Source organism: Lampris incognitus, chromosome 2, assembly GCF_029633865.1.
Source record: "Lampris incognitus isolate fLamInc1 chromosome 2, fLamInc1.hap2, whole genome shotgun sequence".
NCBI classification, from domain to species: Eukaryota; Metazoa; Chordata; class Actinopteri; order Lampriformes; family Lampridae; genus Lampris; species Lampris incognitus.
This window is the reverse complement of record NC_079212.1, coordinates 42,486,037-42,542,347: the sequence shown is the minus strand read 5'-3', so window position 1 is coordinate 42,542,347 and position 56,311 is coordinate 42,486,037. Positions and strand designations below refer to the sequence as shown.

The window sequence follows — 56,311 nt, the reverse complement described above, 5'->3', positions numbered from 1 at the left end:
AGCTACCACTAGACCATCAGAATTCCCCCAACATTTCACTCACCTCCAGTGTATAAAAAAGAGCTGGAGAGCCCTCCAAAGTAAATCAGGGCTAGGTGCTCCAGACGTAGCGTGGAAAGAAAGTACAAGAGCGTGGCACACAAGCACCCCAATGAATATAAAATCGCTCCAAACATGACTACATCCTGTGGGGCCAAGATCTCATCCACAAGAGTCCTATCGTCGCTCTTTTTGTGATCAATCCCTTTAGAGAAATCATAGTAAGTGTTCACAAGATTCCCTGCCCCATGGACGACCAGCACAGCCACTGCACACACCATCAGGATGACCAAGTCCACAGAGCCCTCCAGTTTATATGCTAGGGCACTGCCAAGAGCCACGGGTGTGAGAGAGGCACTGAAGCTCCATGGTCTCAGTGCCAGTACATAAGCAGCGCACTTGTGCCTCACATTAGATGTAACACAGGCTAGGCACGACATTTGATGGGTGGCTGGTAGGTTAATTTGCACCTTGTTATTCACACCGGTCTGCCATTGTTGGCCATTGTGACCATTTGATCCAGCAAAGACAAATGTTTCTACCCTGTTTTGTTTCTGATCTTTGGCCATTCCTCTGCAAGGGTTCCGGCAATGCTCCAAAATGCCACAGTATATGTTGTGTCTAGAATCAGAAAATGCAAAATGGGAGAAACACATTACATCAGGGTAAAGCACAACATTCTCTTGTGATATTACAACTACCCCCGTTAAGGCTGTCAGGGAGTAAAAATAATGAGGAATCTTAAAATGGGCATAAAGTGAGAATTCGTGATATCGCTACGCAGAAGTCAGTTACATGAAGGACTAGGGTCGATTTATTTTGACATTTGATATACGTTTTTCAACTAATGTGATACTAGCTAACTTCCCACACAATAAATCAATAGCATAAGGGATGCAGACACGTCTCTAGGGTGCGATTAGTTTGAGGGGGGGGGGGCACGGCCAATTTACGATTATTCTGTTCACCTATATAAGGACAGTGTGCTCGCTAGAGAAAACGACCAGGCAGCGCTAATCACTGAGATTATGGGATTAAACCGGCTAGCTAGCAAACAAGCTAACACCACATCAAATGAGAGCGATTAAATGTCCGACGCCGGACTGTACCTGTTTATTGGTATTTCCAGAAGTTAGTTATTTCTCTTCGCGTAAAATCATATTTCCGTGACCGCGGCCAAAGCACAGGGGGTTGACCCCGGTTCGCTGAGTAAGAAGCTCGAGTGTCAGTTCCGAGGTTATTTCACCGGTTGGCCACTGTTAACCCCGCGTTTGACGGTCGCCATTTCCTCCGGCTCGCGCAAGTGCGCCACCACGTAGACGTCGTAAGAAACACGTCTTACCAAGTACGACAGTTCCGACCGATGTAACGTGGCCAAAGCAGCCTACCGGAAAAAGGCACAAATCCGTCTCCCCCCCCCCCTTGTCCTCTTCACGGCGTCTAGCGCAACCAAGGAATTTGATATTTAGCCGATTATTATCTTTTAACAAAGACAGAAATATAACAGTCTATTTTTTTTTGTTGCAGAAATGCACCCCCCCCCCCAGAAATTAATTGCCAATACGGAACAATGCGTTAGGACCTAAATTCGGCACACCCCCCCAAAAAAGAATAGATAAATAAAATATTATAACCGTTTATTTTCTTGCCCAGTGCGGGATTCGATACGAGGTGTACTGCACCGCAAGGCGACGTCACTAACCGCTCGGCTAAAGGGTCGGACCCGTCAGCTGGGGACTAACGTGTCTTATTAGTACTTTACAATATAAATCAATAAAATGGCGCGAGTGGTGTTTAATAGCAAACCACCCCCCGTGAAACACAATTCATCATTACCATCACCGCAGCTTGCAAGTCCAAGTCCTGCAGAAACGGAGGCAGTGGCTGGTTTTGCCTCATAACGTGGACGGTGGGCGGCTGAAGGGGGCTTCGCTTCTTAGTTGCCGTGTTCGGGGAAAATCCGCGAGCGTGTAGTGTTACTCGTTTCTTTGTCGCCCTGTGGTGCGTTTCTTTATTTTTTTACCATAAAACAAACTTCCGATGGCCATGCGAATGTGGTGAAAATGTGCACTCGAGGCTAATTAACCGCAAGGGCCTTTCGTAAGAAAAACCTGCTTTTGGTCAATATTACAACCATCTGAAATTGAGCATCATCCCAAACGTGTAGTTCAAACACTCTGAGCCTGTTCTGTAAAACGATCAATTAAAAAGAAAACAACACCTACCTTTTCACAAGCCTGTCAAAGGGGCTTGTGGAAGACGTAGGCTTATTAAAATCATTTTAAAACCAAATCTATAACAAGTCCAACTAGTTTGGACTATGCTACATTTGATAGACAAATTGAGTTCGGTGTTCATTAAATTGGCTCGTCACTGACCCCTGCAGTAATGTGAGAGAACTCCGATGCAGTCTCACGTCCCCACCTCCTCCTCCTCCACCTCCACCTCCACCTCCACCACCTCATCTGGGACAGAGGCGCCGCCGGCTATATAACATGGATGCAAAGGAGAGTCCTTAACTACGGGAAACCGGTCCGGTCTCACTTGACGGTTCTTGCACGGGGAAGCCACGTCGCGGCCATGGCAGCGCATCGGACCGTCGGAGGTTCCCTGAGGGGCTTCGGCTCCGCACCTCTCCTGGCTCTCACGGTGGGCAGCGTTTTGTTTGCACAGATGCAGGAAACCGCTGCTTTCCCACCCCGGAGACTGAAGGTAAGGCTGTCTGTGATAATAATAATAATAATAATAATATGGGTCAACCGTAAGAGAGCTTTTCTTTTTTTCTTTTTTTTTCTTCTTACAATGCAGAATCCTACTTACACGGGTCCAAAAGAATCTTGTCGGCCCGTGCAAAGTTACGTAAAACACGCAAAATTGGAAACTCATGATATTGCAAATAAGGAATAGCCCCAAGCGTGCCATTATGGGACAGACTGAAAAAGAAGTGAGTGTAAGTGAAAGGTATGTATAGAGACGAGTGTGGAGACAGAAAGGTAAAGCGGATCAGGGAAGATGAGGGCACGGGGTGGAGGGACCCACTGTTTTTTTTTTTGCAAACAGAATATGACTTGGAAAGGAAGCCCTACCTGCTTCAGTATTTTCCATCCCCGTCATAAACAGGGGAAACAGCTTTGTCATCGAATTTGAGAATGAAAATGTCAAATTCTTTGTCCACCACAGCAAGACTTCCCTAGTAAAAAATCCATGCAAGCAAGTATCGTGGGGCTTCAGCCTTGCAGAAGCCCAGTTGTTTGAGAATCATGACTTGCTCGGCAAAGAGATCAGAACTGACATTTTAACAGAGCGAATGGGCCCCTTGGCTCCCTTAAAACCTCCGAGGAAGCCATCTCAAGATGTTTTCTGTCAGAGGCGATGCATACCATTTCTTGTGAGGCTGAGTTTGGTCAACCTTTGTCACTGGGGGCTAGATCACTCTCGCAGTTTGATCACACGTTGTCGAGAACGATAAAACGGGTCGATACCCGGGGCTGCTTCTGTTACATTTTCAGATGTAAGCCTTGTTTTGTTTTGTTTTCCACTGCTGGAGCCAAAGATGATCTTGGCAGAGAATCTGTCAATACATGTGAACTATGAAGAACCGTGTCAGAGTTAGAGCGCAACAGACACCACAGGCCTGAATACAACAAACGGCTCCCTGAGGTCAACTGAGGTCGAGAAAGCAATGTTATCGTTGGCATCAGCACAAGAATAAACACTGGCTCTAACTAAGTGCAGATCATGAAATAGAGGGAGGTATTCGTCTCACGCCCGCCTCTATTACATAGTTTTGGGATGGGCTTTGTTTGTCTGGGGGGATCTGAGGGTTGGGTATGAGATCCCAGGCCAGCAGGACAGGCTACTACTTTTAATGTTGTTTCCCCAACAAGGAAACGGGGTGGGGGGGACTGCAAAGACTGAAGCTCAAGAACTGTTCTACATACAAAGACAGCTTTAGCATAAATGCACTTTCTGCATATTTGCTACCTGCTCCAGTGTGAAAGATGCCTGTATCCTCTCCTTAAATCTGTTACCAGGGAAAGACAGGGAAGATGTGTTTGTTCTCACCTTTGCCGTAGATATTTTATGAAGGTATAACCTTAACGTTTGTTATTTAACATGTGCCAGTGTCAGACTTGATTTATCCTTCATCCCATCATCCAAACTGCTTATCCTGCTCTCAGGGTTGCAGGGATACTGGAGCCTATCCCAGCAGTCATTGGGCGGCAGGCGGGGAGACACCCTGGACAGGCCGCCAGTCCATCACAGGGCCAACACACACACACACACACACACACACACACACACACCTCGCTGTGAGCTAACCACACTAACCACTGCGCCACCAGACTTGATTTATGTTAAACATAAAGTTAGTTATTGCCATAATTAATAATTACATCGTGTTAACTGGTACAGCCGCTTTCACTTAGTGTCTCAGCCAAAGCAAACCCAATGATGGCACTAATGCCCAAAGCAGCCACATACGCATATCCTTCCCAAGTTATGAATGAGTGTAAAACCCAGGTGAGAGTCAGGGGTCTTCCATGCAACTCTCCAAAACGGATACACATGAATGCGAAATTCATCATACTTAGCATTATGAAAGCCCTTTCACTCCCGCACCCCTCCGTTTTTTTCCCCACGAAATGCAATGCATTAAAATGCAATAAATACCATCTGCAGTCAAGGAACGGGGATGACAAGTGTTGTGAAGCGGTTATGGCTAGGCAAGGCAGACCCTTTCCGTGGTTTGTGACATGCAGGCTAATGACAGTGCGCCAAATTCCTTTGTTGAATTCCGTTAGGGAAGAAAAACAGCCAAATTATCATCATGCAGATCAGAAGCACTGTCTCTGTTGAACCCAAGTGTAGCTGCAGGGCCTCCAACGCTCGGGTCAGATGACGGATGAGATGTTTCGAAACCTCCAAGAGTCCGGCTGAACCCCCCCCCCCAAAAAAATCTGGTGTTTTTCCCATCAGCGTGAGTGACATGGTAAGGTGGTTAATCAAAGATTTTCGTTTGTCCAAGGAAGAAGCTCACACCAACACGCTGCTCTTCGGGATCCGCAGAGAAGGCTGCTCGCAGGCGCGCCCCCTCGCGAGGAACAAGCGCTACGCCCTGACCCCCGAGCTCCTCAAATGGGACAAGTTCAAGCTCACATACAAGTAGGAACGTTGGTTGTGATCTATATTTTAGTCCTCGTAATTAAGACGCCTATCTCTAAGTCAGCCATCTCCAGGATCTATCAGTCTGCTTTGGGGTACATTTAAGACCAAAACATGGAGGTGGGGGGAGGGGAGGTAAACCCTGTGTAGATAGATCCATAGGTACCCCGTGCCATCTGCAGCACCTGTAGGGGTGCTGGTTTGCTGATAGCGCTCTCCCCTTGTCATGCTGGGCAGGTTGCTCTCCTTCCCGTCCAACTTCATTAACGCGAGTGACACGCGCAAAGGCATCGCCAAGGCGTTCGGCATGTGGAGTGACGTGTCGCCCTTCAGCTTCAAGGAGGTGCCGGCCGACCGGGAGGCGGACATCAAGATAGGTGGGCGCCCGTGCGAAGTGCGCTTGAATCGCTCCAGGAAAATCCCCTGGCTCGTAAAGCCTGCTGTTTTAGTTATTTTCGCTCCTTTCTTGCTTGCTTTCTTTTTACTGTTGCCGTTGAAATGTCTCTCCCCCCCCCCTTTAACCTCATTAACACTTGAAACCTGCCCCCCCTCTGCGTTTAGTGCTTAACAGCTTCCGCACGTGTGGCTGGGGTGAATGGACTTAGATCACATCCCTTCTGTGTGTTTGAGTGAAAGCCCCCCCCCTCCTCTCCGGGGGGGTTGATGGAGGTGGTCCACGGGTTGTTGTTCCGCCACAAGTTCTCAGTGAGTGGTGAGACATGTGGCCGCCGTCCTCCTTGTGTGCGTGGTCTGTCCCCTCACGACTCACCCTCTCCAGACGCCCGCTGTATGCAGAGCAGGGGTGGATGGGGGCGAGGTTATTTCCTCCCCCGCGGGCCCTGAGGCATATGTCTCTCTGTTGGCAGGCTTCTACCCTGCCAACCATACGGACTGCCTGGTGTCCAGGGTGCATCACTGCTTCGACGGCACCACCGGAGAGCTGGCCCACGCTTTCTTCCCTCAGACGGGCGAGATTCACTTCGACGACGATGAATATTGGATTCTGGGAAACATGCGCTACAGCTGGAAGAAATGCACGTAACTTTAACACCCCCACCCCGAGTCGCGTGTCATGTTTTCTGAATTTGTGAACGTTTGACTCGGTAACCCGGCGCGCTCGAGCCGAGTGAACTCACGCAAACAAACCAGCGACGTTTTCTGCCGCAGGGGTTTGGCTGACGGATCTGGTCCACGTGGCAGCTCACGAGATCGGGCACGCTCTGGGACTCATGCACTCCCTGGACCCCAAAGCCATCATGCACCTGAACGCAACTCTGACGGGGCGCAAGCTGATAACGCAGGATGACGTGTGGGGCGTGTACCGACTCTACGGTACGTTCACCCCCCTCCCCCCCCCGAAATGAAACGAGATATCCCGTTTCGGAGCCACGGAGTTAAACCAGAGAGAAGGAAGTATGTGAAAAATTCTGGGCCCCAACCAATAGACGAAGATAAATATAAAACTTACATAATGTATATCAGTCGGGTCAGATTGGGCAAACAGACACGGCGCTGACACCAGTGTACTGTATACACCGCTCGCGAAACATCCTTACTGTTTAACGCTGAGTTATTTGCAAGGGATCAGAGGGGGGGGTCGTTGTTTAGACATGTGCTGCCGCAGAGTGCAAACTTCACAGCTGCTCTCCATCTCCTCTCTTTTCCAGGATGTGTGGACCGGTTATTTATCTGTCCGACGTGGGCCCAGAAAGGCTATTGCGACAGCAAGCGCAAGCTCATGCAGAAGCACTGCCCCTCCAGCTGTGACTTCTGCTACGGTAAGTCACCGCGAACGGTGCCTCCCCCGGCCCGCGGCGCGAACCCCCGATGCAATGGGAGCCAGCGGGTCCACGCGTACCCACCGAGGGAGCGTGTGAACGTCAAGATCGTAAGAGAGATGGGGATTGGCTAGAGCAGTGGTTCTCAACCTTTTTGGGGTCCGGGACCCCCTGCGTATTTTTGATCTACCCTGAGGACCCCTCCACCTGATCTTGGGGGAGGGGGGTTGCAATTTGATAAAAAACAGTAGAAACTGCATTTTAAATTGCATTATAGCATTTATTCTCTCTTTGGGGCAAAAATAAGAGCTTTCAGTTGTAGCTAGATATAGTTAACAAAACAGAATTCTTATGCAGTAACTTTCAGATATATGTAACAAAACAGAATATGTATGCAGTAACTTTCAACAATGCAAACGGGAGCGAGATCTCTTATTAAAATACAATAAATTACACTTGTGAAACAGATGTAATTAGAGAAAAAAGTCCTGTTACCCTTTATAGTTTAGGTAGATAAAGGTCTCAGTCACATTTGAGTAAAATAATCCTATTTCTATAAATGTCATAGGATCTTTTTTTTAAAAGATATTTTATTTTCACGGACCCCTTGCAATTACACCACGGACCACTAGGGGTCCGCGGACCCCCGGTTGAGAAACACTGGGCTCGAGCAAGCAGGGCCGTTTCACAAGACGCATGGTGGATCGCCCTCGGTATCTGCACGGCGGCGCATGTTCGGATGCTAATCGGGAACGGGGGGGGGGTTCGGTACCTGTTGGGTCGGCGCTTGGTGGCTGCCAGTTTAACCATCTGCTGTGTTTCAAACAGCTCGGTGTCTGTTCCGATTGAGCCCTTTGAAGTCTGCAGTCGGTGCTGCCGTCTCCGGCTGCACAACAGGAAATAGCTCCCCTTATCCACAACAGAACAGATTGTTGCGGGTTTCTCCGGGGTTTTTTTTTTGGGTTGTTGGTCACAGCAAAGGGCAGCGTGGAGAGGGTGCGAGTCCAGGTCTAGAATAATCTGTTCCTCATTGATGATTGGGAGTCGTGCGGCTCTGGAAAATTACAGAGAAAATCCAAAAACCGCTGGAATTTCAGACTGTGGCTTGAGGGTTTGAGACACACAAGGTCAATTTGGATTTTTGTGGCACTGATGAAAGAGTGACGGTTTTTCAAGCAGGCTGATCATGAGCCGGTCTGCTGTCTTCAACAACAAAAACCCCAGATGTGAAAAATTCTGCCGATGATGGCGTGAGGCTGTTGGGGTTGAAAAGCCAGCAGCATCCTGCTGTAGGTCTGCTGGGATGTTTGATAACGTTTTTACTGCATTTATGGCTCGTCATCAAAAGCAGCGTGGCGGTCTATCCCGTTGCCCGCCAACACGGGGATCGCGGGTTCGAATCCCCGTGTTACCTCCGGCTTGGTCGGGCGTCCCTACAGACACAGTTGGCCGTGGCTGCGGGTGGGAAGCCGGATGTGGGTAGGTGTTCTGGTCGCTGCACTAGCGCCTCCTCTGGTCGGTCGGGGCGCCTGTTCGGAGGGGAGGGGGAGACTGGGGGGAGTAGTAGCGTGATCCTCCCACGCGCTACGTCCCCCTGGTGGTGAAACTCCTCAATGTCAGGTGAGAAGTAGCAGCCGGCGACTCCACGTGTATCGGAGGAGGCATGGGGTAGTCTGCAGCCCTCCCCGGACCGGCAGAGGAGGGTGGAGCAGTGACCGGGACGGCTCGGAAGAGTGGGATTGGCTATGTATTTATGAGGCCATATTTGGAGGCAGCTCCACAACGCTTGACCGCTACAATGGTAGCCAAGATGGCCGTTTAGACAGGAGTGCATGGTTCGACTCCCAATAAACGGTTCTGTACTGAACCCTTGATCTTGTCCCATCTTCAGAATTCCCCTTCCCCACCGTGGCCCCTACCGTGCTACCCCCACGGACTAAACACAAGCTGGTGACTGAAGGCAAGACACTGACTTTCCGCTGCGGTAAAAAGATTGCATCCAAGAGAGGCAAAGTATAGTGAGTATGGCTCCTCCCTGCACCCAGTGGCGCCCCCAAGGGATGGCCAGGGGTGGCCACGGCTACCCTGATACTATCCTTGGCCCCCCCAGCCACGAGTCGCATATGCAGAATATGCTTCTGACTATGCATAATAAGCTTCTATCCGATATTTTGCATTAGGTGCTGTTCATTTAAATCAATAATGTATATTTTTCTTAACTCTCATATTGACGGTTTTCCACTAGCCTATACAGTATACTACAACAGCATCATAGAATTCCCGAAATTCAGTCATGGCTTTTGGTTTTGGTGTGCCACCCCAAGATTTTCAGTGGCCCCATTTGGCCACCCCTATGAAACATTCCTGGGGGCGCCACTGCCTGCACCTCTGCTAACGCCGCTTAAACTGCCGCCCCATTTGGCGCCGCTAACGCTGCTGCTGCTCCCTGTCTGTCTAGCTGGTATAAAGACGGGGAGATGCTGGAGTTCTCCCACCCGGGCTACATCTCCCTGAACGACGACCACATGACAATCGTGGCCAATGCAATCAACGAGGGCACGTACACGTGCGTGGTGAAGAAACGGGACAAGGTCCTCACCAGCTACACCTGGAGGGTACGTGTGCGCTTCTGAGAGCCGTGCCTGCCCCTGCACCCCGGCTGGAGGAACAGAATTTCAAACACTCCACTGTCCCCCCCCCCCCATTGCTTTTTTCTTTTTCTTCTGTGAATGCATTTCCACAATCACAAATAAAAGCTCCATGTCAAGTAGTATTTCTGTGAAAATACTACCCAAGTGTGTAAACATTGTGGTTCAGGACCCCAGGGTTTGCATTGTGTTCAGATATGTACATCAGTATGAATACTCGGCCTTCACTGGCGCCCAAGAACATGTCCAACTGGCATCCGTTGGTACGACGTGCCATGTGACTCAACGAGCTGATCAAATTAGACGAGTGTTACACAAGTTTTTCTGACAGTCCTTAGAACCATATGAACCTTTATTCACATTAAGTACAAACTCTTCTAGCTTATCATACTACCCTCAGAGTGAGCCCAACCTTGGTCACCAAAAAAAAAAGGGGGGTCAAAAGATGAAACGGAATACTGTAGAGCTCCATTTTGAACTGGTTTTAAAGGAGCCGCCGGATGACGCAAATTTCCTGTGCCGATCCTCGACGAAAGCGCTCAGCCCCTCTTGATGATTTGACTCGACCCGTTTCATTTTCTCTGGTTCAAAATCAAATCAATTTGATTGGTCTGATCCCTGAGTTGTGGACTCACGTCACCGGCAGAAGCGGAGCAACTTCTGGGCCTCTTTTCTGTGGAAGCACAAAGTACAAAGACAAAGTGTGCAGTGCAGAGCATGACATCACTTTTGGACAGCTACTACCGAGTTCAAGGTCTTTTTTTTTTCTTTTCTTTTTTTTGTTGCTTGACTTCTCTTCATTTTTTCCTTGGCAGTAAGCAGTTATGTTTGCATAGCTCAGGCAGAATGTACAAATATGGCAAAATGGCAGACAAAATAGTTTCAAACTTTATTTCTAAGATAAAAAAAAAAGTCTCCTGTCAGTGTGGATGCTGAAAGCCAGAAAGTAAATATTCTTACAGTATGCTGGATGGAGTACACAGCCAATGCTACGTCATTAAACAGTAGTCCACCAGTCAGGAAATGCCAAACATTTAAAATCTGGTCCTCTCTCACAGACACACACAAAAAAACCAAAACGAACATGAGTGCTGAACTACACAATCAGGAGTACTCATGGTTGCCCTTCATCCAAGACAGCTAAAAATTGTCATTCTTTAAATGGCTTTAAAACACACGATTACATCCGAGAGAAGCCATTGTAGTGAGGGGCAACGTTTCAGAGATCTCCATCTTGTTCTCGGGTGAAATCTAGCCACCCATCTTGTTTTGTGGAATACAGTCTTGACAACGTGAAGAGTTGTGACCTTTTGTGGAGGCACTGCGGGCCTTCCCTGAAACTGAGTTCCAAGAGGTTGACAAATCCCTTGATTGTTTTCTTGGTAATTTTGGCAGTTTTGACTCTTTTGAGTTTAAATGCTGTTTGGCCTCAAAATTTGAGGCTAAATCCCGGGCCCACTGCAGAAGCTCCTTGGTTGCTTGTGGTCAGATGGAACCCTGTGTCTTTTAGGTCATCGTCTCCCTAGAGAGAGAAGATTAAAAAAAAATTAGCTCACGGCTCGATGAAGACAACTTTAACACAAGTATCTGCACAAAGTTTGCTCACGCCAGTACAATCAGGAGTTCTGTATGGAAGTAGTAGAAAAATAAAAATCAGGAAGTAAAGGGCACCGTTCATGGAAATCCCAACGAGTAAGTAAAAAGACATAAAGCAGAAACCTTCAGGCCTGTTACACAGCGTTAACCCGGCCTGCAAGGTCTATGTAATGGAGAAAATGGAGCCTAATGTCCTTACCAGCTGACTGTAGCCCAGGCCTCCCTCAGGAGGACGAGGGCTGGTGCCTCTCTTCACTCTCTGCTGCTCACTCTTAGCCGGCCATGTGGGGAACATGGATGGGTCGATGGGCAGCGGAGTCTCACGGAAGTACTCGTGCTTAAGTGCCTCATCGGATGTGATCCTCTTATTTGGGCAGTAGGTGAGAAACCTGGGGGAAAAGCCACACACATTGGGTCACAGAGGGAATCACAACTGAATGATGACAGGCTCAACAGCGCATAGGCAAGTACTTATCAACCAAGTTAACACCCTCTCTTATTCTAGGCAAAACTATGATTTTATATGCTACCTTTACAGAGTTTACTTTACAAATGTGCCCATTTAGGTGGAACAGACGGTAGATTTAAAGGTTGAGTACCTTGCCTACTATAAGTAGTAAATTGAGTGTGTTATAGAAATCTCATGCATGTCCAAACCCCTTCACACCCTGGATGGTGCAGGCCTTGACCCCAAATCTCTTCTACACACAGGGGTGTAACATTTCAAACAGCTCTGCAATGTCTACCTGCCACGCTGTACCTCGAGGCCTCCACTACCATGCTTATACGGAAGGCTGTTGAATGGAATTCTTCTGAGTGTTGACATTCCGTGATCTGAATCAGACTTGGGGCCCAGCGCCATGGTGGATCTCATGGCTGCTGTTAAGTTTCACTAAGGTGAAAAGGCGTCAAATCATCCCTGAAGCCCAATCCCGCAGGAATACTGCATACATGAGTTGTAGTATATTGCAGTTATCAGGACACTCACTGGGACGGTTTTGTAATTCCCGGGTGTGGGTAGGTGAAAGTCTGAGAGAAGGGCACCAGGGAGGTAGTTATAGCTCTGTTCCCTTTGGCCACGAAAAAATTCTCTACTCTCCAAAATGAGTGTAAGATATATTATAGACCCATCACTCTTTTTGTTGGAAGATCGTTTTCCATTTTAAATCTGTTCATCCTTTGCCTTTAGTTTGGAGCATGGCCATGGTGAATGTGTTTGGAGAAAGTGAACACAGGGATGGTATGGAGTTGAGGTACTTTTATGAAATACCAGTACGCTACTATTGCCATGTTCTAAGACAGCTTGCCAGAAGTGCGTTGGCTGAATCAAAAACCTGGAAATCACAACACGTATACAATGGAGCAGCAGACTGATCTTACTTCCAAGAAAAGGCCTTGTCCCTGTGGAAATTAAATTAGGTGGCACAGTGATATTACTTGCAAATATTGGCTTTTCACATAGATGGCCTGCATTCGTTTGTTTTTACCCATGATGCACTGGTAAGATTAGCATAAAAGACAGCAGCGTGACGAGCTGGGGTTATTTTTGGCTGGACCTACAAAAGCGAATGTCTAGAATGTTTAGAGCGACTTGAGTGACAAGGTTACACAATTGGGACGCTGGATCAGGTGACCAATGACGTCACTGAAGATACACGATTGGTCGGCTGACCAGCGATGTCGCTGGTAAACATGGAAGTGAGTGGGAGTTTCCCTATTGGCCGCTGGCTCTTTCAAAATGAATTGGCGCAGTGGTTCCGGCTCATTCTACACTTATCGCACATTAACCCAACGGAATATATTGCTGCTCATAGATACTACTGAAATGCTAAGAACTGAATATTTTGCTGCTCTTTCCCCATCTGGTTAGACACTAACAGTCCAGCGTAGAGCAGAGCAGGAGCAAAAACAGCTCTCTGTGCACCGGAGGCATGAGGGAGAACGCAGATAAAGCACCCCAAATAGCCATCATCACTCTGACCACACGCTGAACACAGTGAGTCTTCGAAAAACAACAGACATAGAAACAAATGAAAGAGGGGGCGTTAACAGATAATTAGAACAGTTATAATTAAGTTCTCTTTCAAATCAAACTTCACAAGATATGAGTGAAAAGTATTGTTCTTGCAACTGAACCTATAACCTTTTTTTTTTACTCGACCGTAGCTTAACCATGTCATGTGACTACTTCAGTACACTTTAACAACAAATATCACTGGGACCACTACATAAAATTGCAGATGAATATTTAATATCCAGGGATTCAAATGATAGACACTACCACAGACTACCCCTGTAACAAACTGGCTACAATTTCGAACATTGACCATACACGGTCCAGCCATATACTAGGTTTTGACCTGGTCTTGTTCCAAAATTTAGATAATTTCGGCTCTAAAAAATCCAAAGACGTATGTTGTACCCATTTGATTAAACTCAAGACATGTACACTCAATAGGCCAACATTATATATACTAGGTTACTGGCAGATGTATTATTTTTCTTTTCTCAGTTATTTTCTCAGTTACTAAAGTTTCAGCTGACTGCCATAGGTAGAGTGCCCAATAATAGTTTATTGTTCAGGCACTGGGCCGTAGTGTTTTCAGTTGCTGAGTACACGCAAGGAGGGTTTCGTGTGCAAGTCCTGTGCATTTGCACTATAACATGCACAGACACACAAATTTGTTAGAATATGCTAAAAGATATTTGGTGCAATGTCTAAATATACTGGAACATGGCAGCATTTTAACAGTCTTACTTATTCATGAGGTCAAAGCCTAGGTCTGACAGTAGTGCCCCAAAGCGTTTCCGCAGGTTGTTGTAGGGGTGCTCTGTGAAAGTCATCTTCTTCACGGCAGGAAGCTCGTTGTAGCCTGGCCAAATCTTCTCACTGGGCGACCCCAAATCCTGACGTCAACACACGTATAACAAACACACAGTACAGAGCTATTAATCAGAAGCAGGCGGGGCTTTCCCGCTTCACCCAAGGCATTTTATCAGCCCGAGACAAGAGGCACTAGAACAGTCCAACGTGTTCCTCAGCACTCTCATTCATCATTGTTATGTAACAACCCCTGATTTAGACAGCCATTTAAAACTACTGGTCCACCTGCGTAATGGTTGTTAAGACTTATGATCATTTGTCTGGCCCATTTTGTCCCAAACTCGAGTCTGGTTGGGACACTTTCTTCTGGACTGAAAGTTCTGATAATCATTACGCTGCAAAGATGACTTAGCAGGACCAAATGACGGCAGTCTATAATGCCAAGCTGTTTTATGAAAACAATACGCGTAATAACTGGATACAGCAATGACTGTAAACTTTAAGCCTCAAAGTCATTTGATCTGCTGTTTTGACTTTCACCAACTCCACCACCTTGTGGCCTATTATAGAACCAAACAGCACACACAGCAAAAAAAGAAAAACGAAATTACACCTGTAAACAGAAGTTATTACTTTACTTAAAACCGAAACATTACTTAATCTTATGGGGCCAAATGAGGGCACTTACCTTGAAAACCTTGTTTATTTGGTCAATTTCAGATTTTCCAGGGAAGAGAGGTTTCTGGGTGAGAAGCTCACCAAATATGCAGCCCACTGACCACATATCAACAGCTGTAGAGTACTCCTGCGGAGAGAAAACCATACACCACAGTAAACCGCAAAAGATGGAGGGGGGGGGGGTCTTAAGTCTGAATGTAGGCATGTTTTGACTAAGAGCATGGGTTGTGTAGACTAGATGTGGCACTCATATCTCGTGGAACGGCATTCAAGCTTTGGCACACAGGCATTAAATACCAAATACTCTACAAATTTCCTTTTTCACTTTTGTAGGTATTTTGATTGAGCCCTATACAAGTTGAATTACACTGTAAGGACTGTGAAAATATGTGTGGAATTGTGAGACGGTGTCCAACCTTGGCTCCCAGCAGCAGCTCTGGAGAGCGGTACCACAGGGTTACCACTATAGGGGTGTAGGGTTTCAGTGGAGAACCATACTCTCGAGCCAAACCAAAGTCGCCAATCTGGAGTACGAAAAGACGGGTAGCATAGATGAACAATGTTCCAACTTCAGCTTACAATCAAGGGTATTTATTACATAACGCAAAACCCCTAATAGGGTGGTTGATCAAGGACAACATTCTCACTTAAAGTCCTCTGGTGCTATAGAGCGCAATGGTATGGAAAATCAAGGTATCTGAATAGATAATGATACTATCCAAGCACTTTTCAGAATTGGAACACCATTATATAGTATTTCAAATCATATTTATTATTGAGATGAGTCATTTTTTCAAACTGTGCTGTTTTCACATTAGCCGGCAACAGAGGATGAAGTTATACATCAGCAAAAAAGTTAAGAAAAATGCAGATTATTTGTGTGATTGTTGCATTTTAAAGGTGCTACATGTAATATTTCGGCTTTCCTAATGACAAGTTTATATCAACAGTGGTTGCTGAATAATACCGACTGAAACAGTCCAGGGTGTCTCCTGGATAGGCTCCAGCATTCCCGCGACCCTGAGGGGAGGATAAGCGCTTCGGATAATGGATGGATGGATGAAACCAAGTAAACAACTGATATCCTTCATTCCCCAAATTTCTGAGGGCAAAAACACAGCAGCTGGATGGGCTGAGTTGTTTTTGTCATTTGATACCCGCCCCCCAAAGAGATTTCGCTTGCACTCAATGCTACATAGCCACTATCTCTAATTTGGTGTTTGTGTCACTTAACGATGGAGTTCAGGATTCTTTAAGAATTACACATAGCACCTTTAAAATCTATATTATTTCATAAATATTTGCGTTTTACTCTTTTTTGCATACATCCAGGATCCTTAGGTTGCTTTTTATTCTAACCACACATTTTTGGTTTTTTAACAATTTGAATCCTTTTACGTTCTGCAATCTAGGTTACTGTATTTACAACTTCATTGTGGAAAAAAAAGAAAAAAGATTGAGATGGCTTGGACATGTGTGGAGGAGAGATGCTGGGTATATTGGGAGAAGGATGCTGAATATGGAGCTTCCAGGGAAGAGGAAAAGAGGAAGGCCAAAGAGGAAGTTTATGGATGTGATGAGGGAAGACATGCAGGTGGCTGGTGTGACAGAGGAAGATGCAGAAGACAGGAAGAAATGGAAACGGATGATCCGCTGTGGCAACCCCTAACGGGAGCAACCGAAAGTAGTAGTAGTAGTAGTAGTAGTAGTAGTAGTATTGTGGGGGGAAAAAAGGGCAAAGGAAATACAATCATATCATTGCTTGTGCGAATTGAACACAATAAATTTGAAACACCCTGGACTCAACACTGTAGCCTGAAAACAAAACATCCCAGTGTACCTTGAGGATGCCCTTGTGGCTGAGCAGCAGATTGGATGTCTTTAGATCTCGGTGGAGGATCCAATTGTCATGGAGATGGCGGACGCCTCTCAGCAGCTGTATCATCAGGGTCTTCACCTCACCTGCGGACAATGGGATGGTCAGTGAGGGAGATGGAGGTCATACCCTGACAAAAGGTATGACCTCTGATAGGTGCAATATAATTATGACAAAATCAACCCAGAAAACTAAACGCCATGAAACATAGAGCAGTTTTTTTCCTGCATTAGATTTATTACACACAGAGAATTAGATTTATTACACACAGAGAATTAGATAAAAAACCTAATTCCATCTCACATTACCTGGAAGGAAGGGCTGCTTCATGGTCTCCATCAAACTCTTCAGGTCATGTTCCACATAGTTCATCACAATGTAGATCTTGTCCATATTGCTTCCCACAACTATTTCCTGATATAGTGTAACAGCAAAGGCATAACAGTTAGCAATGCAGATTTATGAATGATTATCATGTTTCTACCCTGCCCGAGAAGGACTGCTTTAGGTGCCGTCTGTTTGTCTGTCTACTACAGAAAAATGGCTACAGCAAACAACATGGCATTTTTAGGAAAGGTGGCCAATGGTCTCAAGATGACCTTGTCAAATTTTGGGTGGTATTCTAGTCAAGGTCACAAAAGGTCAAAATCAAATTTTTCGGCCATAAGTTTGTCATAGATATCTTGATTTACTACAAATAGCCATCAATATATTCAACTTTCTATTTGAAATATATATTTCTAGCCATTCTCTATTCATTGCTATAGTGATAAATACATTGTTTTGGATTAGTAGAGGTCAGAGTTCAGGGGATCAACAGGCATGGATTGTTGTGCCCAGCACCACTTGTTAAAACTTTTTACAAATTTCAAGCAGCTCTCAGTGAGCGGTAAAGACTATCATCCAAATGCCCAAAAGGTAATCAACTACCCTGAGATACAGAAGTCAAAGACTGCAACCTCTCACCCTCACTGTGACGATGTTTGGGTGCTGAGCCTTCAGGATGGTGTTTATTTCTCTCAGGGACGTGATGGGGAAGCCCTCTTTCTCCTTTTCCATCTTCAGCCTTTTCAAGGCCACAATCTCATCTGCAACAGGACAGGGTTTATCATTTTACCAATTTAAAAAGGACCTTGAAATCCACCGACGAACTGATGTGATGTTTGTCCTCCTACCTGTCTTTTTGTCTTTAGCCCTGTACACCACACCATAGGTACCCTCTTCTATTCGGTTCAGACACTGGAACTCCTCCACACTTCGGCAACCCTGGAAAAAAATCCCAGGGGTTAAGTCTTACAGGCAGACCAGTGCAATTTTACACCTCTGCGTACTAAGAGATTGCAATATGTGACACTAATAATGAAACTACCTTTTATTTAGACACTGGCTGGTCAATTATATGCTATAAAATTCAACAGTCACTCACAAATTTTACAAATCTTTTTTACAAATAGAGTAGGCTATTTTGATTTGCTTACCTGCTTTGAGTGTCTGGAAAAGTAAAGGCTTAACAGTCATAGCCACCAGCCAATTTATTGGCATTTTAGTAATGGCCCATGTTCTATACTGATATGGGACAGTTTCTGCTGGCACAAACCTGTAGTGCTGGGAGATATTTGGGGAGCTCCTTCTTCGGCTCAGCTGGCGAGATGGGGGGAGAGTCAGGAACATAGTTCTCCTCAGGGGTGGGGGAACGAGAATGGGCCTGAGAATGGGGCGTGGGATCACCCTCCCCTGCTTCTTCATCCTCCTCATCCTCCATATCCTCACCACTCTCCTCTGTGTCGTGGTCAAAACGGGACTCTGGCACTGAGAGGAAGACAACAAAGCGGATGTAGCTTTAGCAATGACAAGGCAAAGCAAAATATAAGACTAAAAATGTTTCACAATTTCATTACCTCCAAATCAATACAATTTTCGTATAAATCCAAGTTCAGTTAACCATATAAAACCAAGGTGCCAAAATAGAAATAGACAGTGATGGAGATTATGACTTGCTATGGTCTTTATGTATCAACAAAATCCAATCTTAGAATCCAAAAGCAACATTGATGAGGCCACCACAGTCATTATGTGTGACACAGTTTAGTGCCCACCTGTAGGGATGTGGTTACCGTTCTCCCTCTCCTCTTCAAACTCTTCCTCTGAATGTTCCTCCTCACTTACATCTTCTAAAATAAAGACAGTGTATTATTGAGGAAAAACTATCAAAAGTCATAGAGGCACTAGTCACAGCTGTGCAGCACTTAAGAAACGAAACAGAAGTACCTGCACTCTGATCAGACCGTCCCGAGCCAGAGCCAGATTCCTCCTCTTCCTCCTCTTCGTCTTCCTCCTCGCACCCACTTTGGCTGCTGGACTCCTCTTCATCCTCCTCTTCATCATCTGAGCCAGATCTTGATCCTGGAAAAGAGATTTACACCCAACAACAAAGAACAGATCTTGTAAGAAACAGATTCAATTGACATAACGATGCATAAAACGTTACTGCAGATCAGGATTAGCTCTGCAGATCAGAGATCAAATCATGGACCCACCAGTGACATAGTCTTCCCACAGCCATACGTTCTATGTGAATCTGTTCTTGTATTTGTGCATCGCTGGCACAATCCTGATTCATCTTTCCCAAAGTAAAATTAACAACTGATGTTGTGTATCTTAAAAGGACTATTAAGGCCGGGTGGTGAAATGGTAATCCGGGTATTTAAAAATGACGGCAGAATCCATTTCAACACGAGCAAAACATTTCTGAACATCTATCCCAGCGGTCGGGAACCTATGGCTCGCGAGCCATATATGGCTCTTCCGGTGACGGCATATGGCTCCCAGACAATTTTGAGTTGAAAAAAAAAATCAGTTTGGAACTGATTTTAAAATACTTGTGATATTTCTTAATAATACTGTGTCATTTTAAAGTGAACAGAAATTAGTTTTGAAGATAAATTTCACGGGTCACGGGTCACCCGTGGGTCGGGTCGGGAACCAATGGCTCGCGAGCATGTCCGGGTCATTGTAAAGGTGAAGAAATCAATTTTTTTCAGATAGCCAACTAGTTTATCCGCTTCAACCCTTGTAACGGAAAAGATGGCGAAAGGAAAAAAAGACGATGATTACCGTGCATTCCAGGCTGCGTGCACAGAGGACTTTGCATTTGTGGAGAGAGCAGGATCTGCGGTATGTCTAACATGCAATGATAAAATTGCATCGATGAAACGGTCAAATATAAAGCGGCACTTCGATACGCACCATGCTTCATTTGCATGGAAATCTCCAGCGGGGGACGGCAGGAAAAGGGCACGCGAGGAGCTACAGCGGAGAGTGCAGACGAGTCAGCAGCAACTACGTGTGTGGACCAAGCAAGGTGACGGGAATTCCGCTAGCTTTGCGGGGGCTTTGGCAATAGTAAGGAATGGAAAGTCATTCACAGATGGCGAGTATGCCAAAACATTCATGCTTGATGTGGCCAATGAACTGTTTGATGACTTCCCAAATAAAGACAAGATAATCAAACGAATAAAAGACATGCCCCTGTCAGCAAGAACTGTGCACGATCGTAGCATCATGATGGCAAATCAGGTCGAGGAAACACAAATTAAGGACATAAACGCCGGGACATACTTTTCTCTCACGTTAGATGAGTCAACAGACGTTAGCCATCTATCTCAGTGCAGTATCATTGCCAGGTATGCTGCAGGTGACACACTGCGTGAGGAAAGCTTGGCTGTTTTGCCAATGAAAGGGACAACAAGAGGAGAGGACTTATTCACGTCTTTCATGGAGTTTGCTAAAGAAAAAAAACTACCGATGGATAAACTTATTTCTGTCTGTACTGATGGTGCACCCTGTATGTTGGGGAAGAACAAAGGATTTGTAGCGCTTCTCCGTGAACATGAAAAGAGAGCCATCCTAAGTTTTCATGGCATCCTGCACCAGGAGGCGCTTTGCGCTCAGACGTGTGGCCAGGAGCTTGGTGAGGTGATGTCGCTGGTCATTCGAGTGGTCAACTTTATTGTTGCCCGAGCTTTAAATGATCGCCAGTTTAAAGCTCTGTTAGAAGAAGTTGGGAATCATTATCCCGGTCTGCTTTTACACAGCAACCTGCGTTGGTTGTCAAGGGGGAAGGTGCTCAGCCGTTTTGCAGCTTGCCTGAGTGAAATCCGGACTTTTCTTGAAATGAAAGGCGTCAAGCATCCTGAGCTAGACAACACTGACTGGCTCCTGCAGTTTCACTATCTCGTGGACATAACTGGCCATCTGAACCAGCTCAATGTGAAAATGCAAGGTATTGGAAATACAATCTCATCCCTTCAACAAGCAGTGTTTGCATTTGAAAGCAAGCTGGAAGTCTTTCTCAGGGACATTGAAACAGGTCGTCTTCTGCACTTTGAAAGACTGCAACAATTTAGAGATGCATGCTTAGCAAGTGACTCCACTCAACATCTGGATCTCCAGCAGCTAGCTGGCTTTACGTCCAATCTCCTGCAGTCATTCAAAGCACGTTTTGGAGAATTTCGTGTGCGCACTGGTCTTTTCAAGTTCATCACTCATCCACATGAGTGTGCAGTGGACAAAATCGACCTGACATGCATCCCCGGGGTCTCTATCGGAGACTTTGAGCTGGAAGTTGCTGACCTGAAGGCATCAGACATGTGGATGAGTAAGTTCAAGTCACTTAATGGAGAGTTGGAAAGTCTTGCGCAACAGCGAGCAGAGCTGGCGAGGGAACACAAGTGGACGGAAATGAAAAATCTTCAACCTGAAGACCAGCTGATTCTTAAAACTTGGAATGAGCTTCCTGTGACATACCACACAATGCAGCGTGTGAGTATTGCCGTATTGACCATGTTTGGCTCTACATATGCATGTGAGCAGTCATTCTCGCATATGAGGAACATTAAGACCAACCTACGCTCACGTTTAACTGATGGAAGCCTCAACGCCTGCATGAAGCTCAGCCTCACCACGTATGAACCAGACTACAAGGCCATCAGCAAAACCATGCAGCACCAGAAGTCGCATTAAAAGTAAGACATATTTAATTCATTATACTTTAAAAATACTATATGGCTCTCAATGAAATACATTTAGAAATATTTGGCTTTTATGGCTCTCCCAGTCAAAAAGGTTCCTGACCCCTGATCTATCCAAAACTAGAGGCTAACTGTTTATTCATTCACAATTTATAACGATGAGCACCTGCCTATTTAATCAGTGACTTACAAATGTTTGATAGTATGTTTCTGGTTGGACCGTCACAATCGACTAACAGGTGCTTTCTCATAAACAACTGAATACAAACAGGACAGTGTGTGATGGAAAACTTGTACTGATGTGGCGGCAACACGTATAGCCAAAGAAATGATATTATTCCACACGGTAGACAAATCACCATTTTAAGGCATGATCCAAACACATGATTCACTTAACAAGTTGCCTGGGACGACATTCTTTCCCAAAACCGCCATTCCAGACTTGGATAACAAAGTCTGATAGGATATCCAAGTGGATTTGTGAATAAACAATTCTAAATAATGGAAGATTGCCGTGACCACATTTGCAAATTGGCACAGTAGTCTTTTTTTTGTAAGCCAGTAATACTGTCTTCTTCTTCGTCAAGGCTTCCTCGTTAGCGAGGGTTGCCAGCACCATCAGGATGACATGCTTGCCAAACAAGCCTCCTCCAGTTCTCTCTGTCCTGAGCTGATCTTGTTGCCTCCGATATTTTCAGACCAAGCCATTCTTTGATGTCATCATGATACTGCCTTTTTGGTCAGCCTCTCTTGCGCTTTGCTGGTGTAGTTCCCAAAATCGCTGACTTGGTTAATTTACTCCCACCTGGACAACAGGTATGCCCAAAGAATGATAGCTTTCTTTTCATTATGTGTGCCATTAGTCCTCTTTTTCTTCCCAATTCATTAAGAATGCTCGCATTCCTTCGTTTCGCTGTCCAACTTGTTCGAAGCATCCTATGATACACTGTATACCCTGGTAATATCAGGATAATAGGGGACTGTTTGATGGTATGAAAACACTGGATACCACCCTACTAGAGAGCATGGGTCACCAAAACAGATTTTGGTGATTGTGTAGAAGTGGAAATAGCTCAGAAAACCAGCAGCCCTATGCATTTTAAACATTGAAAATTGTTCAAAGTTCCAATTTCAAATCAAGTAATTCTGCATTCCTTGTACAGGGTATCTGCACATTTTAAAGTACTGCACTTTTAAAGTACAAATTTAATGAATTTTAAGACCTGTTGAATACCTCTAAATAGAAAAAATACCATCTCCATGGGGAAAAAAAATCGACAGTATACACTGTTGAGTTTTATTGAATATGAATATAAAAGCGATTTTCTGTGCAAATTAGCTGACAACAGCCTTCTTGTTAATTAATGAAAATAAAACTATATAGGTAGACCCAGTCAAATGCAAGGGTGTTTCCTTTAAGACCCTCTACGGCACAATCAATCTAAAGTTTTTTGACCCTGTTTGTCAATGGACGCCATGTCTCCCAGGACCTGTGGCACAGCTCATCAGCCATCTCATCAATTTCACCATCTAGCATTAGCAACTGCTCTCTCATTTCCTTTGCTCTTCTCCTGTGTTTAATTTTTTTTATATCAGCACTGCTATTTTCGTCGCTGCAGAATTTTCTTCTATTTCTGTGAAGTTAGTTGTCTGGTTTCCTGGACTCAACACCCACAGTATTTCTGCCTTCAATGCAGCTGTCAGAGAAAAACTGCTGAATGCTGTCCGCTCACTGCTCAGCTGAGCATTGGTAGCTACGGAGCCAGTAGCTTGGGCGGACACATTTGCAGCAAACTTGGCTCTTAGCTCTAATGTTACCACGAGCAGCCAAGCTAGCAACGGGCTCATCATATGATTGGATGGCCACAGTGCTTTCTCGAGTGTGAGCATAGCATGCTGCTCGTGCTTCTCAGATTTCAAAAACCTGGTCCAGGGCATGTTCCTCCGCACCTCATACCTTGAGTGACAAATACTCAATGTCAGGAGGGATGTAAAACCTTACATTAATGACCTTAACGTGACAGATGCCGTTATTATTGGCCTAATCACGAGGAAGTAAACGGAAAGGCAGACATGTCTGGGGGGGGGGGTCAGGCAGACACTGCTCAGTGAGTGCTTACATAGTGCAGCGAAGTGAGAGAAGTGAAAACGCTTCTGAGAAGGGAGCAGAGCAAGGGCCTCTGCAGGCAGACATACATGCCAATAGAGAAGCCATACTGGAGTTAACAGCTCAGTTTTCCTCCCTTACCAAAAACCTGGAAAAAATGCTCACAGTCAGAGGCACAGTGGAGGAGAGTAAACATTGTGTGTATGCCATGGTAGTGAAAACAGCAGTGTCTCAAAGCCGACAGGAAAAGGGCAAGTGTAACAGCTGTATCAAACAGGGTAATGAGAAGTGTGTTCACTGTTTCAAGTGTGGTCAAGCTGGGCACCGGGCAGTGGGCTGTTTACTGAAGGTGCAGAGACAGGGAAACTTGAAGGGGTCACTGGAAGCAGACAGCCTGTGACCTTACCTTCAAGCATGTCCCCTAATGAGGGTTTGAAACATAGTACCAATTTAGAAGCCACTCAAACAAATGTTGAGAAATGAGAAAAAAAAACCAGGGAACCAAACTTGTGGCGCCATTGATTGGAGAGAAATGCCTACTCTCGTGCCTGATAAATGGGGTGTATTGTGAGACAATATTGGATACTGGTGCCCAGGTCACTAATGTTGGGAGAAGTTGGCTTGACAAAAATCTATGAGACACTGTCATTGAACCTGTCAGATATGGGCGACTGGCCATAGAGGTGCCCATGTTATTGAGCCAAAGTAATCTTAGCTTTCCGCTTGTAGGTTTCAATGTAGTGAGGGAAGTTATAAAGGGGACGGATGGAACAGACCTCCATGCTCTACTAAAGGAAGTAACAGTTAAGAGGAGCATCGCTGATACTGGGGTTGACTCAGTTGGGGCTATGGTCGATGTGTAGGAAGACTTCAGCTGCATGGTGAAGTCTGGGAAAACTGGAGTCAGCATTCCAAGTAGGCAGGTTAGAGATGTGAAGTGCTGGGTGCAGGGCTTGCCAAGTGGGGGATGACCTGGGATGACCCCCCCCCCCAAGGTTGGACAACCCCAGGGTTCGAACCCAGTACCTTCTTGCTGTGAGGTGACAGTGCTAACCACTGGGCCACCATGCCACCCAAATTTGGATTCTTGAGTTATTAGAGAACTTTCATATAAGATTTCTCAAGAATTGCAAAACCCATGTATGAACTCCTTCAGTCCAAGGAAGCCAAGACACCAGTGCAAAGGGGGAAAAAAAGACAACAGGAAGGAAACAAACAAAAGCCTCTGTGCAGCTACAATCTGGAACGCCTGTAGTATGGACACAAGCTCACAAGGCAGCTGTTGATCAGTTGGTTGACATGTTGACCGAATCACCAGTGTTGGTATATCCCAGATTTGAATACAGATGCTTCCAATGATGGACTTGGTGCAGTGCTGTATCAACAACAGCAGGGCAAGCTCAGAGTCATAGGCTACAGTTCCAAGACCTTACCAGCAGCAGAAAAGAATTACCACTTGAATTCAGAAAAACCTGAATTTTCTAGCATTAAAGTGGGCTATACGTGATAAGTTCCGTACTACCTATACTATGCCCCATCATTTACGGTTTACACTGATAATAAATGTCTCACTTATGTGTTGAGTACAGCCAGACTGAATGCTGTGGGACATCGTTGGGTGGGTGAACTGGCAGGCTTCAATTCTGATATTAAGTACCACCCTGGAAAAGCCAATATTGATGCAGACACCCTCTCCAGACACCCCATAGACCTGCAAAAGGGTGAGGAGGAGTTCACTGGCATGATGACATGATATCATTTCGGCCATCTGGCATGGGAGCAAAGCCTCAAAGAGTGAGCAGATATGGTTTGCTGCACTGTCTATTGAGACCCCAGGGCCTAAGGACAAAAGAGGGGAAGCGGCGATCCCCCTGAAGAGTGAAGAGATTCGTGCAGCACAGCAGGATGATCAGGGTATTAAAGACGGGATAGCCTACATGTCAAAAAAGCAAGCACCATCAGAACTAGACCAAGAACCATGTGTGCATCGGTAAAGTGCTTACTGCATGAGTGGAAAAAACTCCAGCTCGATGATGGAATCCTGTACCGGCAGGTTGGCAGCAGAAGGCAGTTGGTACTCAAAGAAATATTCAAAGAGACGGTATTAAAGCACCTGCACAATGACACGGGGCATGCGGGTGTTGACAAGGTTGTACACCTGGTAAGGAAGGGATTTTACTGGGCCTTTATGCAAAAGGAAGTTGAAGAATATATCAACAGGAAGTGCAGTTGCATAAAGCAGAAACGACCCAATATCAAGCAGCGGGCTCCAATGGGCAAACTGACATCTAGTGCTCCTTTTGAACTAGTCTCGGTGGACTTTTTACATCTAGAGCCAAGCCAAGGTGGTTATGAATATATACTTGTGTTAGAAGACCACTTTACTAGGTTTGTTCAAGCTTATGCTACTCTCAACAAATCTGGGGGAACAGCAGCAGAAAAGATACTCTATGAGTTCATCCTTAGATTTGGGTATCCAGAGAAACTTCACCATAACCAGGGGCGAGAATTTGAGAAACGGCTGTTTGCGAGGCTCCAAGAACTAGCTGGGGTAGCACACTCTTGTACAACACCGTATCATCCTTAGGGCAACCCAATGGAGTGGATGAATCGAACTCTCCTGCAGATGCTGCGCACTTTCCCTGAGGACCAGAAGTCACGATGGAAGACTCCCCTGCCACACATTTGTGCATGCATACAACTGTACCCGGCATGAGGCAACCAGGTTTTCACCACACTTCCCCCTCTTTGGTCAACTACCTCGACTCCCCATAGACCTCCTGCTTGGCCACATTCGGACAGATGAGCACAAGTCCTACCCAGAGTATGCTCAGGGGTGGGGCAGAAGGATGCAGCAGGTATATCAAACGGCTTCAGAGAATAGTCAAAGGTCCTCTTCCAAAGGGAAAAGACATTGTGATCAAGGGAAGAAGGCAGTGGCTCTTCGCAGGGGATCAAGTTCTTGTTAACATTAGAACAACCGGGATTTCACTCCTACGTAAAATGACCATGGGCGGTCAAAATGACTGTCGGTTTTTAAACTCTATATCCTGTCAAGATAAATTCCCAGTTGAGATATTAATTCATTGCATATGTTAGTATGTCTGTTAGGAAACGACTGAAATCAAAATTAACATTTTGACAACGATAATACTATTTTTAAACAATTTAAACTTCAGAGAGACATGGTCGAACTTGAACGGCAAAATTGAAAAAATGAAAATATTACCTGAAAAACAAAACGGAAAACACATATTGCTAATCTAACAAACATAACAAGGCCTATAAAACGTGAAATGCAAAAAAAGAACTGAAAATAACCATTGAAACAGTTCCAAACAATGACCAGAACTTAAAAACTACTAAATTGACCATGGGCGGTCAAAATGACCACCCACGGTTTTTAAACTCTATATTCTGTCAACATAAATACCCAATTGAGAAATTAATGCATTACATATGTTAGTATGTCTGTTCAGAAACAACTGACACCAAAATTAACATTTTAACAACTTTAATACTATTTTTCAAACAATTTCAAATCGCCACTGTCCAATGCTTGTACTGCAACGCCTCGGTGGTAGTCATGGTGCGTTTGAAATGGCGTCTGTAACCAGACATGTTAGCAATATCAAAAATCAAGTTTAGACTACTACTCTGCACTGGAGAACGCTAGTGTGTTTCTAGGACAGAGCAATGAACTTCATGAAGGAAATGATGCGACCAACATACGTCATAAATAGTGACATGACAAGCACGATCACACGCAAATTACGTGCAGTCATTTTGATTGGTCATGGTCATTTTAGGTAGATCTTATTATAACTTTTTTTTGAGCAACTGATCTAAAACTCGTTTTAATAGACATATGCAATTTTAGGAACATTCAGTGAGCGGCAGGTCTGTATCTTTTTTTTAACAAACTTATTAAACTTTGAAAATCAAAAAACAGTCAAATTGACTGGCTTGGTCATTCTAGTGTTAAAAACATGTCAGAGCAAGGTGGACCTGGCAAAGATCTTGACATTATTGAAGGATTTTGGAACTTTTTCTGGATATAAACTCAAAGAAAAGAGAACTAATCCCAATTAACTCTGCAGCAGATCAATGTCTGCTTAGCTCCCGTCCGCTCAAGATTTCCATCCATTATCCAAACCGCTTATCTTGCTCTCAGGGTCGCGGGCATGCTGGAGCCTATCCTAGCAGTCACTGGGCGGCAGGCGGAGACACACCCTGGACAGGCCGCCAGACCATCACAGGGCCGACAAACACACACACACATTCACACCTAGGGACAATTTAGTACAGCTGATTCACCTGACCTACATGTCTTTGGACTGTGGGAAGAAACCAGAGCACCCAGAGGAAACCCACGCAGACACGAGGAGAACATGCACACTCCACACAGAGGATGACCCGGGACGACCCCCAAGGTTGGACTACCCCAGGGCTCGAAACCAGGACCTTCTTGCTGTGACTGGTTGTTCATGATTTCACCTAACAAATTGATTTATCTTGGAATTGTTGTAACACGCAGATATAATGATCTTTTTAAATGTAACTTTTTAACTCTGCCTTTTAAGACATAAGGATCCATGTTGGATTATGGCTTACTAGGAAACAGTTCTGTCTCATTTAAAATGTCATATTACCCATGGAGGACTCTGCTGTGCTGGTCTTCCTCTCACTGTCACTGATGTCCTGGAGGTCTGCAAGCAGGTCCTTGTCCTCAGGCTTCTCCTCCTTAGACACTGAGGAGAAGAAAAACTATTGTAGAGGATTAATTTGGCAGCTGGAGATTGCTGCGTTTTGACATAGTGGAAAACTCACTCCCGATTTTCAGATGCTCGCTGTGCTCTGATCGGTCCCTTGGGATCCGGCTGGGACTACGGCTCCGGTGGTTCTGCTTTGGCTTGTCGTCATACTCGTCAGGCTGTGCCCGGTGGTGTGAAGGTACTGTTGAGCATATTAAGTTGCTGTAACAAATGCAGCTATACAGAGTATAAGTAACCTGATGGATTAGCAAATAGATACCATCAATGCATTGAGTATTTTCAACACAATTGATCTCAGATCACTTTTCCAGCTCTCCCTGAAATCCACCACACCCTTAAGTTCTCCTGCTGCTTCTTTTCTCTGCAACCCCCCCCCCCAATATCCCCCCCAAACCGTCAATCTGTAAGTACGTTGGACACTCCATCTCTGCCCCACTCTCCTGCCTCTTTACCGCTACCATCCGCACAATGAGAAAACTGAGCCTTCATAATTGCCATGCACCAGAAACTGGTTACACGACCCCTCAGAGTATTCAAAACCATCTGTAAGCAATTCTAAATCACAGGCTTTGTGTAACACTACACCCAAGGCATTAAAACCCTAGAGTTGTCCCATTCAGTGGTTCCTCAAAAGGAATGACAGGGTTAACCTACCTCCCTAATATTCAAATTCAGTGCTAGCGCAAAAACTGACCTTCTCTGCGTGCCTCGCGCTCTTTACGACGCTCCTCTGCCCTCCTTTCCCTCTCCTTCAGCTCGCGCTGCTCCTTTTGCTGCTGCTCACGAATCTTGCGGTCCCGTTCACGCTGGCGCTCCAGCTGCTCCAGCCTGTCCCTGTCGTCCATATAAGACACAAGAACCCTTCGTGAGGGTAAACAATGATTCAAATAGGATTTTCCCTCAACTGCTTGCAGCCGAGGCACACCGCCTCTGCTGAATTCCCGAGTGCCTCCGTGGGACATCAGCAAAATAAGCACATTTTTATCCAATAAAACATCAAATTCATACCTAAAAACAAAACTAGAAGAGTGCACTCAGTAGAGTGCAGATCTCTGCCAGGGGCATCTCCCCTTCTCCGGTGCTCAGACTTAGTGACAAACCACCCCTTTGGGAGAAGGGAAAATACAGAGGCACTGCCTGCATATCGGCCCTTCTCCAGTGTTCAGACTTAGGCGAAAAACCAGCTGAGGAGTTAGCACTCAATTGCGGCATACAACATGTTTTTCAAAGGTTTTGAATCACCGCAACCACAAGAGGTCCTTGCTCATACAGTCATAACCGTGAACAAAAATGATTAGACTGAAAGACCCAGTAGCATGTGAGATTAGCAGCGGACAGATAGATGCACAAACGGACAGAAAAACCAGTGTTTTTCTTGCCATTATAAGGCTTTTGCGCAGCACCCAAGTCAATTGAATAGGAACTATCTAAAAAAAAGTGTTAGTATGCAGCGCTCAGACTAAAACATCTACCTAATAAAAATGTTTTGCCTGTCAGTCTGTGGATGAGCAGCCTCCTAGGTAGACCCTCACATGAATGCGATCAAGTCTAATATGAACTTGCAGTTTCCAAAAAGAAAAGGCTTGCTATGTGACAGTGACATTTTCACCTAAACCTAACTCTGTCTTTTTATTTTCATAATATAATAAAGCTGGGTAGAATGTTTACACTTGCACAACTCACAGCTACGGTTGACTCAGATCGGCCCACGACAAGAATACCACACTTCCTGTTTTGACGGCAACCTAGAGAACGTTGTTCCTTTATAACTTTGGCATTTTTTGGATTATCAAAATTCTTTTAATAACTTTTTATCATGTTGCTGCCCGATCTGAGTCAACTTTAGATGTGAGTTGCGCATGCGCGAGCGTAAATGGTAGGGTTGGGCGATATGTCAAAATTTTCCTACCGGCCATCGTCAGTCAGCCCAACAATCGGCGATTGCCCATATCCCCCATATCTAGGCGGAGATAAAAGATAAAAAAAAAAAAACACAGATGACGATCATGATTTGATTAGTTTTGTCTATACATCCCGTGTTCATGTCAATGTGTGTGTGTGTGTGTGTATGTGTGTGGGGCCTTTTTTCAGAGACATATTGATTTGCATTGCTCAGCAGGGGTAGTTTGTGTCAGCTGGAATTCCACATGGACCACTCAGCACAATAAAATCAGTGGCTATATAAAATGAAACACTGAGTTAATACAGAATGTGACCCACCAGAGGACAGTCAGCTGGTCAGCACATGCTATCCAGCCATATTTTTGTGGTTATCGACAATACAGGAATGCAAATAGGTTGAAAAACAGCGTGGGTCAAAAATTAGTTAATGGTAGATTTAAATTCTTCAAGTGGTTATCTATCATTCACCATAAAAATGAGAACAATCAACCATCAGTGGCTATTAAACAACCTTAAGAAATTGTCACAATTTTGAAAACTTAATACACAATTGGGACCTATCCAATCTAATATTAGTATAGGGTGCCGATACTGATGTATTCACTTATCGGATATCGGACCCATGTTACTGATCCATGACCGATCCAGATTCCATATTCTGATGTTTTCATATGTAATAATGCAATTTTAAGTCCATAGCCAAAACTGTATGTAAGTTCAGGTACTATGAGGTGTTTTAAGTGCGGGACGTGGAACACAAGCACTTCACTTGCCCGCATAGAAAGCGGGAAGTGGAGGATGCAGAAGCCGCTGATAAGGCAGCTGAAATGGAAGGAAGTAGGGAGGAGGTGGGGTAACGAGGCCAATGGCCACAGAGAAACAAGTGAAACCCCACAAAATGTAGACTTGGAGTCTCCTAAACTCCATAATAATTCAGAGAAGGATAAAATGGCTGTAGATGACGTAACTGTATTAGAAGGACCCAGTGTGAGTGGAGTTAGTGGCACTGCTGCATGCATAACCTCCCTGGCAGCTGCTACAGCCGACCGAGCCTGGGCAGGAGGTGCAGAGTGATGGGGAGGAGGAGGCGGCAGCAGACCAGCCTGTCACCGAGAGCCAGGAGGAGGAGGATGACGATGAAATGCCACACGTCTCCTCCGATACATGTGGAGTTGCCAGCCGCTTCTTTTCACCTGACAGTGAGAAGTTTTGCCAGGAGGACGTAGTGCATGGGAAGATCATGCTATTCCCCCCAGTTCCCCTTCCCCCCTGAACAGGCACCCCAATGGACCAGAGGAGGCACTAGTGCAGCAACCAGGACCCATATCCACATCCAGCTTAGCACTGCAGACACGGATGCCCAACCAAACTGAAGGTAATACAGGGATTCGATCTAGCGATCCGTGTTGGTAGGCAACAGAATAGACTGCCACACTACCCGGACCCCCCCGCCATGGAAGTTCTGCTAGTTTATTTGTGCTTTAGAATGTAGTAACTACAAGAAAATAATGTTTTATTTCTCTCATTTACAGCTTTGTTCTCACTATCGCCGCCCCCCCACCTCTTCATTTACTCTCTAGTGCTCTTGACCACTGCTGCTCTCTCTCTCTCTTTTTTCCCGTCTTTTATTAAAATTAGTTGGGCCATGAGCAGCTGCTGTCAAGCGGCTTTCACATGATCTGCGCAAAGCGTCGGCTTCAACGCCAGGTTGGGCGCAACCCTGTCACATGATCCGCGTTAGCGCCAGGAGCGGTGGTGGTCATTACATTCACACTGTCGAGAAGGGCATGCGATATGATGAAAATCACATATCACGATTTAGGTCATTCACATCATGATAACAATACATATCACGATATAGCACATTTTCTGCAAATTCAATTAATAGTTTATATAAAATGACCACATGGAAAGGCCTATTTCTTATTACATTTTGAATTATATACTCGACAAATAAAAGGTACTTACTCATATTTGATTATTTTTCTCCTTTCATTTAGAACCTTTGCACAATTTTTCAATTAAGCATGTAACAAAATATAAAATATCAATGGATAAAATATAAAAAGGTAAATATAAAACACTTTTCAATGATAGTTGCAAACAAAACAATATGAGCCTAAAATGTGAATATGGTCAAAATAGAAAACCCATCATATAATTCTCTTTAACAGTCGAACTGCTTGAATTGTAGCAGCAAACAAAAATAAACACAGACCTAACATAAATATTTGTATATAAAATACCAAACATAAACATGGAACACTTTCAAGTTTAAACTATAGCAGCAAAATACGGCTCACAATATGAATATATAAAATATAACAATTGAACAAAACGTTAACTTCAAGTTTGAATTATAGAATTATATGAAAACAAACGGAAAAAAAAAAGGCTAGTGGTGTTTGAGTCTGTTGTGGGGACTGGCGTGCGGCATATTTTGCAAAGTACAGTTTTCGGGTCCGTGTCAGACTTTTCATACCCAAACCAAGTCCATACGATAGAAGCAGCCCCTCTTTTAGGTACAAGCTCCTCGTTTTGTCCTGGATGGTTGGAGTTCTTCTGTTAGGAATTAACCCGTTCTGCATTACGTTTACTGTCCTACAAGTTTGTTTGTATTGCCTTCATACAAATTTCCTGCCTGCGTCCGTGCTGTGCAAAGAGCGGAAAGTCGTCCACAAAAAATATTGCCGTAAAGAGTGATTTGCGACTCAACGAAGTAAGCGATAGAGCTTAATATGAAACGATAAACGTTTTCTATCGTCACATGATATTTATCGTCATATCGCACAGCCCTACTGTCAAATGTTTAAAATGACAACATTCAAGAAAGAATAGAGTAGAGTTCAATTTCGGACAGTAGCCCCCATCAGCCAGTGGCCATAGCTAACCACATCGCCAATTAGCACAGCCATAGAAGTGAATATAGACTGGCTGATTATGAAAATGTAATTATTTAGAATTGTCAAGCCACCTGGTAGCCCCATCTGTAAACTGACATCATTCTAAGCCACATACTTTTTAGTCAGATCGGAGGATGATTTAAGCATCATGTTATATAATTCGGGACACTCCAACACATGGCACAAGTTGCGCCTCCTTTTTTTAATTTCGCAGCTATGATACCAAACTGTGCTGTGATGGGTCGCACATCACAGAGGTCAGTGTCCCAAAGGTCAAAGCTGAATATAGTTTAACTTTGAGGCACAGTGCCAGGTTGTCCCCCAGCATCTGGGCCCAGGGTGCAGAACACCCGAGGATGGCGGCAATACTAGATTTGGCAAGGACGCTTGCCACAGTAGACCTTCTGTCAGTTCAGACCAGACAGGATAGTCTTCATTGCCATTGCACATTGATGAGCTTTGGGTCCGCTGTCGGTAGGTTCTTGCCACTGCTGACTGGGAGCACTCCACAAGCCTTGTCATTTCAGAGATGCTCTGACCAAGTCATCTGCTCATAACAATTTTGCCCTTGTCAAAGTCAGTCAGGTCTCTACTCTTGCCCATTTCTCCTGCATCCAACATGTATACTATGAGAATTGATTGTTCGCTTACCATCTAATCTACCCAGATTTTGACATGGGCCCTTGTTTGGAGATGAGCAATGTTATTTGGTTCACCTGTGAGGGGTCATAATGTTTTGGCTCATCAGTGTACACACTGCATTGACAAAACTGGGAATTATAGATGTTTGGAAGAAACTACACCCATTTGAGAATGATTACACTTACTACTCAGCCCCACACTCTGTTTATACAAGAATAGGTTATTTTTTTCATGAACACAGTGGCTAGATTTAGAGCAGAAGAATGCAAGACAAGAGTAGCGGATTTACAGTCCATCCGGAAAGTATTCACACCCCTTCACTTTCCCCACATTTTGTTATGTTACAGCCTTATTCCAAAATGGATTAAATTCCTTTTTTTCTCATCAATCTACACACAATACTCCATAATGACAAAGTGAAAAGGGTTTTGTAGAAATTTTTGCAAACTTATTAAATATAAAAAACTGAAATAATGCATGTACATAAGTATTCACACCCTTTGCTATGACACTCAAAATTGAGCTCAGGTTCATCCTGTTTCCACTGATCATCCTTGAGATGTTTCTACATCTTGATTGGAGTCCACCTCTAGTAAATTCAATTGATCGGACATGATTTGGAAAGGCACACACCTGTCTACATAAGGTCCCACTGTTGACAGTGCATGACAGAGCAGAAACCAAGCCATGAAGTCAAAGGAATTGTCTGTGGACCTCCGACACAGGATTGTATCAAGGCACAGATCTGGGGAAGGGTACAAAAAAAATTCTACAGCTTTGAAGGTCCCCAAGAGCACAGTGGTCTCCATCATTCGTAAATGGAAGAAGTTTGGATCCACCAGGACTCTTCCTAGAGCGGGCTGCCCAGCCAAACTGAGCAATCGAGGGAGAAGGGCCTTGGTCAGGGAGGTGACCAAGAACCCGATGGTCACTCTGACAGAGCTCCAGCGTTCCTCTGTGGAGATGGGAGAACCTTCCAGAAGGACAACCATCTCTGCAGCACTCCACCAATCAGGCCTTTATGGTAGAGTGGCCAGACGGAAGCCTCTGCTCAGTAAAAGGCACATGACAGCCCGCTTGGAGTTTGCCAGACAGCACCTAAAGGACTCTCAGACCATGAGAAACAAGATTCTCTGGTCTGATGAAACCAAGATTGAATTCTTTGGCCTGAATGCCAAACGTCACATCTGGAGGAAACCAGGCACCTCTCATCACCTTGCTAATACCATCCCTACAGTGAAGCATGGTGGTGGCAGCATCATGCTGTGGGGATATTTTCCAGCAGCAGGAACTGGGAGACTAGTCAGGATTGAGGGAAAGATGAATGGAGCAAAGTACAGAGAGATCCTTGATGAAAACCTGCTCCAGAGCGCTCAGGACCTCAGACTGGGGTGAAGGTTTACCTTTCAACACGACAACGACCCTAAGCACACAGCCAAGACAACAAAGGAGTGGCTTCGGGACAAGTCTGTGAATGTCCTTGAGTGGCCCAGGCAGAGCCCAGACTTGAACCCCATTGAACATCTCTGGAAAGACCTGAAAATAGCTGTGCAGCGACGCTCCCCATCTAACCTTACAGAGCTCGAGAGGATCTGCAGAGAAGAATGGGAGAAATACCCCAAATATAGGTGTGCCAAGCTTGTAGCTTCATACCCAAGAAGACTTGAGGCTGTAATCGCTGCCAAGGGTGCCTTAACCAAGTACTGAGTAAAGGGTGTGAATGTATATGCAATATTTCAGTTTTTTATTTTTAATAAATTTGCAAAAATTTCTACAAAACCTTTTTCGCTTTGTCATTATGGGGTATATAGATTGATGAGAAAAAAAAGGAATTTAATCCATTTTGGAATAACGCTGTAACATAGCAAAATGTGGGGAAAGTGAAGGGGTGTGAATACTTTCCGGATGCACTGTATCAGACCATAGCTGCCTGTACCTGACATTAAACTTAAAACAGTAGGGAAAAAAATAAAACTTGGCAAATGAATGTTGGTATCTTAAACAATCCAGGATTTGTAGAGGAGATCAAAAAGGATATAAACTCATACAGAGAAGAGAATAACAATGGGGAAGTAGACTCCATCACCATCTTGGATGCTATGAAGGCAGTTACGCATGAAAAATTAATATCTCTAACAACACATCTTAAAAAAAAAACTACGTTAGAATAATGTCAGAAAAAAATGAAAGAGCTCAAAATTTACAACAGCAACATAAAGTTCAAATGACCCAGGGTTACTTCATCAAATTAAAGAAGCCAAAAAAAAAAAAAAACAGTGAATGGGATATGCAGAAATGAAGTAGAAAAGAACATTTGATTCTTGAGACAAACATACTACAACGCAGGTCCCAAAGCAATAAAACTACTAGTCAGACGAATAAGAGGGGCCATAATTAGAGTAATCTCCACGGAAGGTAAAGACAAAGAATTTTGTGTAAATTACAGACAAATATCAATACCGAATTGTGACTATAAGGCAAGGCAAGTATGTATACAACCATTATGTCCAAAAGACCTGAGACCTTCATATCAGGATTAATCAATGAGGACCAATCAGGTTTTATTAAGGGATGCCAAACACATGACAACATAAGGACACTACATATAAAACTGAAGAAACTGAAGAAGTACAAAGAAAGGGAGAAACTGCAGTGCTACTTAGATTAGACACAAAAAAAGCCTTCAACAGCATTTGCTGGACATTTTTAAGCCTCTGCCTAGAAAATTTTGGCTTTAATACAGACTCAGTAAACTGCTTCAAAACACTATCTGTCTTGACAGTGGGGTGGGGGTGGGGGGGTAAAAACAAATGGTAGTCTTGTAAATTGGTTTAAGCTGGAAAGATCTACCAGACAGGGGTGCTATCTATCGCCCACCCTCTTCACGAATTTCATTTAACCCTTGACTAAAGCAATACGACAAGATGAAGGCATTAAATCAGTGGAGGACAAAGGCAAAGAACAAAAAATTGGGTTATTTGCAGATGATGTGATGATCTAGTTAAAACAACCAAATATCAGTCTCCCTAAACTAATGAAATTGTTAGTATTTTATCATTACCTTTCAGGTCACAAACTCAATGTGGCAAAATCACAGATTATGTCCATAAATCACTCCTCATCATAAGCTATCCAACAAGCATACAATTTCAGGTGGAATGCAAAAACAATAAAATATCTAGAAGTGATTACTACAAATAATTATATGAAAGTAATTATAGGGCTCTAAATCAGGAAATTCAAAAAGATATGGAAAGGTGGTCAGCACTAGACTTAGACTTTAGTGCCAGAATAGAAATCATTAAGATTAATGAGTTAGAGAATTCTGTATCTGTTTCAATCTCTGCCAGTAGAAATTCCTCAGCCGTTTGTGGAGTGGGACAAAAAAATCTCGAGGTTCATCTCGGCGGGGTAAAATACATGACTCTTCAAGTTCAAAAGACAGGGGTGGCTCTACCAAATCTTCCAGGATATTATTATGCTGCACAGCTTTGACCTTTAGTGTATTGGTGTGATACAGTGATTCAAGATATACTACAAGATGGAAAGATACTGAACAAAGTGCAGGGGGATGCCATGTCTAAAGTATGATTGCAAATAGGGATATGTTTAAGGAAAATTAGAAAATGCTTGTCCCAATCACTAAATTCACTTTAGAAATGTGGTTAACAGTGGTCAGGAAATACAATTTTTAGAGGGAGGTTAAAGTTCTGAGCTGGATGGCTTATCACCCCAAATTTAACATTAGAACAACCAGGATTTCACTCCTACCTAAAACGAATGTGGGCAGTCAACATGACCGCTGGTTTTTAAACTCTATATTCTGTCAAGAGAGATACCCAATTGAGATTTTAATGCATTGCATGTGTTAGTGTATCTGTTAGGAAATGACTGAAACCAAAATTAACATTTTAACAACTATAATACTATTTCTAAACCATTTAAACTTCAGACATGGTCGAACTTGAATAGCAAAATTGAAAAAGTAAAACTATTACCTGAAAAATTAAACGGAAAACACATATTGCTAATCTAACAAACGTAACAAGGCTTTTAAAACATGAAATGTAAAAAAAGAACTGAAAATAAATATTAAAACAGTCCCAAACAACGACAAGAACTTAAAAACTACTAGAACAACCATTTTTCTGTCAAGATAAATAAACAATTGAGATATTAATGCATTGCATATGTTAGTATGTCTGTTCAGAAACAACTGACACCAAAATTAACATTTTAACAACATTAATACTATTTTTCAAACAATTTAAAATTGCTGCTGTCCAACGCCTGTAAATACTGCAATGCCTTGGTGGAAGTCATAGTGCGTCTGAAACGGCGTCTGTAACCAGACATGTTGGACATAATCACAAATCAAGCTTAGACTATTTCTCTGCACTGGAGGACGCTAGTGTGTTTCTAGGACAGAGCAATGAACGTCGCGAAGGAAATTATGCGACCAACACACGTCATAAATAGTGACATGACGCGCAAATTACGTGTGGTCATTTTGACCGGTCATGGTCATTTTAGGTAGATCTTATCATAACTTTTTTTTGTGCAGTTGATCTAAAACTAATTTTAATGCAAATCTATGCAATTTTAGGAGCATTCAGTGAGCAGCAGGTCTGTGTCCTTTTTTCCCCACAAAGTTATTAAACTTTGAAAATCCAAAACAGTCAAAATGACCGCCTTGGTCATTCTAGTGTTAAACAGGGACCCTTGATAACAGGTTTGAACAATGGACAACCAAGAGCATTACAGCAATAAGCACAATACTTGACAAGGGCAAAATTAAATGCATTCCCTGGGGTGTTATTATTTATTGTTCGTGTTTGTTTGCATGCTACTGTGGTTTGTGTTCACAAGATTTTCAAACACATTGCCCCTAGCGGGATTAATAAAGTTGTTTGATTGATTTCAAAAATTAAAGAATCTGACTTGGAGAACCAAGATTTGCTAGGGTATCGGCAAGGCTCTGCGTTTTTGGTTTTTACCGATTTTCACCGAAAAATACCCAGATTTTTTTAAAAGGAGCAGATCGGTTTAAACTGATTTTCACCCGGATTTTATGTTTCCACGGATCCAAAAGTTGTTCCTGTTCGTATGAGGTTATGTAACAGTGTCCTCTTGTGGCGAAATTCGGCATGCTGGATGGCTTTGAAAAATAAAAACCAAAAATGCTGAGCCTTGGGTATCGGCAGAATGACATAAAACCAGATTTCCCTCACGAACCAAACAGAGTGACCGTGACACTGTGTAATGCATACAAGAATTATACAGGTAGAGGGATATCAAGGACTAGTGATGGAGCAGAGGAATCTCCACCCCGCATATTAGAGATAAATGTAAAAAAAGAAAGCGAAATACAATTATCCAAAGACTGGCATAATATATGTAACATATAGCAAACAACCACCAGCTCCAGGATGTGGGAAGAAATTTACTTTTGTCTGTGTGCAGAGAAAAATTCAGATCACACTAATGTTGTCTGGGAATGTATGAAAATGAGAAAATACTGGGATGATGCATGGGTAGAGTTGAAAGCGATACTGAGTTATGAATTACCAAAGACATGTGCGGTGTTATATCTAGGCAACTTGACAGGGGAAAATGTACAATGTGAAGACCAATATCTGGTTAAAGTTCTGTTAGCGACCAAGAATGAAATCCCCAGGAAATGGTACAAAGAGGACCCTCCCACTGAGACACTGTCTGGACACTGTTGTGGAGACATTTGATATGGAGACTCACACATGTACTGAGAATTCAACAATCGGAATTTACTGAGAAATGGGGCAAATGGACTGCTTATGAAACCCATCATAGAGACACCACTTGAACCTCTGAAAGAAGACAGAGACATCAAGTTGTATCAATATGGTATTTCTCTGGCATGACTTTTGTTTGTTCTGTGGTTACTAAATGAAAAACAATAAAACTTAAGTGAAAAAAAAATAAGTATTTGATGTTATCAGTATTCTCATAAAAGGAATGGTCACTCATGTCATGAGATGCCAAATTTTGATTTGTGGCAATCAGAAATAGTGGCTATTGTGAGAGTCAGTGTGGGCCAGTAGTTACCTCTCTCTGCGTGAGTGGGCTCTGGCTTGTTCCCTGCGTTTCTGTCTCTCCCAGTCCCGCCGGGCTTTGTCTTCCTCCCACTGTCGTTTTCTGCGATCGCTCTCGCGCTCTTTTTCTTTATCTTTTGGTCGTGCATGTTTCCCCCCTGCCAAGTCAAGAGAACGTGTGTCCATAAAACCAAAAATACAATCCCACCCATCACTCTATTTGTTGGTAAATCTTTTTTTAAACAACATCTAGCGTATGGCTCGGCTATGTTCAGGCAATGTTCGAAATTGTGGCCAATATGTTACAGGATAGTCAGTGGTAGTGTCTATAATGTGAATTCCTAGATATTAAAGGTTCATCTGCAATTTTCTGTAGTGGTCCCCCTAATATTTGTTATTAAAGTGTACTTCGCATATCACATGACATTGTTAAGCTATGGTCGAGTTAAAAAAAAAAGAAAAAAAGACTAGGTCAACACCTAGTATACGGTGTATGGTCAATGTTCGAAACTGTGGCCAATTTGTTATTCTATCTCCCCTTCGACCAGTCGGCGGTGAGATTACACCCAAACGGGCACCGCACTAACTTCAATAAAAAGGAAATACCTTGAAGTCCGATTTTACCTTTGTCTCTCAAATTGCATAATAATTAATTACAATAACAACCTAATGACAGCATGTGATAAGGGCAATTAATTAATAATAACAGCCAATATATGAGTAATTTAGTTTTTATAGTCTAAACTGTAATTTATTTAATTTGATTATTGCACAAGCGGTCATCCCCCCGTGATAGCGATGCTTCGAATACCTTTAAATACTTGCTGTGGAAAATGCGAACCCCCCCCCAAAAAAAAAGGTATTCGGGACAGCCCTACTTACTACATTTGATTACTTTTTGATTATTTTTCTAACAAATGTTTTAAACTGGGTAATAAACTGAAAAGTCCTAAGAACAAACTCAAAACCAGGCAGTAAAACCTCACAACAGCACTCAACACTGATTACTGTCGAACTTTTATTAAAACTTCTTCACTACAACTTGAATTCAGATTAGAATGTTTTGATTTTAAAGCACAAACACCAAAACAAATACGCTTTATACCGAAAAGAATATATTCGGATATAACCCCTTTGTAATAACCAACATTTTGATTAGTAACTTATTTAATTACATATTTTTCCTCAGTAACTGTAATGATTACAATTACATTTATTTTGTAATTTAATTATGTAACGGCATCACATGTAACTAGTTACTCCCCTGTGCTGTTTAATTGACAGCACAGTTAGAGGGGGCGCATTTCATCCTGTGCGGGTGCTCTGAGAATAACACGTTTTTGTTTTTGTCTTATTTGTGCAGGTTTAGCAGCTGCAAAACCCACGCAATCCTTTTGTGAATCCGCCTGAGTGTTTTGTCAGTGATGGTTATTCGGGATGCTTTAACTGTGCGCTCTTCCTCATGCCTCCCAGCACTCGGCCGAGCAATCGCGTAACTTCAGTGACACTGCTGGTCACTTGAGCCAGTGACCCAATCGTGCAACTTGATCACTCAGTCAGTCACTCTGATGTGGTCACTCAGTCCAGTCAGTCAGGGACATTCGAGTTTGTAGGGGAGGCCCATCGGCCAGTCCAGCCAAAAAGACTATCAATGCATTTGCAAGAACAATACTTTCCACTCATATCTTGGGTTGCTTGATTTGAAAGAGAACTTAATTTAATTGTAATTATAACTATTCTAATAATCTGTTAACTCCCCCTCCTCTTTCATCTGTTTCTACCTGCGGATGTCTCTCATTTTTTTAAGACTCACTCTATTGACAGGGGAATTCACCAAGAATGAACTACAGCCGCTGACAGCACCATGAATTGTGAATCACCTGCAACCACTATCTACCCCGTCTCAAGGTCAGAGTCACAGGATATTGCACTAATGATATTACGGTCCAAACATGCCCATAAAGTTTTTCAGCTGAGTGCAATTTGCCCTTGTTTTGCATCTGATAGCAATTGTCAATGTGGCAAAGTATAAATGGTGGTATTGCGCCAAAAACACAGTAGGCAGGTTCACTGTCATCCTTCATGTCAGCAAATACAATTCAACCACTCCAAATATAAGCAAAATTAGCAGCAAGGAGGGAATATGCCTTTGTTGTAGTGGCTAAATCATTAAAAAAGCTAACATGTTTCAGCCACAGAAGGTCATCATCAGGGCTTCAAAAACAGACAAAACAGGTGTGGCCTCACCTATATATTAGCAACAGCCAATGGGAGGCAATCACATGACCCAGAGAATAACATAACAGGTGAAACAACTTAAAAATAATGAAAAAACATGATAGGATTACACACAAATATATATCATAAATTGCGGTATCCATATAGAGGTTTTACATAAGCTATGAGAAAAAGGAAAGCCTACACAGAAATATTTTTTTTACAAAAAAAAAAGTAAAGTCAATCTCAAAGACAAGTGTCTACAAGAAATAAAAGGGGGTTCAGGGAAAAATAGCAAGAATTTTTTGACCTGGCAACCTGTATCTGCGAATGATTTTGGTCACAGTTAAATCAAAAAAGTTATATTCTCCTTCAAAATATCCGTTCACGAGCACGCCTGACATGACGATGCCTTCGCCTGTCAACAATCACTGCTGCTATGATCACTGGAAAGTCTGGGCATGACACCCCTTATAAATACACTTCAGTTACCACAGACTCTCTGAAGACAATCTAACTGCGTTAAGAGTGAAAATGGGTGGAAAACCGGTGTTTGTGAATTGGACTTTTTTGCAATGAGGCTCATTTGCATAGAATGGGGTCACACTAACAACAAATATATGCATATTGCCTAATTTAAATACATGCAAATAGCACTGGAGCACCGAGACACTATTTGATTGGCAGCACAGTTGGGGGTGCATTTCACCCTTTGCGGGTACTTTGAGAAATACACGGTTTCTTTTTGTCTTATTTGTGCACGTTTAGTGCCCGCAAAAGCTGCAGCCACACATCCTTTTGTGAATTCGCCAGTGAGAGTTTTGTTAGAGTGATTGTTATTTGGGATACTTTAATTTGCACGCTTGTCCTCATGCCTCTCAGTGATGTTGTTGGACACCTGATCCAGCAAACCCAGTCATGTCACGTTTGTAGGGCTGGCCCCGCTGGCTAGTCCAGGAAAAAAAAAAAAAAAAAAGGTAAATCAAGTTTTTTTATGAGCTACAACTACACTGGAAAGAATTACAAAATAGTAACACACCTCCCTCAGCAGAGTGACTACGATGGCGTCTTTTATCTTTTCTCTTCTCCTCCTTCCTGTGGTGAGATTTGTCTTTTCTTGCTATTTGCTGGGGAGGTTTAATTGCTAGTGATTCGTCTTCGTCTCCCCTGTAATAAATGCAATGGAAATATTTAAAATTTACTCGCAGAAAACATTTTTGCTTTACCCTGATTCATGCTGTTCTCCCTTTCTAAAGGAGAAAAGTCACATTCTCAAATTTAACACATTGGGCCTCATTCATCTATCGTTCGTACGTACAATTTGTTTCTTACACACCCATGGAATTTTTTAGCTGTGAAGTTTGTCTCAGAGAGCAGTGTAGAACCTGAGTAACGCCTGAATTTAGACACCAATTGGCTAACACTGACATCTTTACTAGCCTGGGTTATTTGATAAATGAGGTAGACAATAAATGTTTGGGGGGAAGGAATTACAAATGACCATCATGCTTTGCTTCTGACTGTCAGACAATTTTGAGAGCTATAAAAATTCCATGGGTGCGTAAGAACAAATTTGTATGGATAAACGATTGATGAATGAGCTCCAAGGTCTACAATTTGGTTTTAGCTTTATTTGCTCTGTCTAATCGATCAAACTTTGTTTCTTCCAGCTTTACTTGAGATTGACAAAGCTGTAACGTGTTGTACGTTGACATGCATAACTACTGTCTGCATTTTTTATATCCAATGGCCACTAAAAACTTCAAACTCTTACAGTGTGCAATTTGACTTGAGATTAAAAATCCACAGTGCTGGGAAAGAAGTGTTAAAGAGATCAGGTTACACTTAAATAATCCAGCACAAGAACATACTGAGCTTTTGTCAGGCGTGCCATCTCATTCTTATAAGCTTACTTTGAATGGCATCAATGTTGTGTTAATGCCAACCATGTGGATTTTTTTCTCCCAAGGCTTTGTTCATTCAAGTTCCAGCAAAAACTTACCTACCCTCTCTACCAGCACAAATCATGCCCACTCACAATCTTTTGCCCCTGGGAGCAGTCACAAGTGTGACCCCAGACAATAACCTGATCCTGGGAAATACTTACAATATATTTTACCAAAACAATTCTTTCAAAGCACCTTTAACTCAATTAGTCCAAACTCTCAAAAATAGGTGGACTCAGTAGATGGCACACACTGTTTAATTAAAGCTGACAACAGTAACAGCACTAACATTTAGCACAGATAACGGCATAATAAATTAGCATTTTAAGAAAAACGTTTGGCATAGGGTATTCATTGTCAGAGAAGCAAAAACATCGTTTTGTGAAAAAATATGGGGTGAAATGATTTCATGTTCATTCCAAATTGCACATACACCTGTTATTAGCACCTTGAATTTTAACAATTCAAGTTGCCCATGACAGTGCCTGTTTGGAAATTTTTCACATTTTCAACTATTCCAACTTCTACATACCTGTCCTCTGTGGAGTCTTCCCGTGTGTATGGGGAATTACGAATTGTTATTTCCATCCTTTGATCCCGTAGTTCTCCTTCCTCCGGAGTGTCTCGTTTGGCTTCCCGATCATCCGCCTGTGGAGCAGGACATGGAATGAACTGTAGAGGACAGAAGGAGAGGAGAGAATGGCAAGTTCAAGCTTATAGTTTGCTCAACATTGCTTCACTTGGGAGGAATGACAAGCAGACACACCTAGGTCACAACTCACAAGCTTCCCTTTGGCTGGATTCGGGCAGAATCAGGCAATGCATCAAAAACATAAGGCCTCTCATTCATTTTCAATGAGGGTAGTGCAAGGGGTTCCACAAAAAAACACAGCAGCATCCGGCAAGAAAGTTGAGTCACATTCAACTTTTGCCGCAACGCAACCCGACATAACACAGCGGTGGCCAATCAATGTAAGCCGGCGATCAGACCAAAGATGTCCGCGTGGGCCATGATTGCTGTGATGACCCGTTGCAGCGATCACTGACCACAATGGGCCATGTAGTGACATGCCCATACTGCTGCAGCCAGGCACCACATTGCCTGATTCTGTGTGAATCCAGCCTTACAAGGCATTCTATGTACAAACATTTTCACAACAGTATGAAGTGCACAGCTACTAGGAAACCATTTTAATGTGTGAATGGATATAGATATTGAAGCACATTCAATATTCCAAACATTAAATATAAACTACATACAATTCAATAGAGGAAGCAATATTACTTGAGAGGATGGAGTAATGTCACACGATTTATATAAAGGGCTAGTAGAAAAAAATCTTGGTACCAGGCCACATCTTATCACTTTTTTTACAATAATTATAAATGACCTTATATTGAATGTTTTGACTACTGCACATGTGAATATCGTGACACTGTGATGTTGATTGTAAAATTATATATTCTTAAGCGCTTAGTCAAAGCCATAAACACAAAAAAATGTGTTGCATTATTTCTTGCATCAATGGCTACTTTACATTTTTCTGGCGCTTGGGCTCTATCCTTTCTTCTAATTCCCGTCTGCGTTTTTTCTCTAGTAGAATCTCATCGAGTGTTTTCACTTTCCAGGTCTCTTTTTCGTCCCCCATCAGCGCCCAATCTCCACCACCTGCAACACAGTCGATACAGCAACCCAAGTATTCATTAAGCATCACATAATCACATTTTTATTTAGATGATTAAAAGAAATGATGCTAACCCATGTGATAGCTAATGATCATCATTATTGTTGTTTGATGACAACAATGTATAGTACACGATGGTACAATGTGAAGCAAGGTAGTCAAACAAACAGAAACAACAGGTGAGCTACTGATGTGAATTCTAAGTTAAGAACGTCAGAAAGCAACAATCCCTAATTGGCGACTGATACGTTTCTACAGCACTGAGTATCAACGTTAACAGGTCGGAATGAAGGAAAACAAAGCACACACCAACCTAAGGTGAACAAAATACATAAAGTTCCAAGTTTCAGGTTGTGAATGTGGGGCTGTTAAGCGTATACTTAAAACGAGAATTATAATGAATTTTCTACGAGTAACACTGCTACTCACCGGATTCATGTTAGGTATATTTTGGGGTTCGAACTTTGTTGTTGGTTTATGAGTAAAATTCGCTGAGTTCGGGATTAAATAGCATGCGGAACCTTCCACCTCCCCTTTTTAAAGCTGTGACGTTACATCGTTTGGGCCACTTTGAGAAAAACAGATAAGACACTGATATTGTATAATAATCTAGTCAAGTGAGTTAGCAGATAGTATGGTTGTATTTTAACCTATCCTACTTACTGAGTACAAAGAAGAATTAATAAATGTGTTTTCTTTGCTGGTGTGGGTCGAATGCTGTGGTTAGCTAGCACGAGTTACTTTAGCTAGCTAACTAGCTACAGAACGTTTGTATAACGCTCAAACTAGCATGGTGCTACAAACTTAACAAAACATAGTTGGCTAACGGCAGTAAATATGTCGTTGATATAAAGATTACAGTTGTATTTTTCTCGCTCCAGTAAGAAACTGGCTTAGTTGTATGTGGAAATTTCTTTCTATGAATAATTGGGACAAACCTGAATTATGCTCCGCGGTATTGCGAACACCGGAAGTCTTAATATTTTTTCTGCTTCCGGTGCGTTCTTATTCGCTGGTTTTACTGGTGGCTACTAAACAATGTTACAGGTGTATGCTACTACCTACTGTACTGGAGTGTGAAACATCATGACTTTATCTACTACTTTTGGCTGCTCCCGTTAGTGGTCACTGTAATGACCTACTTTTCACTCTCACAGATGATAACACTGTTTCTGAATTAGCCGTGGAACTTCGGCATGTTTATTTCGCTCCATGCATAACGTGTACATAATCCGACTGACTCTCGTCTACCTTCCCGCTCCCCGTGGCTGCTCTGTTTTCTATCCCATAATTCCCTGTGTCCTTAAAGGTGTATTCCCCTAATACTGAACATCACAGTCACCACAGCAGATCATCCGTTTCCATTTCTCCCTGTCCTCTGCATCCTCCTCTGTCTCGCCATTCACCTGCATGTCCTCCCTCCCCACATCCATAAACCTCCTCTTTGGCCTTCCTCTTTTCCTCTTCCCTGGCAGCTCTTTCTTCAGCATCCTTCCCCCAATATACCCAGCATCTCTCCTCCACACATTTCCAAACCATCACAATCATGCCTCTCTTGCTTTGTCTCCAAACCGTCCAACCTGAGCTGTCCCTCTCATATACTCCTTCCTAATCCTGTCCTTCTTCATCACTCCCAGTGAAAATCTTAGCATCTTCAACTCTGCCACATTCAGCTCCGCCTCCTGTCTTTTCATCAGTGCCACCGTCTCCAAACCACACAACATCATGATTTTATAAAGAAGTTTTATTCTGGATAGTAATCCTGGGGGGTCAGCACAGTGTCCAAAAAGAATTAAGGAAGAGAAATTGACAAAGATGTGAGCAGAAAAGGGATTGTTGTATGCTGAAGCTGCTAAAAGAATGGAGAGAAACAACGAGAATCAGGAATCAGGAACACTTTGTCGTTTCACTTCATGTATTTGCATACATGAAATGAAACGAGAGTGATGTGAGACAAGAAGCTAAGAAGGACAAGTCAGTCAAAAAGCATGCTGAGTTTTGCTTTTGTAGGGACTAGATGAAGTTTTTGGCCTTTTTAGCAATGGTAATCTACTGTACTTCTAGAGTAGTGTCGCGGTTTTTCTATAGCCCGGATAACTATGGATGGAGGCGGGGACTTTTAGGTGCGACAAACCGGGCTTCACCACCGTTAGCTAGATAGCTGCGCCAATGCTAGGGCTAGCCTGCTAGTTAGCTAGTTAGCCGTGTGCTAATGGGTTAGCAAGCTCACCTTGGGACCAGGGCTGGTGATGGAACAGGGCGGCTGAGCTCTAGGCGGGGCGGGAGATGGATGGCTGCTCTCCGGGGTGCGTGTCTCTCTCTCTCTCTGTACTCTGGCTCCGGTGTGACCGGGTGAATGTCTCTCTCAGTCTCTCTGGGGAAGCTCTCGGGGGTAGTCAGCTAGCTACAGGTACCGAGGCAGTCTGCTGCTAACACTACCACTGCTAGCCACCGTATCTACTGTCTAGCCCAGGATACGCTAGGTTTCCCTGCTCTATCCCACGCTAAGGTGACAGTCTACGATATGGTTACTAAACAGTTCTGGCGCTTTGTCTCTCCCGCGGTGTCTAATATAGTTGCGTCTGTGACAGCGCGAGCTAACCTGTGATTGGTCCTCTAGCTGCACGAGCCCAGTGCAACATTCCAAGTACATCCCCAGGCATTTCCCACTACACTGCCCCCCTCCAGCACTGTTGAGTCCCTTCAACATAAATGAACAACAGACTACAAAGATCAGTCTGATTAATCTAACACGATAAACGGGACAGAACACCCGCGAAATGAACTAGGCCCGGAACAAAGGGCGTCAAACAAATGTGGGTGGTCGCTATCCATACTGGACTCTTGTGACTAGCCTAGTAACCCCCAAGTCAACTAGTCACGTCCGTCAAAGTTAGTCTAGGAGCCAGGCGGGCCTCCGGACTGGCCGGCCCCGTCTGGTGGTGTACGGGAGATGGGACTCAGCGGCGTCGGCTTCGTCTCCTTCTGGGTCAGGGGCGTTGGACTGCCCGCCCGGAGCACAGGCTGCTGTCCCACGACGTTGGGTGATTGTCGACTCGCCTGAAGAGTAGCTGGCAGCAGTGTGTTGGAGCGGCTGGAACCGAGCCGGGGAGCCTGGTGTGCTGGGTCCTCCATCGTCGTTTGGGTGGAACAGGTCCTCCAGCCGGAGATCAAGGTCTTTATCGATCTCCTCCTGCTCTGTCACTCCTTCGTACTCCTCTGTTCTCTGCGCCCCCGGCTCCTCCATGTCAGCAGCGGGAGGACCTCCTTCAGGTGTTTCCTGCGGCCCTATGGCTGGTGCTGGAGCAGACAACAGAGCATGGCGCCTCCGCTGAATCCAGACCGGCACGTCGTCTGAGAGGTAGGGTAGCAGTCGATCGTGGTGGAGGACTCTCTCCTTATGACCTTCCTGGACTCTGTACAAGACGTCTCCCATCTTCTCTGTGATGAGGCCGGGACCTCTCCACCGTGGCTTCAACTTTGGAGATTGACCCTTCTTCCTGGTGTCGTCCCGGACATACACTAGATCTCCAGGGTGAAATGTGCGTTGTCGAGCACGTAGGTCATGGTCCTTCTTGTTCCTGAGCTGGGCAGCACGGAGATGCTGGCGCGCCACTTCGTGGGTGTCCCGCATGTTCGCCTCCAGGTCAGCAACGTACTCGGCTGGGGAAGTGCGATGAACGTTGGCTTCCTGCACCCTCAGGGTGAGTCCTTGCGGCTGGTTGACTTCTCGCCCAAGCATCATCCGGTTTGGTGTGTAACCCGTACAGGCATGGGGTGAGCTGCGGTAAGCCCCGGCGAGGAGGTGGAGGTGTTGGTCCCACTCGCTCTGGTGTTTCCCCACGTAACAGCGGATCATTTGCAGGAGAGTTTGGTTGAACCTCTCGACTTGACCATTCGACGCAGGATGGTAGGGGGTCGTTCTGGTCTTGGCCACCTGGAGAAGTTCACAGAGCTCACGAAACAGGGCACTCTCGAAGTTGCGTCCCTGGTCTGTGTGGATCTCCAGGGGTACTCCAAACCTGGAGAGGAACTTCTGTAGCAGCTTCTGAGCGGTGATCTCTGCAGTTTGCTCGGGGATCGGGGCCACCTCCACCCAGCGCGTGAACTGGTCCACCATCACAAGGATGTATCGGTTCCCCATCTTGGATACTGGGAGCGGTCCAACCACGTCGATGTGAACCCTGTCCATAGGAGCGCTGGCCTGGTACATCTGCAAGGCAGCTCTGCCTGTTCTTCCAGAGGATTTACACGCCTGACATTCAGGACAGCGTCGGACGAACTGGTTCACACTGTCAGTCAGACCAACCCAGTAGAACTCTCTGCGAACTCGATGGTAGGTCTTCTCACGGCCCAAGTGACCGGACAGCAGGGCGCAGTGACACAAACGTAGGACCTCTTCTTGGAGCGCTGTTGGAACAATGAGACGGAGGATGGATGGCGTGTCAGCTCCTTCGTCCCAGCGGTAGTACAGGACTCCATTTCGCCTTTCTACTTGCGTCCAGACCAACCAGTACTTCCGTGCAGCAGGTCCTTCCAGCGCCATCTCCTCCTGTGACGGTAGCTTCCCCTCATCCTTCCACTGGTGCAACTTCGCTAGCACGGCGTCTCCCCTCTGGCGCTCCGCTAGCTCGTTGGTCGAATACTGGGCTAACCAGTTGATAGCAGGTGGTTCACTCTCTTCAGCACCATTCTGATGTTCATTGACAGGTTGTGACATCGTTAGGCCTCCTGCCTCTCCTCCTGGAGCCGATGGTGGAACGCCCTCTTCTGCCGCTCCGGAGGTGTTCTCTTCCGAGTCAGTTCGACGGATCGCTAGCGGGACCACATCATCCACATCGTCGCTGAACCTTGCCCAATGGTGGTGTTCACGGTGACAGTAGGAGCAACCTCCACAAGGCAGCGAGTCCAGACTCTCCCCAGCATGATAGCAGTCACAGGCGGGTTTGGGTGACCTGGACAGCGCGTCCGCGTTGCTGTGCTTGACTCCTGGCCGGTGTTCGATTTTGAAGTCGTACTGGCTCAGCTCCTCGATCCACCTCGCCAGCTGGCCTTCTGGGCTCTTGAACCGAAACAGCCAAATCAAACTGTTATGGTCCGTCCGGATGATGAACGACCGGCCCAACAGGTAGTGGCGAAACTGCCGTGTGAAGCGGACTACAGCCAGAAGCTCTCGGCGTGTGACGCAGTATCGCTGCTGTGTGCTTTGCAGATGTGCACTGGCGTAGGCTATGACCTTTTCTTCCCCTGCTTGCATCTGTGACAGGACAGCTCCGACGCATGTGTTGGACGCGTCAGTGTCGAGCAGAAACAGTCCATCTCGAGTGGGGTATGCCAGAAGAGGTGCCGTGGTGAGTCTTGCCTTTAACTCCTCGAAGGCTACTTGTTGTGTGTCGCCCCACTTAAACTCCTCCCCCTTTTTCTGAAGTTCGTAGAGGGGGCTGCACAGATGGGCAAATCCTCGCACAAACCGTCTGTAGTAGTTACACAAGCCGAGAAAAGCCTGGAGCTCAGTGAGGTTTCTTGGGGTCCTCCAGTCGTTCACAGACTTCACAAGCTCCAGGTTCGGGCTGACTCCGTCTCCGCTCACGACATGCCCCAAGAACAGGACCTCCCTCCGCAGCAGGTGGCATTTAGATGGCTTGAGTTTGAGACCGTACGCCCGGATGCGCTCCAAGACCTTCCCCAGGCTCTGCAGACCCTCTTCGACTCCACGCCCCAGCACAATGATGTCGTCGAGGTATACAAGCAGGTGTCTCCACTGTAACCCTCTCAACACCACCTCCATCGCACGTTGAAATGTGCTGGGCGCATTGCACAGCCCGAAGGGCATTCGGGTGTACTCGAACAGCCCATAGCGTGTTATAAAGGCTGTCTTTCCACGATCATCCGGGTGCACTCCAATCTGCCAATATCCACTTTGCATATCTAAAGTCGAGAATACAGTGGCCCCCTCGAGGGTGTCCAGACACTCTTCGATCCGCGGCAGTGGATATGCATCTTTGAGAGTCAGGTCGTTGAGTCTTCTATAATCTATGCACCACCGCACACCTCCGTCCTTCTTTCTAACTAACACCACTGGAGAGGCCCATTCCGAAGTGGATGGTGTAATCACTCCGGCCTCTAGCATGCTCTTCAGGTGCCGCTCCTCTTCTTGTTGAAAGCCCAGGGGCGTGCGCCGAGCCGGTTGTCGGACAGGTTGGCCTTCGCTAGTGTTGATTCGGTGCTGGACCGCATCGAAGCGCCCCAGGTCCGCGTCACTGGCCGCGAACACGCCCTGGTGTTCAATCAGGAGTTGTTGCAGGGCCCTCCGCTGATCCTCATCCAACCCTTCACTGGCGGACTCATACAGGGACGACAGATGGTCGGGCAGACCCATAGTTGGTGACGACTCCATCCGTCGGACTGTGGCTGGTTCATTTTTTCGGCTCATGTCGTCCTCTTGTGGGGCCTGAAGCTCCTCTTCCGCCTCCACTAGCACGCCGAGGCAGGCTCCTTTCTTCAGCCTAACTTCTTTCGGCATCAGGTTACACAGTCGCACAGGGACGTGTGGGGCAACGTTGACCAACACACTGCCAGATGAAACTCCCTCGGTGAGGCCAGCAGGCTCCAGGACGGCGGAGATACCTGCCTTGGGGCTTTCCACCACACCCCAGACGTCCTGCTCGCTCTCCGCTGATAGTGTCAAAGAGTCCTGCAGCAGTACGCGAGAGACGGCGTACTCCCCCACGGACGTACCCATGATAACTGTGGCCACTGGCTCCCCTTCGACGTAGACCTGGCCTCCCCCGGATACAGTGACATGAGCGGCCAACATGAGATCTAGGCCCAGGAGGAAGGGGTCGCGGATGGGCGCGACGAACACATCCCATTCGATGGTCTTGGGGCCCAAGCGGATGGTCACCCTATACTTCGGGGTTTCAGCCATGTCTTTACCCTCTTCAGCGTTACGCAGAATGGCGATTCCGACGCTCGGCTGGTCGGCCAGATTTAATCGTTGGAATGTGTCTCGGGACATCACCGTGGCTTCGGCCCCTGTGTCAACGATGCACTTCAGCTGCAGGCTGTTCACTGTGATGGGAATGACGAGACTGGGTCCATTCCCCGAGGCTCGGCCGAGATTGACTGATGGCTGCTCGCTGACCTTCCTCGGAGCCCTCGGGCTTGGTGACCGTGAGTTACACTCTCGCTTGAAATGGCCCTCCTCTCCACACTGGTAACAGGTCCCTTTGCTGCGGGAACTTGGGCTCGGGGACCGCTGCGCGCGTTGCCCCGTGTGCGCATAGGTAGCCCGCTCAAGCGTCCTTCCCCGTTCCACTCCTACTTGTTCTTTGGCCATGTACCGCTCGATGTTTAAGAGCACCTTGTTAATGTTGTCGATGCCACTGGCCAGAGTCTTGAGCTCGGGGGTGCTCATGCTGTCTCCTACCGGCGGAGGACTTGGAGAGCTATCGCGACGCCGCTCGTCTTCCCATGCTACTCGCCGGATTCTCCCTTTTCCTTCAACCTCTCGCCCCAGCGTCGCTTTAAAGTCATACTCGCGTGTCTCAACCTTCCTGATTGCTTCAGCTAGTGTTTTGGGTTCTGCCCCCAGGACTTCATACGCGATGTTTTGGTTCTTCAGCCCGCGCAGAAAGGCTTCTGCAGCGTAGGCCTCCTGCAGTGTAACACCAACCTGCGGGTATGCCAGTGTGACAAGTCTCCTCACTTCCTCGCCAAACTCATAGAGGGTCATCTCTCTGGCCTGCTTAACCTCGCTGAGTTTACGGCACGCAGTTCCCTCAGGCAGCTCTTTACCGTAGCGGCGGCGTAACTGGGTGATGAGCGCGTGGTAGTCATCTTTTATCGGAGCCGGCTGCGCGATGACAAAAGACATGGCGTTGTCCCTCAGTCGGAGATACAAGGCGTCCAAACAGGTCTCGTCGGTCCAGCCCCTCTTTCTCGCCATCCGTTCGAATGGTCCAACGAAACTATCCCAGTCGCCCTTACCATCAAAAGTGGCGAGGAGCTTGATGTCATTTTCGTGTCCTCGGTCGGGACCTTGTGAGCTTCGGTTGCCGCTCCGACTTTGAAGGTCTCCTGTCCGGCTCTGTTGACCTCTAGAGGAACCTGCCTGCCCTCCAACGCTGTCATCCAGCAGGTTTCAGCCGCCGTTGCTGTCCAGGGACATTTGGCCACCCTGCATCCCGTCGGGGGGTGGTACTGCAGTCGCTCCATTTTTTCCACCATGACTGATCGGAGTGCTGGTAAGTGGTGCGGGCTCACTGGGTCCATTTCCTGTATAGCGCAGGGCTGCTGGGGCCGCTTTGCTGCTCGGCCTGGCTGGCGTCTCCTCGTTGCGCCGGTCGCTCAAGTTAGCCACTGCGGCCATAGCTGCTGGCAACAGGTGATCAGCGCCGTCTCGCTGTCTGGCCCCTGGGTTCTCCCGGGCAGGGGTGAACTGCGAGAGTAGGCTCATGTCTTGCACCGTTCTGCTAGTTCGTTCTCCGAGCACAGTCCCTGCCGACCCTACACCACTATCGCTTTGAGGGCTACTAGGAGAAACCCCTTGCTTCACTACTTGAGCGATGGGCGACAAACCGGGAGGCTCACCTTGGATATCTGAACGATGACGGGCCCAATCGGTGCGCTGAATGGGAGGTGTGGGGGGACGAGATCGCTTAGCCACCGCTTCCGCTAGTCCATCGATACGCGCTGTGAGGGCCTCCATCTGCATCTCTATCTGGCGTTGCATCTTAACCTGGGTCTGGCGTTCCATGTTTTCCATCTGGCGTTGCATCTGAACCTGGGTCTGGTTCATGGTTTCCATCTGCGCCAGGAGGAGCTTCATCCAGGCGTGCTCTCCGGGGTCTTCTGTCCCCACACCAGCACCATCCAGACTCAACTCAGACTGTTCTTTTACATTTTCTTTGTCCTGTGACATTTTTATTTTTCCACTGATTTACGTGACTACTGAAGAAATTACAGTGCTTCACAAAATGGCTGACTCACTCAGTTGCCAGCTAGCTATAGCGATGCCGCCAAAAAGCTGCTAAATGCTGCTTTGAAATGCTGCAGAATGTCAATGCTAATTAGCTAGCGCCACTGGACGTCCTTTTGTGCACTTTCAGGGTGAAACTCGGTGAAAAACAATATCCTCACAGTGCGAATGGCGTTGAGAAACTAATGAGTCTTTTTATTCACTTTTTCGTTTGGGTTCCACTTCATAAAGAAGTTTCTTATTCACTTTTTTCGTTGGGGTTCTACTTCACGAAGAAGTACAAAATGGCTTCTTGCTAGCTGGGTTAGCTCACAGTGTGCAGGCTGAATTATGCCGCCATGTGACCGGGGCAGGATCCTCCGGTGTTGAGATTATGGCGAATCCCAACCTTTTATTCCACTTCTGACACCACTTGTCGCGGTTTTTCTATAGCCCGGATAACTATGGATGGAGGCGGGGACTTTTAGGTGCGACAAACCGGGCTTCACCACCGTTAGCTAGATAGCTGCGCCAATGCTAGGGCTAGCCTGCTAGTTAGCTAGTTAGCCGTGTGCTAATGGGTTAGCAAGCTCACCTTGGGACCAGGGCTGGTGATGGAACAGGGCGGCTGAGCTCTAGGCGGGGCGGGAGATGGATGGCTGCTCTCCGGGGTGCGTGTCTCTCTCTCTCTCTGTACTCTTGCTCCGGTGTGACCGGGTGAATGTCTCTCTCAGTCTCTCTGGGGAAGCTCTCGGGGGTAGTCAGCTAGCTACAGGTACCGAGGCAGTCTGCTGCTAACACTACCACTGCTAGCCACCGTATCTACTGTCTAGCCCAGGATACGCTAGGTTTCCCTGCTCTATCCCACGCTAAGGTGACAGTCTACGATATGGTTACTAAACAGTTCTGGCGCTTTGTCTCTCCCGCGGTGTCTAATATAGTTGCGTCTGTGACAGCGCGAGCTAACCTGTGATTGGTCCTCTAGCTGCACGAGCCCAGTGCAACATTCCAAGTACATCCCCAGGCATTTCCCACTACAGTAGGAAGAAAATTGGAGAGAATTGACATTTCTAGGTGTTGTAGGAATTTCTGGAGAAGGTGTGCAGCAGTTGCTGATAGAGGCTTTTAGTTCGTCTCAGAAACCTGAAATATAACCAGTTTAATTGAGAAGACATGAGGGTTTGTTTTGTTTTTGTTTTTTTAATAGTAAATAGATATTCTGGTCCACTCTCTATTCCAGTTGGTGGCGGTAATGCACCAAATCGTTGTTTGCCAACCGCCAATAAACCTAAAAAAGAAGAAGAATATAGCAAATCTGTTTAAGTATTTTCCTCCTGTAATTGTTTGTCCCGTCTCTAACAGACCTTCGATGATCAGTGCATACAGTCCAGTACAGCTCTTCTTAGCACAGAAACACAGCCAGCCTGAAGTCTGCTGTTTCTTCTCTCGTGGCAACTGTGAGTTGTACA

General features: G+C 45.2%; 3 protein-coding genes across 9 annotated transcripts in view; 1 reads left to right on the top strand and 2 right to left on the bottom strand.

Annotated features, from left to right (window-relative positions):
* ubiad1 (UbiA prenyltransferase domain containing 1) overlaps positions 1-1,267 on the bottom strand; it is a 2,137-nt gene extending 870 nt beyond the window's left edge. Inside the window, exons 1-2 of the mRNA XM_056275036.1 lie at positions 1,149-1,267; positions 44-660 (exon numbers count right to left, since the gene is read on the bottom strand). Coding sequence (XP_056131011.1) covers positions 44-608 — 565 coding nt within the window. The 5' untranslated portion in view covers positions 609-660; positions 1,149-1,267. The remainder of the gene's footprint in view (positions 1-43; positions 661-1,148) is intronic.
* Positions 1,268-2,473: 1,206 nt separating this feature from the next.
* Positions 2,474-9,748, top strand: mmp23ba (matrix metallopeptidase 23ba). The gene is made up of 8 exons (XM_056274627.1): positions 2,474-2,751; positions 5,069-5,205; positions 5,443-5,582; positions 6,072-6,239; positions 6,373-6,537; positions 6,873-6,983; positions 8,875-9,001; positions 9,442-9,748. Exons 1-8 carry the CDS (start codon positions 2,539-2,541, stop codon positions 9,614-9,616), a joined length of 1,236 nt encoding a protein of 411 aa, XP_056130602.1. The 5' UTR covers positions 2,474-2,538; the 3' UTR covers positions 9,617-9,748.
* Positions 9,749-9,962: 214 nt separating this feature from the next.
* On the bottom strand, positions 9,963-46,840 carry cdk11b (cyclin dependent kinase 11B). Of its 7 annotated transcripts, none has more exons than XM_056274722.1 (22): positions 46,822-46,837; positions 46,313-46,451; positions 45,737-45,867; positions 44,731-44,870; positions 43,292-43,419; positions 40,049-40,193; positions 30,427-30,477; positions 29,212-29,351; positions 28,573-28,698; positions 28,395-28,493; positions 18,874-19,008; positions 18,702-18,776; positions 18,203-18,414; positions 17,781-17,871; positions 17,572-17,693; positions 16,914-17,019; positions 16,570-16,691; positions 15,146-15,253; positions 14,740-14,856; positions 13,986-14,134; positions 11,427-11,616; positions 9,963-11,153 (listed from the first exon to the last, which is right to left on the bottom strand). In XM_056274722.1, exons 3-22 carry the CDS (start codon positions 45,845-45,847, stop codon positions 11,061-11,063), a joined length of 2,460 nt encoding a protein of 819 aa, XP_056130697.1. In that variant the 5' UTR covers positions 45,848-45,867; positions 46,313-46,451; positions 46,822-46,837; the 3' UTR covers positions 9,963-11,060. The 7 variants fall into 7 exon arrangements, with proteins under 7 accessions (XP_056130697.1, XP_056130699.1, XP_056130701.1 ...); XM_056274724.1 differs by having other exon boundaries at positions 18,702-18,773; XM_056274726.1 differs by having other exon boundaries at positions 44,731-44,846.
* Between the last annotated feature and the right edge of the window lie 9,471 nt (positions 46,841-56,311).

What these genes read in the sequence shown, in the direction of transcription:
- mmp23ba (XM_056274627.1), top strand. Translation starts at nt 2,539, where the DNA reads ATGCAAAGGAGAGTCCTTAACTACGGGAAACCGGTCCGGTCTCACTTG. An exon ending in GCGCTACAGCTGGAAGAAAT is followed by an intron (nt 6,240 to 6,372) that starts GCACGTAACTTT and finishes TTTCTGCCGCAG; the next exon opens with GGGTTTGGCTGACGGATCTG. An exon ending in CAGCTGTGACTTCTGCTACG is followed by an intron (nt 6,984 to 8,874) that starts GTAAGTCACCGC and finishes TCCCATCTTCAG; the next exon opens with AATTCCCCTTCCCCACCGTG.
- cdk11b (XM_056274723.1), bottom strand. Translation starts at nt 45,847, where the DNA reads ATGGGGGACGAAAAAGAGACCTGGAAAGTGAAAACACTCGATGAGATT. An exon ending in AGCTGCTGCTGGGAGCCAAG is followed by an intron (nt 14,857 to 15,145) that starts GTTGGACACCGT and finishes TTCTCTCCGCAG; the next exon opens with GAGTACTCTACAGCTGTTGA. An exon ending in GGCTTTGACCTCATGAATAA is followed by an intron (nt 11,617 to 13,985) that starts GTAAGACTGTTA and finishes CTTTTCCCCCAG; the next exon opens with GTTTCTCACCTACTGCCCAA.